At 41.7% G+C, this 72,089-nt stretch overlaps 1 protein-coding gene across 1 annotated transcript; it reads left to right on the plus strand.

Annotated features, from left to right (window-relative positions):
* Positions 1-15,989: 15,989 nt before the first annotated feature.
* LOC308290186 (protein NLRC3-like) lies at positions 15,990-47,862 on the plus strand (the record flags this gene model as incomplete). The annotated part of the gene is made up of 6 exons (XM_080731961.1): positions 15,990-16,067; positions 16,340-16,590; positions 35,528-35,721; positions 36,831-38,592; positions 40,214-40,359; positions 47,825-47,862. The coding sequence occupies 6 exons, from the start codon at positions 15,990-15,992 to the stop codon at positions 47,860-47,862; spliced, it is 2,469 nt and encodes an 822-aa protein (XP_080588087.1).
* Positions 47,863-72,089: the final 24,227 nt, after the last annotated feature.

Raw genomic sequence — 72,089 nt, forward strand, 5'->3', positions numbered from 1 at the left:
ACACTTAATGTGGGCCCACACACATTCACACCTCACACCCTAATGAACTGCAGTTCAGAATTTAACCCAACCCCTCGTTGCAGGCCTGTTACGATGCTCGGGTACGTTGTGGCCAGGATGGCCCCTTCACTCTCCAGAGCAGGGAAACATAAAACAAGGTACCTTGATATGACTAGTGTTTGTGGATGATGATGATGAAACGGTTAACAGCCCTCAGCAGCGCACCTCCGTCCCGACGTCCAAACAGGGAGAAACAGCAGGGGCAGAATGTCCAAAGCACCTGAACATGCCAGTTCACTGCTCAAACGACTCTCCTCTCTGATCCCGACGTTTAGTAGAGACTTCTTAAATCTTTTTAGCTCCACACTGTCCCTCTGCACTAGAAAGACTTGACGCTAAAAAGTCACTAGCCCTCGCTGGTTTAGCAAACACTGTTAATCACCTCACATGTAGAATATCACGGTGTAAACGTCTTTCTGACGTTCAGTCCACTTCCACACGTGAATACTGTAATTTATCTTAGCTGTCGTGCAGACACACTAACAAAACTACAGACCAATACTTTGTTAAATATAAAGTTATAAAACGTTTAGTCACAGAGCAAACTGACGCAGCCTCTGTGCTCCTCCATTCTTCTCTCTCTCTCCTTGATTGGACCCACCCGCACCTGTTCACTCACTCACTCACTCCTGGCTCTAAACCACCCATCACCACATTCACCAATCACACAAGGTAACCAATAATTGAAACCAATAATGACATCATCCTAACTTACTGTAGGCTTTTTACTTTACCCAAAAATAAGTCACCTTTCAAAATAAAAGCACCAGTCCCTGAGACTGAATAAAATACAGGTCCACCATATTATTATTTTACCCATTAAATATCCACCGGGTTACACCCTCCCCCTTCTAAATGTCTGAATGCCCTCATTCAACTTAAAAGGTTTTGAGTAGCATAACCCCTAATGGGAGTAAACTACTTCAGCATTATTTACTTTTGCCTATTTTAATAGTGACACCTCTGTGTACTATGGTAATAGGTTGGTCTTTGGACTTGCCGGGTTCATCGTAGGTCAGTCTTACGATTGGCTTCACTCTTCTCTTAGTCACAGGCGGGGGTTCAGGAATGTCGCTCTCCTCAGCACTGCTGACAGAATCCTTTTCCTCTTCAGACTCTGCTTCAGAATCATCAGGAGCTGTGTCCTGGCCCTCCTCTTCGCCAAGGTTCTCGTCCTCTTCTGCACTGTGGTCATCCTCTTCTGCACTGTGGTCCTCCTCTGCTGCATCCTCCATTACAGCTTGAGGTTCCTCTTCAGAGACGACAGCCGGCCCATTCACAGACGACCTCTTTTGCAGGAGCCCCTCCAAGTAGGTTCTGTAAGGTCTATGTGGCCTCTCAATCTCGAACTCTGAGTCTGTCGACACTTGGTCGTCTTCCTGTTCACAGGCATGGTGAGGTGATACAGTATGCAGGTTCTTCCTGGTTTCTGCTCTAGTTCTAGGTCTCACAGGTAAGTTGGGTTCACTCTCCGCCCTTGGCATCCTCACGAGTTGACCAATGGGTAAGAGATGGTCTCTATGCAGTGTCTTTATGCCTCCGTTTCCCTCCTCAGGTTTCAGCCGGTATACAGGTAAGTTAGGCATCTTTCCCATCACCACATAAGGAACTGGACTCCAACGGCTCTGAAGTTTGTGCTTCCCTCTTAGTCCCAGGTTCTTCAGTAACACTCTGTCACCTGGTTCCAAAGTCTGGAAGATGACTCTTTTGTCATAGGCCTTTTTATTTCGCTGGTGGGTCTGATCTGCTGTAGCAGAAGCTAACTTGAAAGCTCTTTGCAGGTCTTCTTTCAGCTTTGACACATACTTCGAGTGATGACCACCATTGGTTCCGTCTGGAGACGTCCCAAAACATACATCTACAGGGAGTCTAGCTTCTCTGCCAAACATCAGAAAGTATGGCGAGTATCCCGTTGCGTCACATTTGGTGCTGTTGTAGGCATGTACCAAATACGGAACATGTTGGCTCCATTGCCGTCTCTTCTCTTGACTCAGAGTGCCTAACATCGACAGTAGGGTTCTGTTAAACCTCTCAGGCTGAGGGTCTCCCTGAGGATGGTATGGGGTCGTTCGAGACTTACGAATTCCCATCATCTTCAGCATCTCTCGTATCAGCTGACTTTCAAAGTCCCGCCCCTGGTCTGAGTGGATCCTGGACGGAAGACCATAATGGACGAAGTACTTCTCTACCAGTATCTTGGCAACGGTGAGTGCCTTCTGATTTCGGGCTGGAAATGCCTGGGCATATCGTGTAAAATGGTCTGTAACCACTAACACATTGCTTATTCCCTTGGAGTCTGGCTCCATGCTGAGAAAATCAATGCAGACCAAGTCCATTGGCCCATGGCTCTTGATCTGGTGCAGCTCAGCAGCTCTCTGACAAGGACTTTTGCGAGTGACGCAGTAGCCACAGTTCTTGACATACTGCTCTGTGTCTAAGGCCATCTTCGGCCAGTAAAACCTGGTCCTCAGAAGATCAATGGTTCTCTCGATGCCCAGATGACCAAGATCATCATGCAGGGATTTGAGTACTGTTTCTCTGAATTCGACTGGCAGTACAAGTTGAGAGACCTCTTCTCCTGATGGTCGTTTACTTAGACGATGGAGTAGACCGTCCTTCATCGCCAGCTTTCCAATCTGGTGTTTTATCAAACCAACCTCTGGATTTGATTCAGCTCCTTCAGGCCATCTTCCATGCTTCACAGCCTTTATGGTTGGCCCAATGACTGCGTCATTGTTCTGGGCAGCTATCAACTCTGGCCGGGACATTTGGCCTAAAGCGCTGACATCCAAGCGAGTGGGAAAGGCATAAATGTCTGGAACACATTCAGGAGGCGCTCCTAGTTGTTCCACAACTGGACACTTCTGGGTCTTTACTCGCTTACAGATGGACTGAACTCCTGTTTGAGATATGTTCTCCCATTCTTGTACGTTCTCGTCCCCAGGAATCTGTCTTGACAGCAGGTCTGCGTCGATATTGTTCCTGCCGGGTCTGTACAGGATATCGAACTCATAGGCTGAAAGGGCAGCTAGCCAGCGATGCCCATGAGCGTTGAGCTTGGCTGTCGTCAGGACGTAAGTGAGGGGGTTATTGTCAGTGCGTACTGTAAATCTTGCCCCATACAGGTAATCGTGGAATTTGTCCACGACCGCCCACTTGAGTGCCAGGAACTCCAGTTGGTGAATGGGATAGTTCTTCTCTGACGAACTCAGCTTCCGGCTTGCGAACGCCACAGGCCTCAACCCTTCAGGGTACTCCTGATAAAGGACGGCACCTAACCCAGTTAGACTGGCGTCGACATGTAGTACATATGGCTTGTTGGGGTCAGCAAACGCCAATACTGGAGCATGGGTAAGGCACTGGATGATCTGATGGAAGGCCACCGTACACTTTTGGTCCCATCTCTCACCAAATGGTTCGGACTCTTTCAGGTAAGTTTTATTCGGGTCTTTCTCCCATTTCTTGCCATGTTGTGCAGGAGCGTAGCCTTTGGTCAGCTCTGTCAGTGGTCTGACAATCGACGAGTAGTTAGCTATAAACCTGCGGTAATAACCACAGAAGCCTAAGAAACTTCTTAAAGTCTTCAGGTCTGTGGGCTGGGGCCAAGTGGTGACAGCCTCGATCTTAGCTGGATCGGTTGCTATGCCGTTTGCAGATACTATGTGTCCCACATATTTGACCTCTGTCTGGCAGAATTGACACTTGTCAATGGAGATTTTTAGGCCAACCTCTCGGAGTCGGTCCAACACCTTCAGGAGTCGTTCTTCATGTTCCTCCAAGGTTCTTCCAAAGATAATCAAATCATCTAAGTAGACCAGCACTTGAAGGAGGTTCATGTCACCGACTGCTTTCTCCATCAAACGCTGGAAAGTCGCTGGGGCTCCCGTTATGCCCTGGGGCATCCTGTCAAACTCGTAAAACCCCAGCGGACAGATGAAAGCGGTCTTCTCTTTATCTGCTTCTTTCATTGCGATTTGATAGTAGCCACTCCTCAAATCCAGCACACTGAACCACTGGCTTCCTGACAGGCAATCCAAAGCATCGTCAATGCGCGGGGTTGTGTATTGATCGGGAATGGTCCTACTGTTCAGAGTACGGTAGTCGATACACATTCGAACCTTTCCATTTTTCTTCCTAGCGATCACTATGGGTGACGCGTAGGGGCTCCTAGACTCCTGGATAATGCCAGTAGCTACCAGCTCCTGGAGGTGTCTCCTTACATCATCAATGTCAGCTGGAGCAAGGCGTCGAGACCGTTCTCTGAAAGGTCGTTCATCAAAAAGCCTGATGCTATGCTCCACGCCTTTGGCTAGACCCACGTCCCATTCGTGCAGGGAGAAAGCATCAGCTCGTTGCAGCAGCTTCTCGCAGAGCCTCTCCTTCCACTTCTCTGATATGGGTGAGTCACCGAAGTCGATTTTGCTTACATCAAACCCCTCTGAGGTTAGTGCGGTTTTAGACACGGATGTGACTACATCGGTAGTGTACAAGTAACCCAGGATGGTTCCAACTGGTATCACAGCTTCTCTCAGTGACTCGTTCTGCAGCCTGACTGCGAGTGGACTGGTGTCAATTGCATAACAGGGTATTACCATGGGATCTAGTAGCACACCTGCGGGGAGTGGGTTAGTGGGTGATACATCCAGCATCAGGATTTCTTTATCCACTGGCTTATTGAACTCCACGCAGCAACTGACATTACAGCTTACTCCAGGGGACATAGTGAGCGAGCCGGGACCAAGCCACTTGACACACCCAACTTCATCTTCATCAGGTAGTTCACTGGTGCTTGTCTCGTGCTCCTCAGCAGTCAGTGTTTGAGCACTGTGCACTCCAGCGGTTACTGAGCACAGCCTGGCTAAACGCTTGGGCAGACTTGCCTTGGCATTCGTCCCAACAATTATAGGGGTTTGATCGGGGCCTCTTGGTGTGGGGCAGATCAGTGCCAGGACAGAAATGGTTTCTGGCGTGCCGGTCACCTTCTGTGGGAATTCCATGTCAACCACAACATAGCCCCTATAGGGGTAACTTGAGTCTCCTAGGCCCCATATGTCCAGGCCTCCTACTGGATAGATAGGGACATCTGACATATGTTCCTTGTACCATCTCTCGAAGATTATGGTTACCTGAGAACCACTGTCTAACAGAGCATTGCACAGGTGTCCGTTCACCTTCACTGGCTCAATGGATGGCGGGCCGATTAGGCCTTCAGGGATGCCTCTTTCTCTGTGCAAGTCTACAGCACTTTTCTCGCTTGTACAGACAACATTATTACTAGTCACATCAACGGGAGGTTTCTGGTTGTCTTTTGCCTTCGTTCGTGACTTAATTAACCTCTGAATCACCTTGCTTGGATTTTCAGGGTTTGTGCATTTGTTAGCGAAGTGCCCGTTTTCTCCACAACGGTAACAGAAGTTCTCATCTGAATCATTGCGAGGCCTCCTTGGAGTGCCAGAGACAGGATTTGAAGTCTCCACTGCCATAGCAGCAGCAGCAGGTGGAGTCTCATTCTGGTTCACCTTCTTGGAGTTAAGTTTTCGCTCCAACCTTCTCACTTGTTTCCTCAGGGCTGCCACGTCAGGGTCAGTACAGCTCTCTTGCGTTGGCTCTGAACAGTTGACAGGCATTTTCTCTTCCCTCACTTCAACTTTTGGAGGGGTCTTAGTTGTCATTGTGGCAAACATTGACTTGAGCTCCTTGATTTCAGCTCGTAAACTTTGAATCTCAGTCTGTTTGTTTTCTCCACCTTGCTTAGCGTGGACTGCATGCACAGATGGGTTCAATCTGTTTCTGGAGGCTTCGTACTCTTCCTCCATGCGAATCTCACTGAGTAGTTCTAGGAAGGTAGGGGGTTTCTCCTTTCTGTCTCTTAGTCTGAGCTGGATTAACATCAGATCAGCTTTAACAGCGCCACGCAGTAGCTGCTCTACTCGTGCTCGATCCATGCTTTTGCCTGGCAAGCCAGCTCTCTGGACCACTTTAGTCAACGACCGCTCTAGTCTCCTCAGGAACTCGGACAACTTTTCTCCTTGTTGCTGCTGCATCAAGCGAAAGGAGAAATACAGGTCCTCTCCTGATTCGGCTGTCCCGAATGCACTTTCAAGAGCTTCTATGCAACTCTCTGGGCTGACATCGGGGTCAGACAACCGCACAGCTTTGACAATCTCCAAAGCGGGTCCTTTTAGGCTTTCCACAATCCTTCTCCTTTTCTCTTTTGCATGGCAGTCGCTCTCTTCTACCATCAAGTTTGCTTGTTCTACCCAATGATCAAAGGGCTCTTCAGTGGCTGGAGTTGGTATTATGCCTGAAAAGATACGCAGACGACGATAGCCACCACTCTCAGATTGGGGTTTGGCTGTCTTGTCAAGCAGATCTCCAACAGCACGTAGGATGGCTTCAGTGGGTGACTGTGGTGTGGCTTTGCCAGTCAGTAATGCCTGTACATCCTCCTGTGTCTTGCCCTCTGCCTGCAGCAAGGCAGTCAATTTACTATTGAAATCTTCAGCTGCAGCAGTGGTGTCCCTCCAAGCGACTACAGTCCACGACTCCAGTCCTTTGCCAGGTGACACTTCAGAAGGGACTTTGTCAGCATCTACCATCACTCTGGTTTCACACAACACCTTTAATACACCTTTCTCGTCACTGAACATCCTGCGTCTTACTTTCACTTTTCCCAGTATTTTGTCAAGAGTTTCTTCAAGATCAGAAAGTTCAATATCTTCTTTTGTTGGGATTATGACCATCAGTGCGTAGTCAATATCCACGAGTTCAGTTTGGCACCAACTCTTCAGCTCACCGGCTAGTGTAGCAGACGTGGCCATCTTGTTTGAATTTGGGATTTTCAATCAAAAACTTTAAATTTAGAGCTGTACACAGAGGTGTGTTATCTAAACGTCTGTTTTTGTTTCTCTTTATTTAGCTGAAAACACAAGAACACTATCTCAGCAGTGCCTCCATTTTATGTAGCGCTCCTGCCCCTACTGGTGGGAAAAGGCAGGACCATAAGTTCTTTTAGTTATTTTATAATCCAATTAAGTTTAGATTAAAGTAATTCTTGTGTTTCAGGTTCAACGGTAAGTATTTCAAAATATATGCTCAGCCCCTTTAATACTGTAAATAATCACTCTTCCTTCTTTTCCAGGTAACCAGAACGTAAGTATCTTAATTCCCCAGTTAAACAGGTGAGTATGAATTATTTAGCTTAGCAGGTTAGGTAAGTATACTTCAAACACCAAGTACCAGGTAAATATAAAATAAGTGAATACTTCTGTAAATACCCAGAACTCAATGTCCACTCAGGCAAGTATATAAAAAATAATATTCTTTACTTAGGCAACACATAAAACAGACAACAACATGAATTGGCGTTTTAGAAATTAGCAACAAATAAAATAAAAATAGGTGTTGACAGCCCTAGTTGACAAACCAACACTTCAACCAGAAAAATACCTTCAAGTATTATTTCAAAATAGAAAACCAAAGAAATATTGACAGCCCTAGTTGTTCACCAATAAATCAACCAGACAAATACCACAAAGTATTATTTCAATTGGCTTTAACCAAAAAGTACCTTTTTAAATCAGGCCTATTCTAAATTAACCTTTATAGGAATGCTCAGTTAACACCTTTTGATCCTAAATTAAGCCTATTTAGATCCTAAATTAACCCTAATTAATCCTAAATATCTAAACCCCTTTAGAATATAGAACCCGGTGGATTACCTTTTAATTCAAACCAAAAATACTTGTTCAAAGAACAATAAACCTCAAAATGAAATCACACTTAATGTGGGCCCACACACATTCACACCTCACACCCTAATGAACTGCAGTTCAGAATTTAACCCAACCCCTCGTTGCAGGCCTGTTACGATGCTCGGGTACGTTGTGGCCAGGATGGCCCCTTCACTCTCCAGAGCAGGGAAACATAAAACAAGGTACCTTGATATGACTAGTGTTTGTGGATGATGATGATGAAACGGTTAACAGCCCTCAGCAGCGCACCTCCGTCCCGACGTCCAAACAGGGAGAAACAGCAGGGGCAGAATGTCCAAAGCACCTGAACATGCCAGTTCACTGCTCAAACGACTCTCCTCTCTGATCCCGACGTTTAGTAGAGACTTCTTAAATCTTTTTAGCTCCACACTGTCCCTCTGCACTAGAAAGACTTGACGCTAAAAAGTCACTAGCCCTCGCTGGTTTAGCAAACACTGTTAATCACCTCACATGTAGAATATCACGGTGTAAACGTCTTTCTGACGTTCAGTCCACTTCCACACGTGAATACTGTAATTTATCTTAGCTGTCGTGCAGACACACTAACAAAACTACAGACCAATACTTTGTTAAATATAAAGTTATAAAACGTTTAGTCACAGAGCAAACTGACGCAGCCTCTGTGCTCCTCCATTCTTCTCTCTCTCTCCTTGATTGGACCCACCCGCACCTGTTCACTCACTCACTCACTCCTGGCTCTAAACCACCCATCACCACATTCACCAATCACACAAGGTAACCAATAATTGAAACCAATAATGACATCATCCTAACTTACTGTAGGCTTTTTACTTTACCCAAAAATAAGTCACCTTTCAAAATAAAAGCACCAGTCCCTGAGACTGAATAAAATACAGGTCCACCATATTATTATTTTACCCATTAAATATCCACCGGGTTACATGCAACTAGCACTTCAAAAACTCCAATGCTCCAGGCTGCTCAATGTTTTGCCACTCAGTCTAGATTAGGGGGGCGGGTCCCAGTGGACATGCATACCCTCTATTGGATGGAGCTTGCTGCACCGCAGCCGAGTGTGATCTACAAGCTCACAACGGCTGCATCTGCGACGCGACGTGAGCTTGTATGTCTGCTGTTAAAGTGTGGTGCAGTGTGGTGCAAAACATTCTCCAGTAAATTCCTGCAGAAAGAGGTGGATAGGAATAAGGAGTAAGAGTACAGACACTCTACACAACAAGTAAAAGTAGCTCAGTCAAATGTTACTTGAGTAAGAGTAAAATTGATTTTAAATGTAAGTATTCAAGAGTTCATGTTTTTAACCCATTCAGGCCTAAGAGTAAGAGCACATGTATTAATGGATGAATTATTGTATTTTTTTCACAATTAATTTATGGACCTTGAACTAGGGCATTAATGAACTGTGATTTTTGCAAGTCGACTCGACTCAGTAAAAAGTTGAGTTGAAGTCTGACGACATCACATCACACAGGACCCCCCAATTATTTTGGGGGGGTCCCCAGATGATTAACTTAATGTGAAACATTGTTTTCTCACTCAGCTGTAAACAAACCAACATAAAGTTTAAGTGTAGAGGGTATCTTCACATTTCTAAAGTGACAATTTAAGGACTTTTTAATACCTCTAAAATGACAGATTAAACATTGTCAAAATTGTCAAATATATAGAGCCAGAAATTGTGAAAATAGCAGATCTACATGCATGTAGATCTGCTATTTTTTTTTTTTTTTTTTGGCAACTTCGACTTTCTCTGGTGGGAGTGGACTTGTGTAATGAAGTTGACTGAGTCGACTTGTCGACTTTTTCGTTAATGCCCTACTAGTCGGGGACCCAGTCCCCAAAAATGGAGAGGACCTGTGATGTTCTGCCGTACTTTTTATTTCTGTTTTAACTATTAGTTTGGCAATTAAGGTCCACAGAATGAGAGGCCTGCTCTGCCGGAAAGTTCGCGAAAAAAAGTTAGAGGCATTTTTGTGTAATAAAGCCTTCATTTTTTGACCCTGTGATATGAACTAGGTTTCCTTTCTTAAAGTGCTCTTTAAGTTGTGTAGAATGTCAATAAATCATTCCCAGATACACAGAACACATGTGTGAACAACACCAAGTCAAGAAATAATCTCCCAAAGCCTTTCCAAATGATTTATAGCCATTTTATGTACAAAAATGTACCCGTTTCTTGCATTTTTCCCAATAATTCTATCTTTACTTCAATTGTAATCAACTTTGCCATGGCTTATGACATCAGGCAATGTTTCATCCTTTTCAGCAATCTTTATAGTTATTCCACACAAAATATTGTTAAAATCAACCCTAAATTAAAGGAACTGTGGTGATTTTATTACCCTTATGCTCCGAATTCATTTAGCCTTTTTTTTGGCAGAAAAAAACCTGTACCCCCTCAAAAAACGTAAAATGTAACACAACAAATTCAAGTATTTTTTTTTAATCATAAACAGCTGTTATCTTATACAGTATATGAATTGATAAAACAGGAAATTAAACATTTAGCTGAATAAAATCAAGATTATGATATCGAGTTCACGAGTTCAACTCGTGAACATTTGTTTGGGTCCCCAGTGCAGAGACATGCAATTACACACTTGACCCCGGCTCTTGCACATGAGCATCCTCTGGTACACTTGCTCTTCTTGCAGTGGCAGTATTTGGTGCGTTTATATTCTGCAGGTTTGGCATCCTTCAGCATCATGGTTGCCACACTGACAAGCTCTCTCCCAAAGTTGGTTGCAACAGGGTAAGTTGGCTGAGACGTGTGCTCGTTTACATACAGCCAACTGATGCAGGGCTCTGTAAAGGTGTAATTGGAAGGCATCTTCAGTAGGTGGAAGACAACGTATGTCTCCTTTGATGTTGCCAAAAAGATGAGCTCGCAGTGCTCGCAGTACAACCTCTGCACCACGAACAGGCTGTAGTTGTTGTGGCTACTGACACAGATGTGATCATGATGTGCATATACTACATCACACACATGGATGGCCTACATGAGTTATGGGTAAAGAAGATGGACACTTACCTACCTGCTCATGCAATTGTGGATGCCCTGGCAGTGAAGTATGATGTTGAAGCTTTAGATCTTTCATGCATACTCCTCAGCGGCTACATACTGACTGGATGTGACACAGTGAGCTATCTTTACAGAAGAGGAAAAAGGCGTGCCTACAAAACTGCTGTTGAGCACCCAAAAGTCCTTCTGCCTCTGTGCCGATATGGACACTCTGGGGAAAGTCTGGAAGTTACAGAAGATGTTGTGACGGTGGCTAGACGATACATGGTTTCACTGTATGAGAGGAGTGATTTCAGTGGTAATCTGGATGCACTGCAAGCTCATCTTTTTGGCAACATCAAAGGAGACATGCGTTGTCTTCCACCTACTGAAGATGCCTTCCAATTACACCTTTACAGAGCCCTGCATCAGTTGGCTGTATGTAAACGAGCACACGTCTCAACCAACTTTGGGAGAGAGCTTGTCAGTGGTAAGCTAGTGGCAACCATGATGCTGAAGGATGCCAAACCTGCAGAATATAAACGCACCAAATAAGAAGAGCAAGTGTACCAGAGGATGCTCATGTGCAAGAGCCGGGGCCAAGTGTGTAATTGCATGTCTCTGCACTGGGGACCCCAACAAATGTTCACGAGTTGAACTCATACAACAAATGTTCACAAGTTGAACTCATACTTGAGGACAGTGACAGTGAATGAGTTAATCGTTAGTTATTTTCATTTTCGTGATATTAGATTTTATTCAGCTAAATGTTTAATTTCCTGTTTTTTCAATTCATATACTGTATAAGATAACAGCTGTTTATGATAAAACAATACTTGAATTTGTTGTGTTACATGTTTGTTTTGTTTTTTGAGGGGGTAAAGGTTTTGTTTTCTGCCAGAAAAAGGCTATATGAATTTGGAGCATAAGGGTTATAAAATCACCACAGTTCCTTTAATTTAGGGTTGATTTTAATAATATTTTGTGTGGAATAACTATAAAGATTGCTGAAAAGGATGAAACATTGCCTGATGTCATAAGCCATGGCAAAGTTGATTACAATTGAAGTAAAGATAAAATTATTGGGAAAAATGCAAGAAACGGGTACATTTTTGTACATAAAATGGCTATAAATCATTTGGAAAGGCTTTGGGAGATTATTTCTTGACTTGGTGTTGTTCACACATGTGTTCTGTGTATCTGGGAATGATTTATTGACATTTTACACAACTTAATGAGCACTTTAAGAAAGGAAACCTAGTTCATATCACAGGGTCAAAAAATGAAGGCTTTGTTTGTTACACAAAAATGCCTCTAACTTTTTTTCGCGAACTTTCCGGCAGAGCAGGCCTCTCATTCTGTGGACCTTAATGAACAAACTAATAGATACAACAGAAATAAAAAGTACGGCAGAAAATCACAGGTACCCCTTCTTTTCTTTGAGCTTTTGGCCATGTGGGTCCCCGACTACTACCTTGAAACTCTTGTTTCAGAGAATTTTAAGCCACCTGTACTGATGTACATACGTTGAGCAACTATGTTATACAAAGCCTGCAGAAACACCTCTAAAAACTGTAATAAAATGAATGGGATCATAAAAAAGGACAGTTGTGTCATTCTCACGTTTTATTAAACACCCCCCGCACACACATCACATCAGGCAAGGCATCGCTATCTCCCCCTCACACAAGGTCCATTCATTGTTCTGCATTTGAGCCACGGACCACCATTATGAGATTTAGCCTCTCAGAGCCCAGATTTGTCTTGTCCACACTAGGGCATAACGAAAAAGTCGACAAGTCGACTTCATTACACAAGTCAACTCCCACCAGAGAAAGTCGAAAGTCGAAGGTATATATCGTTATATATAAAAAAAATCGCACTGTTTCCAGGTATGTCAAATATCATTGTGTGATTAAAATGTGATTAATTGAGATTAATGTATTACAAAGCCTGCCTACTGGAATCAGTTTTAACCCTGTCATCGCAAGCGCAAGTAGTTAGCGCATGCACAAGTAATTTAGTTTTGGGTTAAGACTGATTCCGGTTTGGTAGTTCCGGCCAAAATGTAGTCCGTTTTTACTACAAAATAACATAGGATATCATCCGGTCTAGACCGGATCAACCGACCTTTTTAGTAAACGAATACCAGGCTTTCCCCAGAAAGCCAGGTGACGCGAGGTTATCTCTTAAAGACACTGATCACTATAAGATAATCACAATTATTTTACATATTCCTCAGAATCCTTTCCCTTCATCTGTAGGAATTAATCTGTTGAAAAACAACATTGGTTTTGTTTAAAATTGGTTTTGGTCAAAATTGGTTTCTAAAAGTCCACAAGGTCACAAGCTCACTTGCACTATAAACTATTTGCACTATAAAGGCATATTTAAAGTATTAAAAACGTAATATTGCCCTACAAATGATGTATTAAGATTATTGTTAACGGACATTGTCATTGTCATTAATTTGTGTATTTAAGTCATCATAATCTTTCTTCTAGTGCAATGTTTGGTAACAAAGTCTAAAAGGTCAACGACAGAAATGTAATTTCTATTCTATTGTTCCAACGTTCAAAGCCAAATACTAAACAATATCATTGTTTGTATGATAATGAATCAGCAACTAAAATGTAATGATGGAGTCACTCCTAGAAGTGTTCAGTAGTTGTGGATGTTTCTCGTTTGGACCAAAGAGTTCTTGGCTGCTGAAGACCAAGAACTAATTATTTATGTAAGAACAAACTATTTTAAACACTTATGGCTTTTTGTATCTGACTGTGCCTGATTGATATGAACTTTTTCTATTTTCATAAAATAAAATGCTTTGTCAACATCCTAATCGTACTCTGTCTTAATAGATGTAAACTTTAATTAAATCTTTAGCTCAGTCTGTGATTAATAAATGCATTATGATGTTAATAATAGGACATTATTTGATGCTCTATCAACAATACTATTAATATTTTATTAAATGGTTCCAGTGTAAATATATTAAAAATGTCCTTGACATGAAACAGTTTGAGCGCCAATAAGACACCAGACTCATCTTACCAGCTTTTTTAATCTTGCCATAATAGACTGTCATTCAAAAGTATGCAATATTACAGAATACTAAGATATTATATTGTACTGTCATCAGGAAACTCTGTGCTATTCTTCTGCCATAAACACAATGATCAATACATGATGTCATACAACGTCATACTGTATTATAATACTGTATATCGTCCAAACATGTAAAAGAAGATTAATGTTCCAATGTTCTGATTTAACATCAGCCTGTTTTACTGCAGTACCTTTGTCAACCTGTAGGTGTCCTACCAGACCACAGGAACATAACAACTATTATACTCAGAGTGGTCACAATAATATCCTATTAACACAACATAAGAAAGGGGAAGGTCTCATGACCCAAACCTTGATCTAATAAATTATTCTCTTGAACTTACAAGATCGAGGCACGTTTGTTTTCATTCTTTTCTCTATGAACTATACGCAAGGCCAGTGGTTTTCAAAGTACCCAGGGGTACGTGTATTTTTCATTCAGTAGGCGGGGGTAAATAGGGAACATAGAACCTGGGGAACATAGGAAATGAGCTCAGTACGGTGTTTCTCAAACTGGGGTCCAGGGACCCCCAGGGTTCCAGTGGGTTCTAAATGGACCCTTACAGGTCCATGTGTTTCCATTTATTCATTCTCCAGAACCAACCGTCTCAGTTCAGTCAGTGTGTTGGTGTTTGCATGACTTTCATCATTGACTGATTATTGTTGTTATCACTGAAGTGTAGTTACCCAATGTGACCACAGGGTGGCATCTCAGTGCAGCATCATGTAGCAAAAATATATATATATATATATATATATATATATATATATATATATATATATTTAGTTTGCCTGTTTGTGCATGTTTTTTGTTCTTGAAATTACTTAAAAAATAGCACATGTACAAGCTTGTGATGTGCTGTGAGCTTGTACATCTACTATTTGTGAATTATACAATAGGTTACAATTATTGTGGCTCTAATGTTCTAAGCCATTGGTTCTCAAAGTGAGGTCTGGGGACCCCCAGGGGTCCTTGGGAGGGTCCCCAGGAAAAGTAGTTAACATAGCATCACAATCAATTGAACCACTTTATCCATTGTTATGTTGGCTATCCAAAAATAGCAGATCTACAAGCTCACCACAGCTTGTAGGTGTTTGAAGATATTTGAAAAAAATATCGAAAATATTTAGAATATTTAGAATAATTGTGAAAATTGTTTAACACAAATGCTCTCTTCTGGGGGTCCCTGTTCAAAATCATTTTCAGATGGGGGTCCTCGGCCAAACATACATTTAGGGGTCCTTGGCATGTAAAGGTTAGAGAACCAAGGCTTAAAGGACATCCCTCATCTTACAGGATGTCATTTGTATAAACTGTAGATGTGAGTGGACTAGGATTTTCTCACTCTTCTGCCAGTGTGCCGGTGATCAGTGATCAGCCTCCAAGGCTTATTTTTAGTTTGGGGTTAGCTTATAACTTTATATCAATTTCACCACTTTTGCAGTAAAATGTTTTTATACTAGAATCCATGTCATGTATGGGAGGCCTTAGAGAGGAGGAAAAGCTGTGTTGTGTTTGGTCCTGTCTTTCTGTGTGTTTGTCTCTGTGTGTTTGGTCCTGTCTTTCTGTGTGTTTGTCTCTGTGTGTTTGGTCCTGTCTTTCTGTGTGTTTGTCTCTGGTCTGTTGCTGTTGGACTGGTTTGACTCACAGAGAGAGATGGGTGCAGTCTGGCACCATGCCAAGAGCACTTGAGGACGTGTGTGTGTGTGTGTGTGTGTGTGTGTGTGTGTGTGTGTGTGTGTGTGTGTGTGTGTGTGTGTGTGTGTGTGTGTGAATGGGTGAATGTAATGCACAATCTTTGTAAAGCGCCTTGGATACACACACACACACACACACACACACACACACACACACACACACACACACACACACACACACACACACACACACACACACACACACACACACACACACAGGGTGGGGATGGTGTTACGTTACAGCACACACTTGTGTTTGTCTTTCTCTCCTAAGCACAGACTGCTTAGTGGGTCTCATTAAAGATATCCTAATATCCAACTATTTCTTATTTGGCGATTCCTTCTATTTACAGACGTCAGGCGTGGCCATGGGATCCAGGATGTCCCCTAGCTTTGCCTCCCTATATGTGGGACTCTATGAGCAGGACATCATCTTTAATCACCAGGTAAATCCATATTTAAGATACATCTCCAATTGGAGGAGATACCTGGATGATATTTTCCTTATCTGGTCAGGAACAGAGTGAACAGAGTGAATTTATGAACGCTCAAAATAGACGAAAATGTCAAGGAAATGAATTTTTTGGACATTCTAATAATCAAGGAAAACAATGGCCTGAAAACGAATTTATACAGAAAACCCACAGACAGGAACTCTCTTTTACATGGTGACTCATATCATCCTCTCCCTCTAAAAAGGAATCTCCCCATCTCCCAGTTCAACCGCATCAGACGGATCTGCAGTGCCAACGAAGACTACAATACCCAGGCCAAGGACTTGGAGGAACGCTTCCGGAAGAGAGGTTATAAAGAAGCCTGGATAAAGAATGCAGCATCACGGTTCTCTGGCACTACACAGGCTGAGTGCCTTACCAGTAAGCGGCCTAAGCAGACCGAACCCAGAGTGTTCTGTGCTCTTGACTACTCACCTGTATCCAACAATATAGAAAAGGCCATAAAGAAACATTGGTATTATCGACACAGATCCCGTGCTAAAAAAATGTTTACCCCAACCCCCCCCCCCCGGGTGGTACACAAGAGGGCCCCCAATCTGCGTAACATGCTGGTGAGGGCTGATTTGCCCCCCCCCCCCCCCCCCAGCACCCTCACACTTTCTTAGTGACAACCCAGCTGGAAATTACCCCTGTGGCCGATGTCAACAGTGTAACTTTACACGCAAATCTAACTCGTTTAACCATCCCCATACAGGGAAGAAATTCAAAATCAAAGGCATAATTTCATGCTCAACAGCCAATGTGATATATATGTTGAAGTGCCCTTGTGGGCTGGCGTATATTGGGAAAACCTCACAACCATTGAAAAACCCGCATTGCAGAACATCGCAGTACAATTAGAAACAATGTTATCACTAGCCCTGTGGCTGTACACTTCTCTAAAGCAGGACACACTGTCTCTATGCTTAGATACACAGGTATCGAATCAATACAACTACCACGCAGAGGGGGAAACATTAATAACATGCTGTTAAAACGGGAACTTTTTTGGATTCACACATTGCAGACTCTAGCTCCTAGGGGCCTTAATGAGGACTACGATATTAGACCCTTCCTATAGGGGGTCTCTGCTGGATTTGGGCCTATATGGATCTGGGTACTGACAGACACAGTGTTTGTGTTTGTTGTCTATTTCTGATGTTCATATACATCTGGTGTTTTCTTTTTTCAATTGAAGTACTGCCCTGTTTGTTTATTTCCTCGAGTATAACAGTCTCTCCTGTGTATATTGTAATTGCGACCGAAGGTCGCATATACTCTGAAGAATCGTGTCGCTTGAGTGTCCTTCCTTCCTTCCTTCCTTCCGTATCCTCGTGACCGTCCTTCCGTATCCTCTGTGATGTCAGTGTGATGTCAGCGAGTTGTGACATCACTTCCTGTACAGGGCGGCTACACGAAATGTGGATAACACTATATATGGAGATAGTCCAGTCCATCATGTCATATGGGACTACCGTCATAGAAAGTAGCCATTGTTAGGCCGGAGTCATTGGCTGTCTAAACATGGAGATGTGGATAACACTATATATGGAGATAGTCTAGTCCAATATGTCATATGGGACTACCGTCATAGACAGTAGCCATTGTTAATCCGGAGTCAATGGCTGACTGTCTGTACAGGAAGTGATGTCACATGACATACTTTTTATGCCCATATATGAGTCCTAACATGGAGATGTGGATAACACTATATATGGAGATAGTCTAGTCCAATATGTCATATGGAACTACCGTCATAGACACAGCCATTGACTCCGGCCTAACAATGGCTACTGTCTATGACGGTAGTCCCATTATGACATGATGGACTGGACTATCTCCATATATAGTGTTCTCCACATTTCCATGTTTAGGCCCCATCGCTCACACCCTCGGTGGGGTTGGCGATAGGGCCTTTCTGTGTGGAGTTTGCATGTTCTCCCCGTGTCTCCTAGGGTTGATACCCTCACAAAAACATGAACAAACTCCCCCCAGAATGATAACAACTAGAATCGTCAGAGAAACACTGTGGTTGGCCAGATAGTCAAGAATTGGCGCGACCTCGCCCTTTAGGGCGAGGTCGCATGTCACCCTGAGGTGTCTTACTAGTATATTAACTCACTTAGCGCCGAGCGACTTTCGGGGCGACTAACTAATGATGGCGTTTAGTGCCGAGCGACTCGGAGCGACTTTTATATAAAAGCATTGTTTAAGCTTTTAATTTGGGTTGATAGACGGAGCGGAACGGTTAGCTTACCTTCGACTAGCATACAGATGAAAACCGTGAAAAAAAAGGATACGATTATGACGTCACCTTTAAGCCATAGCTTCCTGTTTACGTAGGCCTCTGTTAGCCGCTAGGCTCAATGCAAACCATCCGACCCTCACGTAGCTTCACTAGGTCGGATTTTGATTCGGAAACTTTCTGTGTGGCATCTATATACGTTCCGATGCCCATACCAATGGTGGTTTGAGACGATCAAGCACGAATTGAGCAGTATTGAGCTCAAATGGCGGCCCGCGGCCTGTCCATTGAATGTCAATGGAGAGCATGTCATTGTACCATCCTGTTATGTCATGAACCTTGTTTTTTATTCTGACTTAACATGGGACCATGGAAAGTCTATGAGCTATGGCTCACTCTAGTGGTCATCTTGTGGCATTCGCAGGCACGTGTACCTGTTTATGTAATGTGATTTTGGGGATTCAATATAGCTATTTCCTGGCGTTATAAGCGCAGATTCATATTGAAATCTGGCTCGCTCGGCGCTAAGTGAGTTAAGGTGTTTTTGTCCCATGTTTACTAATCTCTACAATAGACAAGAGGCGCCTCTTTTAGGTAGCATTATGATGGCCTAAGGGCCTGAGTCCTTTTGTATTTGTATATTTGTAATTCTTGGGAACAGAATTGGTTATGTATATGTATGTATATAATGTATACGATGTATGAGGTACAAATACAAGACATGTAATATGTATTGGTGACATTGAACATGGGACACTGATTGGGGACTGATTGGTCTATGGCCCACAGGTGTGGGATGACACACTGACTAGATAAATGCATGTCTACACTGCTATTGTGAAGGTCTGATGAAGAGCCGTTAGGCTCGAAACGTTACCACAAGTAAACTTTTATCATTGGGAGCATAAATCGGTGTGCAGACTTTTATTCTTCTACCTATGTGGATTGGTTGAGAACCACTGATTAATTCAGACCAACACTCCATTATTCTTTATAAGAATTTGTCTTTAAAACTTTGTAGACACCCCCACCCATTAATTGCGACCGTAGGTCGCATTTACTATCAAAACCTGCACAAACTGTGAGTCCGTCCGTCAGTCTGTCTGTCACACCTCACACGTCACACTTTTTCCCTGCTTATATCTCCGCAACCGTTGCCCCAATCCATGCCAAATTTTGCACACGTTCCTTGGCTGCCAAACTACAACCTCCAAGGACCCCCGGAGCTCCAGGGACCCCCAGGTCCCTGGGGGACCCCCAGATGTAAAAAATGACCAAATGCGCAAACATGACCAAATGACCACCCCAACGGGGCTGCTCACGGGGAATTCCCGGGGACCACCGACTCCTGGTGCTCCAGAACGGATGCAAAAGTGGTGGCGCCCCCAGTGGAGGACCCCCTACACTGCAGCTCACATAAAATGCCGTAACTCCGGCTAGGAGCGACCGGGACAGCCGGGGCCGGTACCTATTCGTCCGCCTTGCCGGCGCGGAGACCCCACCCCTCATTTCTCACATGGCCCTCTTCTAGCGCCACCATGAGGCCGATTCTTGCAAAACACATTTTTGGACACTGCTCCTACAATTTTCGCCCTAAAATCACGAAAATCACTACACAGTATGTCTACACTCATGTCATCAACATGGATCAGGAAGATTTTGGCAAAACACATTTTTGCCCTATTTGTGGATTAGGGAGCCTTACTGGTTATGATTAGATATAGTTGATCCTGGGGAAACATTTAGCTCCTCCTATGTGACCTCTATCACAGTTGGAGGTTCATGGTGACACAGTAGCAGGGCCTGGAATGGAACCCTGAAACTTCTGCTTTGCAGGTGGGCTCTCTACCAATATATCACAGAGAAGAGGAGAGGAGAGGAGAGGAGAGGAGAGGAGAGGAGAGGACAGGACAAGCATGGTGTCTTAGTGTAACTGTGTTCACAAAATGGACTTGTGTTTTCATTTGGTACACACGCCATATTTTCAAATGACACATACCATTCATTCAGTACACACAACTAAGCATTTGCTGCACACTACCAAGCATTTACAGCACACTGGAGTGCAAAATTGAAAACACACCATTGAATTGGAACACACCATATGAATGACATTGACTCTGGAGAATGAGCTACTTCTCCTTTTGTAAAATTACTCAGTGTTGGCCTACTTTTTTTATATAGTCAAACATAAAACAGCACACAAATATGCATCCAAAAAGTTTTATTTGGGTACATGATTTAGCCTACAGTAGATTTAGGCATCATGCCTCCGGTCAGAGATGGGCAAAAAATATAAAAAAGTATTTTGAAAAAAATCTAAATACTTGGTCAGTACTTGGTCTAATATTGACCAGGATAGTGTCACCAAGATAGTATCTTTGTATTTCAAATAATTTTTGTATTTTGTGCCCATCACTGTCTCTGGTTCCTGTCTCAATGTTCAGTTGTGCAATAGTGTTTATACAACAAGGTGCTTGTGTAATTGACATCAGACTTGAATGTGTAGAGTTTTAAATAGTTGTGTGTTGTGTGTTGATACTTTGAGATTTTACGTGAGAAGTGTGTGCAACAACTGAACATTGTGTAGTGTTTTGACAAGGTGATGTGTAATTGACATCTGTATGTTATAGGTTGATGCTTTGAGATTTTACGTGAGAAGTGTGTGCAACAACCAAAAACAAAAAAAAAAGTCATGTTAGGGGTGAAATACTCCTTTAAGGTTTGGTTTAGGCATAGTTGTAAGAACTGTCAAAATGTTAAAATGTTAAAACAATATAATAATTGTATATAATAATAATTGAGTGCGTGGCCATGGCATGCACAATAACTGCACACAGAGTAAGAAAGTTATGCCATACGTTGTGTTTTGCTCTGCAGTGCCTCACATGTTAGTGACACCCGACACCGTTGTTTCAGCTGCAGACAGAGGAGAGGCAGGAAAAGACTGCTCTCCTCTCTTCCTTAAAGTTCCCTCCATGAGCTTCTCTTGAAAGAAACATTTAAGAAACTGTAATAATTATGACAACAGTGAAAATGTAATGTAATATTTGTCTGTCTGTAATGTAAAGGAGCAGACAGAGCTTGTAGGTCGGCTATTTTCACTACTAATTATTTGAGTTTGGATCAGAAATTAATATTGTGTAATAATTCAGTTCCACAGTCACTTGTTAGTTAAATAAAAACGTTTCCTTATGGATTTAGTCAACAATGACAATCCAAGTCAACATCAAATATAGCATTTTTAATATTGATACTCTGTGAATGCCAATATGCATGTCAGACTTGTCAGTCTAACCTAATAGACTATACATGTCAGTCTAACCAGTGTGGCTGGTTCTACAGACAGGGATCTCCATATATGGGCATACTAGGGATTATGTTAGTGTGGTTCCCCTACTTGATATGGGCATACCCATATATGGATGCCACATCGGCTACATACAATGCCTTTTATGCCCATGTATGGAGGTCCCTGTCTGTAGAACCAGCCACACTGCACTGACATTTTTAGTCTAGAAGTTATATAGACTTAGGTGTCTTACTAGTAAGTAAAGTAAGTATAAGTACTTAATAATTTATAAGTAAAGTAAGTATAAGTACGTACTTAGCCTATAATTACTACTAATATCTAATAACTTCTATAGTCAACATGCTGTATAGGAGACAACTCATTATTGTCTGTCTGATTGATCAACTTTACTTTGTTTAACTATCACACACACACACACACACACACACACACACACACACACACACACACACACACACACACACACATGTCCACTCCTCACCCTCGTGAGCAATGGGTTTCAGACAATAAGCCACTCCTCCTCAACTCTTTGCACATGTATTTCTTTTTTTTTTTTTTTTTGGGGGGGGGGGGGGGCTTTATTTGATAGGACAGTAGACTGACAGGAAATGGGGAGAGAGATAGGGAATGACATGCGGCAAAGGTCGTCCGGATCGGGAATCGAACCAACGACGCCAGCAGGCATCATAGCCTAGTATGTGGTACGCGCCTTGACCACTACTGCCATGCACATCAGCAGCATCTGAACAGTCAGGGGACAACCTACAACCTTTAACAATGGATTCACAAAGTCATGTCAATTCCAAAATGTTGACTTTCACTACAAAAATGCTGTGTTATTTTATCTACGGTATTGATTGATTGAAGGGTTTATTAGCAGTTTGCAATAGAAAAAAGTACAGTTTCATGACAGCACAAATCACTGGTACAAGGTAAATTACGTAAAAGGAGATCCTAGTAAGCTTTATGGCTTATTTCCACAGGAACCGCTTTATGTATCTCATATAACATTGAAAGACAGAAGGATAGAACAGAGTAGGCCTACTTTGCTTAGGATAACATCAATTACAAAAGCAGAAAAGAAAATAATAAAAAAAAAAACAGCCGATTCCCGTGTTATCCTCCCTTGGGATGGGTCTGTTTTCACCCCTGTCATGCCAAGGCAAACGGGGCAATAAAAACAACAGATGGGGGCTTAGTCAGGCCTGAAGGTGACTTTTCAGAACAATTTGAAGGAGGCTAGGGATTTGCTCTCCTTTAAGGCCTGCGGTAGGGCGTTCCACATGTTGGTGGTATAGCAGAAGAACAAATTAGAGCCTTGTTTAGTGGTAAATTTAGGTTGATCATGATTAGTGGAGCTGCCTCTGGTGTTGTGATCGTGAACATCCTTGACCTTTAAGAAGTAGTTTGTCAGGTACAAGGGTATCTTGGAGGTGTAGTGTATCTTGTACACCAGGCCCATTGCAAGATGCTGTACTCTGTCATTAGTTTATTATTTTGTGGTATTCATAATCATAATGCTTTGATGTGCCAAATCTCCCTGCCTCCCTCCCTCTCTCTACTTTACTGTAAATCACGTGTCTTCAGCAGCAGTTGGCCAATGGCCATGAGAGAGAGAGAGGGGGGGAGACACACACACACACACACACACACACACACACACACACACACACACACACACACACACACAGAGAGAGAGAGAGAGAGAGAGAGAGAGAGAGAGAGAGAGAGGGAGGTGTTTAAAGTGCTTGTCGCAGAGTCGGAGCAGAAAGGAAACACGCACAGACTGGATAACCCAACAACTCATCTTTACATGCCTATGGAATATTATGGAACACCCGCGACGTTACGGAGGGACTGCTACCTGTTTAGGGTAATCACTGACTGTACTTTATATTTATGTTTTAGTTTAGTGTAATCACTGACTGCACTTCACTTTATGTTTTAGTTGGTAGGCTACAGCCATGTTGTTGGAGGAGGAGAATTGCACTTTGGAATGTCAGTTATAGTTTTGGGAGAGTATAGCGACAGAGAATGTCAGAGATAGACGTTTAGGCTAAACCTTGGCCAGGAACGATATCTAGCCTAATCATAATTATGGCCGAGTTGTTAATAGAACTTCACGACCGTTTTGAATGCATCTTCAAAACCTGGGCAGGGGCGGAAATATAACATTAACAACAGCAGCAGCAGCAGCAGCAGTAGTAGCAGCAGCAGCAGTAGTAGTAGCAGCAGTAGTAGCAGCAGCAGTAGTAGCAGTCAGTGAGAAAGATACATGCCGGTTATAGTTTATCTCGAGAACAGTTTATCTCGAGACGGCGTCGGTCGTTGTCCTAGTAACATGCTGAGGAGAGGAGACCGTACGTGGCAAACGGTGGCACCGCTCAAAATATGGCTATAACACCGTAAATACGATTAAGAATATAGACTGGATATGAACGACATCTATCTAAGCCCATCCTCACCTCCCCTTTCCACTGTAAATCTGCTTCTGTTTATTTTATTGGTGTCAGGCAGATTCGCCTAAAACTATTGATGTGGTTACTATGGAGTGCATAGCCGTGTGTAGGACTAATGGTCACCGTTTGACAGCCAGGTAACACCACTGTCACAGTCACTATAATATTTAAATGACAAAGAGATAATATGCAAACATGGACAGTCTGACAGCAGAATTGGGGGTAGGCGAAATGAGTCATAAACTGCGGTGAAAAGACTCTCTTGTCTGTGTGTCTGACATGCCTGTCTGTCTGTCTGTCTGTCTGTCTGTCTGCCAGTCTGTCTATTGTGTGAACAGGCTAGTGCAGTGGGTGCCCAAATTATTTTAGGGGGGTCCCCAGATGATTAACTTAATGTGAAACATTGTTTTCTCTCTCAACAGTAAACAAACCAACATAAGGAGAGGGTATCTGCACACTTCTAAAGTGACAATTTAAGGACTTTTTAATGCTTCTAAAATGACAAATTAAACATTGGCCAAATTGTCAAATTTTAAAGGCAGAAATTGTGAAAATAGCAGATCTACATGCTCACAATGTTTCGTTGCGAGGCGTTGTGAGCATGTAGATCTGCTGTTGTCCCAATCAAACCGTGTTATACAAAATGTAACGGTTCAGGGTGGGGGGGTCCCCAGTTAAAATATGATTATTTGGGGGGTCGCGGTCTGAAAAGGTTGAGAACCACTGGGCTATAGTGTTCCTACAGTAAAAAGACAACAAATGCATGGCGTTGTATTTGAGCTTGTTTTCATGCAGGGTGAACCCTGTCCTCACGTCAGTCAGCCCAATGATCTTCTATTGTGTGTTTAAACACTGACTACAATCATAGCATAGGCTACTCATAACATAATAACTTGGGGGTTGGAATGAGAGTATGACTGTATGAGACATGTGGGATTTGCCCACCTCGTTCCCTGACTATTATGTGTTGGTTCCTCTGTGTAGAATAGATGACATGATATCATCTAATTCAGTGGTTCTCAAACTTTTCAGGCAGCAACCCCCCAAATAATCATATTTGAACTGGGGACCCCCCTCCCCTGCACAAGCACTTGGAATTATAGGAGTTGGCAGTTGGCATTACCCTTAGTGGTAACACTTTACTATAAGGTACAAAGTAATACACTTAGTTAATGCTTAACTAACACTTTATTACTGATTAACTAATGGATCGGTTAATCATGAATTAATCATGAGAAATCATCAAGTAATGTTGGAATAGCTATTACTTGTCTTAACTAACGTAATCTATCAGTAGTTAAGACTATATTAGTTAATAGTTAGTTAACATCAACCATATTATGGGTGGTTTGTAGATCTGTTTATTTCTGGTCAATTCTATGCCCAGGATGAGTGCTTCATAGGCGGGTAGGATTGGTGCGTTGACCCGGTGATACTGGTTGGTCTAAAACTTCCAGGGGTCTCCCATATTGGACCAGAAAAAACAGATCTACAAACCATCCATAATATGGTTGATGTTAACTAACTATTAACTAACTTAGTCTTAACTACTGATAGATTAAGTTAGTTAAGTAATAGCTATTCCAACATTACTTGATGATTTCTCATGATTAATTCATGATTAACCGATCTATTAGTTAATCAGTAATAAAGTGTTAAGCATTAACTAAGTGTATTACTTTGTACCTTATAGTAAAGTGTTACCAGCAGATCTACATGCTCTGTGAGCATGTAGATCTGCTATTTTCACAATGCCTGCCTCTAATATTTGACCATTTGACCAATGTTTGACCAGAGGTACTAAAAAGGTCTTTAAAGTCTTTAAATTGTCACTTTATAAATGTGAGATACACTTATAAATTATAAGACCAACATACATTATAAGTTATGATGTATGTTGGTCTGTTAACTGTTGAGAGAGAAAACAATGTTAACATTTAGCTAAACGCCTGGGGACCCCCCCAAATAATTTGGGGGTCCCGACCCGCAGGTTGAGAACCACTGATCTAACTGACTGTAGCCCTAGAGCTGTAGAGGCGGGTCAAAGTCACATTATAAGGAAATGAAAGTGCACAGCGTATCTCAGGGAGCCATTTTGAGACACGACAACAACTGTGAACTTGACAGTGAGGACAACATGTGAGGAAGACAAAACAAAACACAATAAGGACCAAAAGCTAACGTAAAGTAGGTGTTGTTGTTTTAATATTCACTACTAGAACCACTTGGTTCTCACAGGAACAGTTTATAGGCTACTTTATGCTTCTGGTTTCTACTAAAGCTACCACTCCCTGTTGTCTAGTCTGCCTGTCTGTACTTGTTCTCTGTGGTTAATCTGGTTATGAATCTTGTGATTGATGTCAACAACAAAATACTTATTTAGACAGAGCAGAACATTATTACATAATTATGTTGATTATTTAACCATGTGACACATGCATTTGGTATCATTATTTATGATATTTTAAGACGGTAAACCTGCCGCGTCAGCTTTGTACTCGACGGCCTTTTCCCACTCGGCTGAAACCTCTTGGTTTTCATTGTGAGTTAACAGTGTCATCCGGTCTAGAGCCCGCCTACTGTATCCTGTTATTTGTGCACACACACACACACACACACACACACACACACACACACACACACACACACACACACACACACACACACACACACACACACACTGCTAGTGGAATGGAGCACACATGCAAACACAGAGCGTTTCCGTTGCAGACCAGATGTGTAACATGCAGATAGACTTGATCCCAGTTTCTATGGTCTGCTCTGCTTGAATATAAGAGGAGGGAGAAGTTGTTTTAAGGGTGTGGTGTGGTTTGGTTGGTTTCCTTTTGAGTATTTAGTGTTTGTGAATGTAGTAAGCAATGTTACAATTAAAAGTTTTAGAATAAAAATAATTTTAATCCAATCAAGAAAAATATGTACTGTATATTTTAAATATTTTAATACAAAGGAACTGTTGAGCTAGCTGACATCTCAAAGCTGCCAGCAGTCCATGACTTGGTTTAGTGAATGAAACATTATTTTAACCAGGGTAAAGAATGTTAATCAATAGTATTATTAACATGATATTCAAAGGTCTACCTTGTTCTGTTGGAACATGAGTGTCTCCCTGTTCTTCTATTGTGATATTTCAATTCTGTGGTGCAGTAGGACACCTGTTGGTTGACAAGAGCTACTGCATGCATCTGCATCTACTGTAGTCTCATCATTATGATGGTGATATTGTTGTTCATCTACTGTAGTCTCATCATTATGATGGTGATATTGTTGTTCATCTACTGTAGTCTCAGCATTATGATGGTGATATTGTTGTTCATCTACTGTAGTCTCATCATTATGATGGTGATATTGTTGTTCATCTACTGTAGTCTCATCATTATGATGGTGATATTGTTGTTCATCTACTGTAGTCTCATCATTATGATGGTGATATTGTTGTTCATCTACTGTAGTCTCATCATTATGATGGTGATATTGTTGTTCATCTACTGTAGTCTCATCATTATGATGGTGATATTGTTGTTCATCTACTGTAGTTTCATCATTATGATGGTGATATTGTTGCCTCATAGCAGCTCACAGTTAATATTTCAACATATCATCCTATGTCAATGGCATATTGATAATACAGAATGATATTGAAAATATTACTGTCACCGTTCTAGAAATGTGTTGTCGGCAACTAAACTAAAAAAAAGGCGTCCAGGTGCGAGGCCTTTGCAACCGCACCACTTGCGCAACCCTAGCGGCTGCTCTGTGTGTGTGTGTGTGTGTGTGTGTGTGTGTGTGTGTGTGTGTGTGTGTGTGTGTGTGTGTGTGTGTGTGTGTGTGTGTGTGTGTGTGTGTGTGTGTGTGTGTGTGTGTGTGTGTGTGTGTGTGTCCTCTGTAAAAAAAAGTGCCCTCTCCAGACCATGTATGCAGTTTTTACTATGGTGAAAGAAATACAAATTTGCCCTCTTTCCATGCCATGCCTGAAGGCAGCATTCAAGAGAATTGCCTTGTCCCAACTCTCCTGAACTTGAATGCAGCATCTTATGTTGAAAGAATTGCCCTCTCTGTGTAGAAATCCATGCTGTTACGCCACATCTTCAGTATTCACTTGATTATGCTTAGTTCAGTGTGGTATCGAGCTCCGAAAATAGCCGACCTCCAAGCTCACAGCACGTCGCAGTGTGTGTGTGTGTGTGTGTGTGTGTGTGTGTGTGTGTGTGTGTGTGTGTGTGTGTGTGTGTGTGTGTGTGTGTGTATGTGTGTTTTGTACATTCATTCATTAATCATTTACTATGTTCTGCTAACCTTGACAGGTTAAATAAAGACCAAAGATGAGTGAGTGTGTGGAGAGAGAGGAGGAGGAGGGAAGAGACAAACATCTCATCCACAGAGCAGAGTCTCCAACAGCCAGCTGTGGGTCTAAAGATGAACCTGGACCTCCACGCTTAAAGTAAGACAATCCTCCTGTACCATATACACACAATGGCAGTGGTGTAAAGTAACTAAGTACATTTACTTAACTACAGTAATTTATGGGTATTTCCAGTTTACAGTACTTTTACTTCTACTCCACTGCTACATCTCGGATCCAAATGTTGTATTTCTACTCCACTACAATTATTTGACAACTTTAGTTACTAGTTACCTCGCAGATATAAATTATAGTATTATAAAACGTATAATAATAAAATAAAATATAACACTGTCGCCCTATTTTATTCCTTTGGTATTTGAAAATATCCGATTTACGTGTTGCATTACTCGTTTGCATCGCGATGCGCTGTGAGCTTGTAGATCTGCTATTTTCAAACATTTTGTACTTTTACTTTTGGTACTTTAAGTATATTTTGATGCCAATACTTTCGTACTTTTACTCAAGTACATTTTGAATTCCGAACTTTTACTTCTAAGGGTGCCCTCACACCAAAATACCTAGAGTGGAATCCGCCAATGCGTATCAATGAGAATGGAGCGTTTTTTTGCCAGTAGAGGATTTCTGCAAAAAACGCTCCATTCTCATTGAAATGCATTGGCGGATTCCACTCTAGGTATTTTGGTGTGAGGGCACCCTAACTGAGTACATCTACATTGCAGTATTGATACTTTGGGTACAAAATGTGAGTACTTTTTCAACCGCTGCACAATGGGCCTGATTCATCAATCGCCATAAATATAGTGTAAATAAATAAGTAAATGAGTAAATAAATAAAAATATCTGAATATTTTTTTTGAATTGAATTAACTCATTTAATGCCACCCTTTCACCACTAGAGGGTGTCCAGAGTGCTAGAGACTTTCCCATAGAGATATGCTGGTATATGCAGAAGCCCTGCAGCCATGACTTGCCTGAACACTTTCCTTTGTGCATGTACAGGAAGAGGATGAAGTTAGCTTGAAGTTAGCTATTGGCTACCAAGCATTTTAAAAGCCTTATTTTCGTCAACTTAGCCATGATTAACCCTTGCACACCTCATGCATGGGAAAAAAACAGAGAAGAATGAGCTCTAAAAAATCCAATGCAATCCTGGATTGCATTGGGGTGGATTTGTGCAGTTTGTTCACAGCTTTCAAACAAAAAAAAACGATTGGAAATCCGTTCAGGCATTCTTGAGATAATAGCCGTTGTGTTTTACACTGTTGTGAGCTTGGAGGTCTGCTACCTGAGTTGTATGGGGGTTGTATGGGGGTGGAACATGCAAAATCGCGATTGAAATCATGTTCACTAGATTTGATGGGGTCCAAAAAAAAATTTTTTTTAAAATTTTTTTAAAAAAAAAGTTTTTTTTTTTTTTTTTTTTTTTTTTAAATCACGAGTATTCTCGTGATTGGCACTGTGGGATGCGCTAATATATCACGAGAATACTCGTGAATGGCACACAATGAGTTAATATTGTTGTGATTCCAGAAGTGTTGACCACAGAGCAGAGTCTCCAACACCCAGCTGTGTGTCTATGAAGAGTGACTGGTCTATGGGAATACCTCCTGTCTTCAGTGAACATGGACCTTCACACACACAGTATGTCAATCCTCCTATTATACAATACACACATATATGTTATACACAACGCCATAAAGTAATAACAAAATAATGTGCGAATCATGGATAAAAAACAAGACACAGAGTCTAATAACAGTATCCTCCACGTTCAAGCTGTATTCATAGCAGTGGTTCTCAACCTTTTCAGCCCTTGACCCCCACAATAATCATATTTCAAACAGGGACCCCCACACCCTGACTTGGAATGTAGTAGTTGAGGCATTCAATTTAATTTCACTCCGTTCCATAGATAAATAGAGTGAACATAGAAGATCTACAAGCTCACAACAGTTTACAGTTTAGGCATTTAGCAGACGCTTTTAATCCAAAGCGACTTACAATAAGCAGATAACATCACAATAATAAACAAGATAATATGTCAGTACATCATCAACAATATAACAAATGCAAATGGATATCTATCTAGAAAAAACACAATATAATCAAAGTTCTGAAAAAACCTAAAAAACAAAAACAAATGCTAACTAGCTTCATGTATTCATTGATTCTTTTTCTGTAGTGCTAAGGGTTTAGGTGGAGTCTGAAAAGGTGAGTCTTCAGTCCACGGCGAAAGCTAGCGAGTGAGTCCGTTGTTCTAAGTGCGACAGGGAGTTTATTCCACAACTTGGGGGCCAGGAGGGCAAACGCCTTGAGATGTGAGATGTGAGCTTGTAGATCGGCTATTTTGTGAGTGAAAGAATTGAGATGTTGTGCATTGTTATTGTTCTGTAATGGGCCAACAAATGATCATGAACACATTGACTTCACAATGATCATTGTATGAATATTGTTGTGATTCCAGAAGTGTTGACCACAGAGCAGAGTCTCCAACACCCAGCTGTGTGTCTATGAAGAGTGACCGCTCTAAACATCATCCTCCAGACTTCAGTGAACCTGGACCTCCACACACACAGTATGTCAATCCTCCTATTATACAATACACACTATAACACTATACAATATACTAGGGATGACCAAATGGAGAATTTTTCTTAACCGATAACCGTAAGGCCCTATCGGTTAATTAACCGTTAACCATTAAGGACATGTGTTAAAAAATAAGCTATTTTAGAGATTTAAAAAAGGAAACTACACCATACTATTTTTCCCCATAATAAAGTGCCCTATTTACACACTAAAAACAATAAAACTTGGAGAAACAAGAATACAAATGTTTCCTAAAATAAATGTGTTTTTGCAAAGAAACGGTGGGATTGAAATAAAAAGTCTAATGTGATGTGGCTGTGCCAGGCACGTGCACACATAGACAAAAGGGGGCTTGAGCCCCTGCCCTTTTATCCAAGTGCCCTCTTCAGACCATGAATGCATTTTTTTTACTATGGTAAAATAAATGCAAATTTCCCCTTTCCATACGATAACTGAAGGCTGCATTCAAGAGAATTGTCCACCTTACTTTTTTATAGTTTGATTACTTTTGATGGAGTAATAAAGGGTTCTTTTTTTTCAACTTTTTCAACTTTTTTTGGAATTTTTTATGAAAAAGGTTACTTAAATTGTCACTGTCATTTGGCGACCCCCCAAAAATTATATGGGGACCCTCCTGGGGGTCCCGACCCACAGGTTGAGAACCACTAATCTATAGAATTCAAGGTACTATGTGTGCTGTTTGTGAAAGAATTGTCCAATTCACAATGTGTTCAATATACAGACTGACTGTGTGTTACTTTGTTTATATGATTTTATTTCATTCATGTTGACATTCATTCAGTAATCATTGTGTCGTGTTCCTTTGTTTACATGAAGTTCAACTATACAACAATGTACAGGAGATAAACCCTGAGATGTTGTGCTATGTTATTGTTCTGTATTGGGACAACAAATGATCATGAACACATTAACTTCACGATCATTGTATGAATATTGTTGTGATTCCAGAAGTGTTGACCACAGAGCAGAGTCTCCAACACCCAGCTGTGGGTCTATGAAGAGTGACCGCTCTAAACATCATCCTCCAGACTTCAGTGAACCTGGACCTCCACACACAAGGTAAGATCACCTACGTATATCTGTGAAGTTCAACTGGAAAGTGTTTGGTTACAGATATGGACTGTAAGAAAATACCAAATACACACATTATAGTGAAACACTGATCTTCTGTGGAACAACACAAACAATGTGTTGTATCTGCTCACAGATGTGGACAGTAGGGATGGGATGATATGCGATGTTATCGTTTATCGTGATAACATTTTTTTAATTCATTGTGATATCGTCCTCCGTCATTCACTGGAATCAATTCACCTTTAATTTACTGAGCTGCATATCCGGTACCATTTAAACCCGCTATAATTGGTAAAAGATACTTATACTATATGTACTTGATACAGTCTTTTTTTTTCCACTTTTTTACTTTTTTTACATAAACGATTTGTCTACGCGTCGGAATAAGCCCCGCGACTCGAGTCCACTTGATAAATCCTGAGTCGAGGACAGCTCTATTTGAAACAGGGACCCCCACACCCTGACTTGGAATGTAGTAGTTGAGGCATTCAATTTAGTTTCACTCCGTTCCATAGATAGAGTGAACATAGAAGATCTACAAGCTCACAACGCCTTGAGATGTGAGGTGCTGTGGGCTTGTAGATCGGCTATTTTCAAAATACTTTTTTGTTGTACAATTTACAGTGAGTGAAATAATTGAGATGTTATTGTTCTGTAATGGGCCAACAAATGATCATGAACACATTGACTTCACAATGATCATTGTATGAATATTGTTGTGATTCCAGAAGTGTTGACCACAGAGCAGAGTCTCCAACACCCAGCTGTGTGTCTATGAAGAGTGACCTCTCTAAACATCATCCTCCAGACTTCAGTGAACCTGGACCTCCACACACAAGGTAAGATCACCTACGTATATCTGTGAAGTTCAACTGGAAAGTGTTTGGTTACAGATATGGATTGTAAGAAAATACCAAATACACACATTATAGTGAAACACTGATCTCTGTGAACTTCAACTGGAACAACACAAACAATGTCTTGTAACTGCCAGGGCTGTAACCGAACGTTCGTAGGTTCAAACCTCCGTTTGTTATGTTGGCAATCAAAGTTCTAAATTAATAGGTTCTTTTTTTTTTTCATGAAAAATATATTATCAGAACGTGATGGGCCTATTCAGAATATCACAGTAGTAGGGAAAGCCACATTTACCAGTAAACACTAACGGTTAATTGTGACTGTTGATAAGTAGTTTTAAAATGCGCCAGAACAGCTTGGAGCGATCGAGGATCGTCCTCCGCTTCCGCTCCTGTTGGCAGGGGTGTCGCACCAAATTCTGGGCCCTGGGTACAAGGATTCACTGCAGGGCCCCCATGAATGTTCTTCATAGGGGGATGGGGTTTAACCCATTTAGATGGGAACACATTATTACACGTTATTTTGTGCTTTAACTATTGAAAAAATAGCAGATATACAAGCTCACAGCGCGGCACCAAGTGCCTTAATAATTAAGGCCCCTCCACCTTGGGCCCTAGTAACTCAGTCCCACTCCCCCCTGTCCTTCCCCCTTGTGACGCCCTGCGATCCACATGCATGTTCTCGTTCTGTGCCTCGCTGACAACGCTGCGACACAGCAGCCACATGCTGCTGACTGAGATCAGGCAGGGCCGGTTCTAGGGTTCAGGTGGCCCTAAGCAAGATTATTTTAGGTGGCCCCCCACTGACGGACATGCACACTTATTAACGGTCTTTGAATTGCTAAAACCAAAGTTATAAATAATAAGGTATTCTTCTATCTAGTAGAACATGTGGTGTCTGTTGTTAGCACTCAAACATGTATCTACTACACACAAATAGGGTTGCCAACTCCCAGAGATTCAAATACGGGATACATAAAAATTGGGGTTTTGGTGGGGGTCAAACCCCCTGAAATGCATAGAAATCTGCATTTTGGCACAGAGTCATAGACACTCAGACAGTTCTACCTATAACACACAATACAGTTTACAATAGAGGTAAAACCATTATTAGATCCTTCTCTCAGTTTAGTTAAAAGCTATTAAAACGAAACATGTATTCTCTAATGAAAAACATTTCAAAACCAAAATATAACTATTATAATGCATATCTATTTCTAGACACTGTTTCATTTGTCCAAAAACATGAGTGTAATGTTGTAACAAGAAAAACAACAATTCATTTAAATCAGATTCATACAAAACATCACAAACCTTTATCCTGTGTTCTTTTGGTCTCAAATTGCAACTTTAACTGTACATTTTCAAATCTGTTTTGTGTGAGATCTTAATTTGATTGCATATTAAAATAATAAGTAGTTTTTGGATAGGGCAGGAGTGGGCAACTTTGATGATGGAGAGGGCCACTATATTTCACAATCACTCTAGAGGGCCACAATGCATATTGTAAAAAAAATAGATCTACAAGCATTGCGATGATCTGCTATTTTCAATTGGAATCCTGTATTCTTTTTAGCAATTTTTTTATTGGAATCCTGAAAAGTAACATTATTATTTAATTTAAAATACATTTATATGTTAACTTCATAAAAAGCAAATACATTGGACAAAAAAGATTATAGCACTAGTCATTAAGCTACCACTATACTATAGACAGAAGTAATTAAAGCAGGTCATGTTTGCATGTTTAGAATTGTAACAGCTGAAATCAATAATATATCAGTATTCCGATATTGGCCGCATTAAGTGAAGGCCACATGTCGAGAGGGCCACTTCACATTCACTCCAGAGGGCCGCAATGCATATAGTGAAAAATAGCTGATCTACAAGCTCAAAACGCGTTGCAATCTTCTCCCTGTGATGTGGCCCCCTTAGTGGTTGTGGCTCTAAGTGACCACTTATGTTGCTTATGCCAAGAGCCGGCCCTGAGATCAGGGCAGACTTTTTTTGTGCTCCAAACACTCATCCACCCACACAAAGATGAAATAGCGTTTCTCCTAAGCATGAAGCAAAGATGGAAGTATCTTACTGTTCAGTGGTTGTCTACTGGTAATAATATGTGTGTTTTTGTCTGTCCACCACAGAGCAGAGTCTCCAACACCCAGCTGTGTGTCTATGAAGAGTGACTGGTCTAAAATGCATCCTCCAGACTTCAGTAATGAACCTGGACCTCCACACACACAGTAAGATCACTGATCTCTGTCGGTCATTTTTTTGAGGAGAATAAACTTGATATAACATACTGGTCTTGCCTTTCATCAAGCCCACAAATACCTTCTATGCACCAGGACTATAATCATAATAAATAATATAAATAAATATCCTTCTATCCACCAGGTCTATAGTCATAATAAATCATATAAATAAATATCCTTCTATCCTCATAATAAATAATTCTTCTCCTCCACAGGAAGAGGAAGAGGGTGTGTGTTGTGACAGAGCAGGCGTCCAGGTGTTCAGTGTGTGAGGAGGTTCTGACAGATCCAGTCTCTAGCAGCTGTGGACACTGGTTCTGCAGACAGTGCATCACCTCATACTGGGAGCAGTCTGCTCCAACAGGACACCATGACTGTCCCCAGTGTGGAAAGATCTTCAGGACCAGACGTAGACTGAAGACACCCAGTCACACCAGCAGTGGACACAGTAAGACTGGACACAATTTAGACTAATTAGAATTCCATGTTAATTACTTTAATATTTAGAAATATTTAGATGATAGAAGACATTTTCAAAATTATCGCGCAATATTATTTTCCTGGCATTTCTTTTCTTTTCTATTTTTTATTTTATTTTATTTATTCTAACAGAGACATGTAACACTAATGTGTGTACACATTAGGGCTTCCACTTCAAGTATTTTTTACAGATCGACTAGTTGAAGCCACTGGTAGTCGACTAGTCGTAACATATTATGTCATAATAAAGAGCGCTGTGGCACAGCTTTTCACAGCAGCCAAGTTACCATGACAACGAATACACACAAACCACACGTGTGCAAGTTAGTGCAACATAACAAGACCAGCATTTCACAATCGCCACATCCATTTTAGCTGCTACAGTAATAGAAACCCATGCTTGGACTCACCAATAGCTGCTGTCTCTCGTAAACAAAGCACATATATCCATTTGCATGGTCGGCTAGCCAGGCTAGGCTTTAGTAGGCTAGCTCGCTACACAACACAAACACTCCTCTGTCTTTTAATTACTTCTAATCAAACGAACGTGCGGAACGTCGGTCGGTCTGTTGTAGCAAGAACTGGGCTGTCCTCACTGCTGCTTTGATCGCGCTACGGTGTTATACTGTTAAACAACTATATTCTGTACTGGGACTAGTCTCACAACTCACTGCTGTGTGCAGACGCTGACTTTCAGCACTTTGGGTGAACTCTGGGAGAACTCCACACTGTCTTTGGGATTATTAACCCTCGGTAGGGAGATGCAGCAAGATGTGTATGTGTGTGACTGGATAATAATATTCCGTTAGTAATGGTTGTTAGAAATAAAACAACTATAATCTAATTGAAATTAGTTTGCTAGGCCTTCATAAAAAAATAAAGTCGGTGAAAGCCCTAGTACACATCTGTAAGAAAGTAAAGTTATAAATGAAGCTGAATATTTAAAATGTCTTCATTGTCTTCTCATAGCAGGTGTCAGTGTGCAGGAGGATTTAAAGGTTTATAAGATCACTTTGAACAGTCTGGATCGTGTGACAGACGTCACTGAAGTGCCCTCCCTCAGCAGCATCTTCACAGCGCTCTACATCACAGTGGGAGAGAGTGAAGGGGTTAATAACCAACATGAGGTCTACCAGCTTGAGACGCTCTCCAAGAAGAACACCCTCCATGACCAACCAATCAACTGCTGTGACATCTTTAAGCCCCTCCTCCTTGGCAGAGAGACACCAATCAGAAGAGTTCTGACCAAGGGAGTCGCTGGCATTGGAAAAACCTTCTCTGTGCGTAAGGTCGCTCTGGACTGGGCAAAGGGTTTGGAAAATCAAGATGTCATTCTCCTGGTTCTCTTCTCATTCCGGGAGCTGAACTTGGTCAGAGATGAGCAGCACAGTCTTCTCTCACTGATCCATGTTTTCCATCCAACGTTGAAGAAGGTCACAGCAGAGCAGCTCGCTGTCTGGAAGGTTGGCTTCATCTTTGATGGTTTGGATGAAAGCAGGTTGTCCTTCAACTTCAACAATGACACCATCTCTGATGTCACAGTGACATCATCAGTGGACGGGCTGTTGACAAACCTCATCGAGGGGAATCTGCTCCCATTGGCTCTCATCTGGATAACCACCAGACCTGCAGCAGCCAATCAGATCCCTCCTGCATATGTTGACCTGGTGACAGAAGTACGAGGGTTCACAGATCCCCAGAAGGAGGAGTACTTCAGGAAGAGATTCAGTGATGAGGAGCTGGCCAGCAGAATCATCTCACACATGAAGACGTCAAAGAGCCTCCACATCATGTGTCACATCCCAGTCTTCTGTTGGATCAGCGCTACCGTTCTGGAGGACATGGTGAAGACAGACGAGACAGGACAGCTGCCCACGACCCTGACTGCCATGTGCTGCCACTTCCTGTTGGTCCAGACAAAGAGGAAGGAGCTGAAGTATGATGAGCCTCATCGGGGGAAGAAAAGAAACAAGAAAAGAAACAGAAAAAAGAGAGAGAATCAACAGCAGCTCACAGAGAAGGACAGGGAAGTTCTTCTGAAGCTGGGCAGGCTGGCGTTTGAACATCTGGAGAAAGGCAGCATCATGTTCTACCAAGAAGACCTGGAAGAGTGTGGTCTGGATGTGAAAGACGCCTCGCTGTACTCAGGAGTGTGCACAGAGATCTTCAAAAGAGAGGGCGTGCTCTTCCAGAGAGCAGTCTACTGCTTTGTTCATCTGATCATCCAGGAGTTTCTGGCTGCAGTCTACCTGTTCCACTGTTTCACACAGAAGAACATGGAGGTACTGAAGACATTCCTGGGACGTGACATATATGGACGTGATTACCCCAGTGACTCCTTGGAGGACTTCCTGGACTCAGCCAACCGTAAAGCCATACAGAGTAAGAATGGTCACCTGGACCTGTTTCTCCGCTTCCTTCATGGTCTCTCACTGCCGTCCAACCAGAGTCTGTTAGGAGGTCTACTGGGTCAGACACAGAACCGTCCAGAGAGCATCCAGAGAGCCATCAACAACCTGAAGAAGATGGATGATCCCCATGCCTCTCCTGACAGATGTATCAACATCTTCCACTGTTTGATGGAGATGAACGACCACTCAGTGCATCAGGAGATCCAACAGTACCTGAAGTCAGGGGACAGATCAAAGACAGAACTGTCTCCAACCCAGTGTTCAGCTCTGGCCCACATGCTGCAGATGTCAGAGGATGTTCTGGAGGAGTTGGACCTGGACAAATACAACACATCAGAGGAGGGCCGAGGCAGACTCATCCCAGCTGTGAGGAACAGCAGAAAGGCTCGGTTAGTAGTCATGTGAATGGAAAACTTAGAACAGAAACAATGTACTGTACCTTCACACCACTACACTATAACTAAACATGATAGTTAAATCAACAGTGATACGCACGCACACACACACACACACACACACACGCACACACGCACGCACGCACGCACGCACGCACGCACGCACGCACGCACACATGCACGCACGCACGCGCACACACACACACACACACACACCCTCAAAGTTACAACAGCCAATCTAAGGCAAAAGGGTGACAGAGCTTTTTCTGTGGCTGGCCCAGCTCTCTGGAACAGCCTTCCATCCAGCGCTCTAGTAAAGCTCTCTCGGAGCCGCCGGCTTCACAAATTAAAACGCACTGTGTCCATAAACCACAGGTTGATAAGTGTTGTAATCTTTTACAAAAACTAATAGCCTATTAACCAACTCCTCAAATGAAATAAGAAAAGTCCAATCTCTCTCCATTAAACACACAAAGGTTAAGTCAGCGCTCAGCACAGCCGTTGTGCATATAACCACACACAAGCACATGACACACAAACTGTGTGCAGCCAGCAGCAGTCAGCAAGTTGATCAACCACAGCAAATAAAACAAATAATAATGGGCAGCTGCCAGCCAGGCCTTACCTTTCAGAAATGAACACAGCGGGCATTACTGTAATGAGCCTCTGAAAATCCTCTTGTATAATCATCCTGGTTTTGGGTAAATTAATTCCTCTAACTCTGTGTGCCCTTCTCTGACGGTGGTGGACTTAATGGTGTTTTTTGTAATTCTTTCTCCTTCACCGCCTCTTTTTGTACTCACAGCCTAATAATCTTTATAGTTAGTCTTTTTTACATATTTGCTAGTTATACTACCTGTCTGTGCTTCCTGTTTACTTGAGTTCAGACTTGGCGGGTTGAGTTGAGTGGGTGTGTGTTTACCAGGGCAGGGCAGCTGTTTGGGCATTACGTGGGCGTCTCTCCCTCCCCCGAAGCGGCTTCAGGTGAAGTGATTGGCACATTGTTTAATAGCTGCATGCACCGGGTTGGCCAACACTGCCGCTGTCAGTTTTTCTTTTCTTTTTTCTTTTTTTCCCTTTGCTCTCTCCCTCCCTCCCTCCCTCCCTCGCTCGCTCGCTCTCGCTCTCTCCCTCTCCCTCTGTCTTTTCCCCAACACATTTTCGGCGCCTCTCAGAAGTGTCGCTCTAGGTAGTTGACTAGTTCACCTATACGCGCCGGCCCTGCTTCCATCTGACTTAAAACACACCTCTTCACCCTAGCATTTGAGCCCTAGACCCCTCCCCCCCTGTGCCTTTTATCTGTCATTGTTTTATATCTTAAATGTTTTGTTTTTATAGCTGTTCTTACAAGGTTTTAAATGTTTACAAATGTTTCGATTGTTTTTGCTTTGTATTGTATTTGTTTTTACTGCGTTCTCATGATGTACAGCACTTTGGTCAACCTGGTTGTTTTTAAATCTGCTTTATAAATAAATGGACTTGACGTGTGTGTGTGTGTGTGTGTGTGTGTGTGTGTGTGTGTGTGTGTGTGTGTGTGTGTGTGTGTGTGTGTGTGTGTGTGTGTGTGTGTGTGTGTGTGTGTGAACGTGGTCTTATTGACCACCTCTAATTACAGACTTGTTGGCTTTGGTCCTAACCTCCTGAAGGAACACATGGAAGTTGTGTCTTCAGCTCTCAGTTCTAATCCATCCCATCTGAGACACCTGGACTTAAGTTACAACCACCTGGACCTGGACAACCTGGATCTACTGGATCTACTCTGTGCTGCACTGAAAAGTCCTCATTGTAGACTGGAGACTCTACGGTGAGATTAATTTACAATCATTATTTCCATCAGTGATTTATCATGTGATTATAATATGAATATTGTGGCATGAATAATGTTGATATCATAGTAACACACATTGACTGGGATAATGAGGAGGTACAGTAACTACAGTATGTACATGTTCACTAAATTCACTCAAACCACTCAAAGACTGTCTGTCTGTATCAGGGTAAAAACAATCCAAGTGGCAATATCACAATGCAGCTCTGTTACTAGTAAAAGTAATAAATACACTTTATTACCAAATACTCATTATGCAGAATGCCCCCTTTTTATGTTTTCAAAATGTGTCGAAATAAAAAAAAGTGTATAATAGGTGATAAAATAGCTGGTTTATATTGCAATAATCTAAATCAGATCTGAAGTAAATGGTTACTAAAGTTTTCAAATAATTAATGAGTAAAAATTACAGTGTTTGCCTCTATAGATGTAGTGCAGTAGAAGTATAAAATATACAAAGTTGACATAATCAAGTAAAGTAAATAAAGTAAAGTAAACTTGTACTTAAGTACAGAAGTTGAGTAAATGTACTTAGTTCCATTCCACCACTGGTCTGTATCGTCTCTTTCTCCAGCAGATGTCCTTCCTGTGTCTGTGATCAGCAGTTATCAGCTTCACTTGTCTTAAACTGTCCATCAATTGACCTTTGACCTGTTAGGTCTTATGTGTATAATGAAGCAATAAGCCACAAGAGGCATGTGGTTACCCAGTATTTTATAACGTCTGAAAGGCGTGGTGAGACACAAGCGAAGCCGAGTGTCTCCAACCCTCTCAGCCGTTATAAAATACAGGTAACCACATGCCTCGCGTGGCTTATTGCTTTTCTAAAACCGTTACAATATGTCAACATGATAAATCATAGACATGTACCAACTAAAACTGTTCTATTTCACTAATAATTCACTACAAGGTCTGCAAGAAAGTAGTTCCCAGCTACAAGAAAGTAGTTCCCAGCTACAAGAAAGTAGTTCACAGCTACAAGAAAGTAGTTCCCAACTACAAGAAAGTAGTTCCCACTTCCCAGCTACAAGATAGTTCCCGGCCAGGCTGCAGAAACACCTGTTGCAATAAGAATGGGGTATAGGGGGGCCGCTTGGTGTTTTTACAAGCCCCGCCCAGAGGCACTCAGTACCGTCCTATGTCTGTGGGCGGTGCTTAGAAGCCCCACACGGCAGGATTTGAGAGAAAATCAAGCGCTCCCTTCTCTAGTTCAGCTTCACAACACTGTGGAAAGAAATAACGCACCTGGGTTTGATATAAACTGATTCAAGGTGTGGATTATTGTGTCATTTAGACACTGGTTTAATCAGAAACCAGCCAATCAGAATCAAGTATTGGAACTTAGAAACTCTGTTTTCAGTCACTTTGCTGGATCATCTGTTTTCAACCTGTTGCTGTTTCCTGTCTGTTGGGAGATTAAGTAAAGATTATTTAGTTCATGTTACTCCGTCTGGTTTTCTACTCTAAAACACAGACAGTCCATCCAGACCAGGTCCTTTAATAGGTGGTTGTAAGCAGGTTCTCAGAATAATGTATTTTATAGCAGACAATCAAACATTGTGTGTTTTATTTCTCATTTAGACTGATGCACTGCTGGTTGTCAGAGAGAAGCTGTGAAGTTCTGGCCTCAGCTCTCAGATCTAATCCTTCTCATTTGAGAGAATTAGACTTGAACTTCAACGTGTTGCCGGTGTCTGGACTGAAGAACTTCTCTGGACTGGAGTCTCTGCAGTGAGTAGACTTGGACTGTGTCCATGTTGGTTAGTGCAGTGATTCCCTTGTTCCATGTTCCAATGGCATAACGTCTATTGTGCTAGTCTGCCCCAACAATCCCCTCCTCCCACCCCATTTATACAGTCATACACCTGCTGAAGATTCATGTTTATGTGTATAATCTGTTGCAGTAAAATATCCAGGCAAAATACACAAAATAAGCTGGGCTTGCATGATTTCATTAACCCTGCATTTTTACACATAAAGTTTATAAAGTCATCACCTCACCCGTTGTTCACGTTCACACAGAAGCAAAACTGCTGAGAAAAAAAACAGTGCTCCTGTGTGTGTTTGCGTGCGTGCGTGCGTACATGCGTGCGTGTGTGCTCGTGTGTGTGTGTGTGTGTGTGTGTGTGTGTGTGTGTGTGCGCGCACCGACTCTGTGCAGGGCAGAAGATATAATCTCTTCCCTTGCTCAATACAACGTAATCTCTATATTATCTGCTCCGTTAAAATTCAAATAATGACAATTTAAATGAATACTACTTGATGCAACATTCATTGCACTCCTTGTAAACTGAGCTTTGCCACGTTCATAAAGTTATACTACAGTAGCCTAGTAAGAAAAGGGTGAGTCACCTTTTCAATCACCTTTTTTTAATCAAAACACATATTTTTCTTTTGCAAGTTCCCACAATTTTAGCAAATTCCCATCATTTCACTAGTAGCAGAAACACTGTAGTGTCAGGTAGTGGAGACGTTGTGTTAGACAGTCAGACATTGATGCATTGTTGTTCTACTTCCTACAGAGTGAAACATGGAGGAGAATTCTGGAATTCTAATCCTAATCCTCAACTCCTCTCAAGATGTGAGTATCTGTCTGTCTGTCTGTCTGTCTGTCTGTCTGTCTGTCTGTCTGTCTGTCTGTCTGTCTGTATTTGTATACAGTGTGTTATCCTCTGTTGGCCCCTCCCTCCCTGGATGCTGTCCTGAAAGCTCTTCAGTAGAGCTTCCAGTGAATGCAGGAGGTTTCTCTGCTCTTGGCCTGGTCCTTCACACCAGCTGATGCTTGTTAACAAAACACTCCCTCTACCTGACACACCTTCTGTAATGTTCAACCCTCTTTCTGCCACACATTCTGCTTAATGTCCCCCAAACACACTGGCCCTCATTTATCAACGTGGTGCAGATCAAAATGTTGGCGTACACCGACATTTAGGCAAGTCTCTGCATTTATCATTTCAATGTGACTTTGACGTTGGTGTAGGGCGGGATCAAATCTCACATCAAGTTCAGAGGTGGTGTAGGATTCATCTTACACCTCTTATTCCATTGTAGACATGCAGGGCAGCATTGTCTTACTATCTGACAGAGAATGGACACATGTATCCACTCGGAAATGCATATCTAACACACTAATAAATAATCCTGTGAAAATATAACATTTTATAAAAATATATAACCAGCTACATCATGGACATGTACGCTGATTTTATTTCCAAGTTACAATGACAAGCAATCAAAATCTAGCGATATGGAAGCAATCTACATTAAGTGCTTTAACACTAACAGTCTATTGCAGATCTGGCTCAGAACAAGCATAGATACGAACGCATGCGAGAGCATTTTCGGGAACTGTGAGCCTCCAATTTATAGTGACGTGAATCCTTTATTAAGGATAAAACCTGAAGGTCCAAACCTGGCTGTGCCCAGCCCAGTGCACACTGTGGATGATTTATTTGAGGGTCCACGGCCCACCGGGGAGATGGCCAGCCAGTGCGGAATACCGGTACATGATTGCTATAGTTTAAGCACTCAAACGTGCCCAAACATAACCGTGGGGTCTCTCAATGTATACAGTAGCTACTGTACATGCTGGAGTTAATGATGAAACCCGACGCTCCACCTGTGCCCACAGCGCACCATCTTCCCCGTGGGCGCCGTGGATTTATTTATGCCACCTGGAGATCACTCAACACCAGCCAGCCTTCATCCATCAATGCTTAGACCCTCATTCATTCTGCAACCACTGCATTCAGATGACCTTTAGTTTCCAGGATATCTGTCATTAATGTGGCGAGCCTGTGAGATCATGGCCATGGGGAATTATTGCTTGTAACCAAATGAACGCGCACGGATATGGTTTAAATTAATATCCCAAAGTATTCATGGCAGTGACTTGTGTCATTCATGTCGGCTGCAGTGCTATAGCCTCCTTGTCAAAGATTGTAGCGTTGGTTAATCCCACATTCCCACTGTCAAAGACTGCTGTGTAAACCAAAATGCTGCTGTTCCAAGCTTAGGTGGTGTGTGTGTGTGTGTGTGTGTGTGTGTGTGTGTGTGTGTGTGTGTGTGTGAGAGTGTGTGTTTGAGCTTAAAAATTCAGCCCGAGCCCTGTTGTTAGGACGTATTCCACTTGTTCTGGCCGTTAAGTCGGGGCCGTCCGCCGCCACCTACCAGTAGACCCCCACCACCTACCTGTAGACCCCCGCCACCTACCTGTAGACCCCCGCCACCTACCTGTAGACCCCCACCACCTACCTGTAGACCCCCTCCACCTACCTGTGGACCCCCTCCACCTACCGGCGGACCCCCACCACCTACCTGTAGACCCCCGCCACCTACCTGTAGACCCCCGCCACCTACCTGTAGACCCCCGCCACCTACCTGTGGACCCCCGCCACCTACCGGCAGACCCCCGCCACCTACCTGTAGACCCCCGCCACCTACCTGTAGACCCCCGCCACCTACCTGTAGACCCCCCCCACCTACCGGCGGACCCCCGCCACCTACCTGTAGACCCCCACCACCTACCTGTGGACCCCCCCCCCACCTACCGGCGGACCCCCGCCACCTACCGGCAGACCCCCGCCACCTAGCAGCAGACACTGCAGCCCAATAAAAAGGCCGTAACTCGGGCACCCCGGCGGACCCTCGCGGACCCCGCAGACCCCCACGCCGCTGGGAAAGAAATATGGGAAAATAGTCTAAGGTAGCCGATCTACAAACTACTGCTCCACTCCACGGCCCCTGGTGTATACATGTGACCTGACGGTCGCTTATCTCCCCATTAGGGAGTCTTAAGCTGGTTGCACACTGCTGCGTTTTTCGTTGCAAAATGCGTTTTTCAGGGCAAGGAGAGAGAGAGAGATAGAGAGAGCAAGGGACCGAGTGGTGCGCGAAACGGGCGTCAGTGTGCAAACGTGACTGACATAACGTGAGGTTGATTTTTTTATTCACGCGCTCCGAAATTCACCCCGATATTCGGCCTGAAAAACGCAGCACTGTGCAACCTGCTTTACTGGTAGATCTGCTATTTTCAGAGCGCAACACCCGAGCAGAATCAAACATAAAATGACTTGTCTTTTAGTTCTACTGGATCTCGTCTCCACTAGTCCCTCCCTAACATTTTAGTCTACTTTTATTTATTTTTACAAAATTGTCAGTAAATTCAGTCATATTATCTTAAATGTGTTTAGTTTTTATTTAGTTTCACACAGTGACAAAAGTTGACAAACATTTTTCGTCATAGTTTTAGTTGACAAAATCAACACTAATAGCCTATCAATCATAATAAAAATACCCGATCTACAAGCTATTTTTACTGAAAAAAACTACATAGGGCATAATAATTCATAATAAATAAATGTTTTCTCTTCCTACAAATGTAGTGGAGTTAAAAGTACAATATGTGTCTTTGAAATGTAGTGTAAGTCACAAGTATCCAGTAATACAAATACTCAGGTATTAGTACTTTAACTACACAACATTAACTTATTGTGTACTCAGTTACTGTAAACCAATCTCTCTCTCTCTCTCTCTCTCTCTCTCTCTCTCTCTCTCTCTCTCTCTCTCTCTCTCTCTCTCTCTCTCTCTCTCTCTCTCTCTCTCTCTGTGTGAATATTTTAATACTTTTTAAATATTAAATATTTGTAATGTTTCCTGTCTTGTTCTCTCATCAGACTTCCATCGTCTCACACTGGATCCAAACACAGCGAGCAGAACACTCTGTCTGTCTGAGAGCAAGAGGAAGGTGACTCGGACAAGGGGGGGGGAGCTTCAGTCATACCCTGATCATCAGGACAGATTTGATGATGAGTGTGATCAGGTTCTGTGTACAGAGGGTCTGACTGGACGCTGTTACTGGGAGGTAGAGACGAGTGGACAGGTTTATATAGGAGTGGCTTACAGAGGAATCAGCAGGAGAGGAAAGGGTCCTCATAGACTTGGGGACAATGATCTGTCCTGGAGTCTGCACTGTCGGGGAAGCCTTTACTGGGTCTCTCACAATAGTAGGACCACTCCCCTCCCTGTTGATCCCTCTGGCTCCAACAGAGTAGCAGTGTATGTTGACCATGCTGCTGGGACTCTGTCCTTCTATGACGTGTCCTTGGACTCACTGACACACATTTACACCTTCCAGTCCACATTCACTGAACCACTCTACCCTGGGTTTAGGCTATGGGGTCTCTCCTCAGTGTGTCTTTGTGAGGACAGATAATGTCTCTGATGAGTTGACATCAACCAATATGGTTGTTATGGATGTGTGTTTGAACACAGGAAGCATTTTGGACATCCAAGGTTTCCAGCAGACAGCAACATAGTTTATGTATATATTTATATTTTACATGTCTACAGTACAGTCAATACTGCAACATAGAAATACTCTGATAAAAGTAAAAGTCCAGAATTCCAAGTAAAAGTGCAAAAGTATTGGCATCAAAATGTACTTAAAGTTGTGTTGATTTCACAGACTAAAAATATGATGAAAAATGTCTGTCGACTTCCTTTTTTCACTGACTAAATACAATTTAAACAAACACTGAGCTATGATGACTAAAACTAAGACTAAATATAGAATTGTCAATTTCATAAAATGTCAGGGAGGGACTATTAGTGGAGAAGAGATCCAGTAGAACTAAAAGACAAGTCATTTTATGTTTGGTTGCGCTCGGGTGTTGCTCTCTGAAAATAGCCGATCTACAAGCTCACAACGTGACGCAGCGCGACAGGTTGTGAGCTTGTAGATCTGCTATTTTCAGCACACAACCAAGTATAAAATCAGGCATGCCATCATGGCCGCCAAATAACATTTTAGTCGACTAAAACTAAAATAAAATAAGATGACAAAAATATGACTCAAACTAAATGGGGGGTAGGGGGGCTGTCTCATAAGGATGCAGCTGCAGTACACAGTTCTCCCTTACCCAAAGTGGTGGCGTCTCAATCGTGGGCTGGAATGTGTAGGCGTCCGTGTGTCTCTATAGAATCAATGTTCAATTTCAATTCAAAGAACTTTATTGGCATGAGAAAACATATGTTTACATTATCAAAGCAATGTAATGTCACACTGCGGTGCTCTAGACATGTTCTCTGTCTACTGTCTCCCCTCTGCTCTGTATGGCTAACACATTCAAGTATCAAATTAAATGTTAAACACTTCATCTATTTAGAAAACAAGAAGGTAAGACAACTGACTAAGACAGTCCATACATTTGGAAACATATTTTTACTTCAATATTGTCTTCAGTTCATGTAGGATTATTTTAAAAGTAGGCTAACTACAGTTTAATTGCAATGTGACTTCTATGGGCTGGCTTGCAGTGCACCGTTCTCCCTTACCCCAAGTGGTGTCACTGTCTCAATTGTGGGTGTGAATGTGTAGGTTCCTGTGTGTCTCTATAGATGTCTTAACAATGCAGGCGCAGGTCTGCACCAAATGAACCCCACCGCCCATATGATGCAATGGATAAGTGGTCACTGCACTCACCTTTAAAAATGCATTCCATGTTTATATTGCACGTGACAACGTTGCTTATGTTTAGCATAACATCCACTGGCAAATCAATTTCTTGTCCAAACAATACCCTGTAAGGCAGGGGTCTTCAACGTTTTCAGGCCAAGGACCCCTTAGTTGAGAGAGAGATGAAGCAGGAACCCCCACAACCCATAGATTCCATATAGTTTCATTGTTTGACGGCACAATCATCAGTGTGTTTTGGTTTCATGACAATTTGTGTTTTCAGATATTTAACCACTTGACCTGTCAATACTTAATAAACTTGACCTTTCGCTCTGTACTTAGTCTGCTCTTTTTCTCTTCTACACCAAAGCTCTTTCGCAGCGCGAGGCGTTGTGAGCTTGTAGATCTGCTATTTTTGGCTAAAGTTATCAGAATATGTACGCTAGGGTTCAAGAAGTGATTAATATAAAAAAGGAGAAAAAAAAAGCTTCTATCACACAAAGATTTGGAGGACCCCCTGTAGTAACTCTGAGGACCCCCTACGTGTCCCAGACCTCCTGTTGAAGACCCTTGCTGTAAGGAGTCATGTGACATCTTCATGGACGTGTGTCTGTTAAGAGGTTGTTGTATTTTTGGACGTAGTCCATTATGTATGTTGATGATTGGTCGCAGTCACTGTCAGTCATTTATTTGTATATTTAAGTCAAGACTCTGAACCCCCAGTTGCTCCTGATGAGCAGTAGGTGGCGCTGTATAAATGCACCATTTACCTTTTTATGTTCTATGCAACTTTTATTTACAAAGCCTAAAAGGCAAGTCTGATTTAAATGTTCCAATGTCCAAAGCCAAATACACACATCATTGATTGCAATAATTTGTATGACAATCAATTTGGGTCAGTGACGTGACGCCCCAAAAAACATGTTTTTTTAAAAACTTTAAATAGCAGGCATAAAAATGATTTACTTTTGTTCTACTCACTCTCAACTTTATGGAAACACATTTTGTTTTTAGATATTTTATTGGAATCAGACTTTATTGAGCAGTTTGTTGTACTTGTGCCTAAAACCGTCATCTGGTGTGACATGACAATAATTGTTCATAAAATGAAAATGGAGTACACCTTTCTTAAGTTACTCACTTTATCAAAGTCCTTTATCATAACTAACCTGTGATCCACTATAGTTTTGTGAAAATTAATTGAATCTGTATATTTTTTTCATAATCAACACTCTGTGTGAGGCCCATGTTGTCGATCTTTCAACATATTTTAATTTTATTCTGACAAAAACTTTCTTTAAAATTACACAAATATTTGTGACTCTTCCTGATACTATTTTCTATGTAAACCATACACATTTTTTCGGTTTCATCATTAATAAAGGTATGATTTCTCACTATTTGGAATGTCACACCAGATGACTTAGTGTCACACCAGATGACCATATCTTCATGTGTCAAAGCAAACTGTGTTTTAACCTACCTATTAGTGAGTACTGAACTTTACTGATTGATTAAACAATTACCCAGGAAAAACAGCAACAGTAAAATTGCTTTAACATTAAATAACATGGCCTTAATATTTCTGAACAGGATAGTATTGTTGGGCCTTAACATAGGATAACAAAGAATTGTAGTAGTAGATGGATGATGAGGATGTGCACAGGAATGCTACGCACACCTAAGTCTTCTGCCGGCCCACGGCAGAAGGATCTTAAAGAGACAATAAGGTGCATAGCCACACTGGGAGCCAAGGCAACATTTTATTAACACCAATTATTGGAAACAACTCAGCATTCAGGTGTATTACTTTTTTCCGAAGTCTCCTGAACTTGAACACAGCATTTTGAGTTGAACAAATTTATTTACGAATCATGTCGTTACACCACATCTCCACTAGCTAAAGAGTGCTGGGTTGTGCAACTCCGAAAATAGCTGATCTACAAGCTCTCGCAGCACAATGCGTTGAGAGCTTGTAGATCAGCTATTTTCGCTATGTTTGTCTCGGGTCCTACCTTACCTCATTGTCCAGTCCAGTGAGTGAAAGTACAAAAGTATTAGATTAGATTAGAATAGACATTTAGACTGCATTGTACATCAGCCAGTCACATTTGGTGAGGGTATAGACATTTAGACTGTATTGTACATCAGCCAGTCACATTTGGTGAGGGTAGCAAACCGTTTGCCCTGTTGCGGTTCTGCTATGCCACAGACAACTTCCTGCTCTTTGTAGAAAATGCAGTCTCGCCCCTTTGGCCAGACAAAACCATTTTTCATTTTTCCAAGTTGATTCATGCAGTTTATCTCTAGCCCCTCCTTATTAATGGTAACAATCTGCCCCACATATGGCTTTCCCTCATATTTGATTATGACAAACTGTCCTTGTGTGTATTCATCTGAGGAGGTGTCTGAATCCTCAGCTTGGGCCTCTCCAATAGATGCACTTGTGTCCAGCACCTGAGTAGAAGACCTTCAGGAGGAGACATTTAAATGTAATTTATTTGTCAGGTAGATTGTTTTTAGTAGTAAAATGTAATTACTAGCAAGTCCTCAAGTTTGCCAAGTATGTTATACTCACTGAGCTCCGGAAGCTGTTTTGGGCCTGCAGCTGACCTGGGAAGGGGGCAGTTCCGCAGATGGGCCACCACTTAGTTAAGGAAGAAAAGGAATGAATGGATGACATAAGTTACTTTATTGTCATTAAACAGGTACAATTACAGGTATCATAAAATTGGCAAAGAGAATGATTTAGTTATACTTACTCATCACTTGTCTTGTCACCTGGCACCTCAGCCCTGGAGACTTGGTCGAACTGTAATTTCCGTGGGTTGTGACAGGTGCAGATCTGAGGAAACTGGCAGAAACAACTCAGGTCTCTGTAAACTATCTTTCCCGGGAAGATAGAAAGAACCTGGTGCGTAGTGCTGATGCCAGTCACTGGACGCACTGATGGAGGGACCATTTCATCCATGTTGGATATCTTCTCTTCTTCGATCCACATGACAGTGACTTTTTCAGAGGACTTCTGTAAATACTCACACAGATCCCTCGGTGTTTGTAGGTCACTGCCTCCGAGGACATACATGTCTGCCTTACGCACCTGATGGTATCCCATACCATCAGGTGCGCCCTTTCCATGGGAACGCTCTGAAAAGTTCCAGGTGACCATCTTGAATCCCCATGTATAAGGAATGCTGCTCATGAGGAAGCAGTTTGTGCGATTCCGGTTACCACCCATTTTCTGTTGTCAAGTGTCTTATATTAACTGCTTATAACGGATAGTTATTATAAAGTGTTACCACAATATAAGGTTTAGGTTTCTGTGAAGGGGTTTCTGCTCTGTCTGATGAATTTGCTGTATCACCGAATGAAGCTAAATTAAATTATGTAAAAATGTTTAAAACGTTGTTTTAAACATGTTAAAATGTTTTAAATGGACAAAAGAAACATGGGACTTGTTATTTATTGTTATGTCTGTAGGAAAATACAGTATATATCATCTGGTGTGACAATCAAGTCATCTGGCGTGACAAGCAGATATGTCAGACCAGATGACGAAGTGTCACACCAGATGACGTTTTCTGCATTTAGGACTACCTTGAGGCTACCAGGTACACATTAGCATGCTAACAACATGCTAGCTATAACAAAACAACCTAGATTTACATGTAATTATGACCAAAGTTTCAAATAACTTTTGCTTTATTAATGAAAAAGGTGTCACACCAGATGACATCCAGAAGTGCCACACTTGTCAAAGTTTCAACAAGATGGCATTTCATGAAAATGTTAAAATCATAACTCACCTCAGACACCTGTCTTGCAGTTGTGCTGGGAGTGCTGAATAGCCTTACAGAAGAAGGACCTCTCTAGCCCAGTAGGTGTCCAAATTATTGCCTGTTTAATTTTTCCAAACTAGTGTCACACCAGATGATTTTGGTTTGGGGGACAAAATCTTTTTGATCAGAAATGACTGAAAACATTATGCTTGGACTTTGAAAAGATATAGGCTCACAAATAGACATTTTTTTTTGCCTAAATTCATTTTTAAATGAATTTTAGCAATTCTTTTTCTTAGTTTTATTCAAGTTCCCACTTTGAGAAACAAGGTCGGGACAGTCACACCAGATGACATTTACCATGTTTGGTTGAAGATTCTGAAGAAATGAGGAATGAAATGTTTTAATCTTGAGTAAGTTCACATAAAGCTTAATGTCCTGCACAATATTCAGAAGGTTTTTGACAAATATATTTTTTATTTATACATGTTTGACACCGAGGACAGCGAAAACGCTACGTCACGTCACCCACCCACTTGCACTGTCCTAGTGTCTATTACTGTTTTTTATTATTATTATAGCTATGTTTTTGCTTTTACTTATGCATTATTTTAATTTTGTGTGAAGCATTTGTTGCGTGATTTGTTTTTGTTCTTTGCAACAAAGGAAGGTGACTTTGCCAGAGGGAGAGTCACAAATTATTTTACCAAATATGTTTATATCCATCAGACAATTCCAATTTACTGTGGACCTTTTCTCTACTTTTATAAAAAATAAATGTTGAATACAACCAAATCTTTGCAGTTTCCTTTATAGTGGTATACTTTAAATCCTCAGATCAAGCTCATTAAGTCTAATCAGCTGTGTGATTAATATGAAATGCATTATGCTGTCTGGGCCCGTCCCCATACACACCCATTGTAACTTCAAACTCCATTTTAACCAGGATAAAGTCATCAAAAACATCCTTTTTTCTGGTGACTCATACTGTCCTACTAATACATTTAGTTTTTAATATTATTTTGTGGGAAATGGAAACATTCAATACAATCAGATTAAGTTCATGTTCCAGCATGGATTTATCACCTTCTGTTTTTAGTTACTGCAGTACCCCTCTTCAACCTGTAGGTGTCCTACCTGACCATAGGAACATAACATAACATACTCTATACTCCAGAGTGGTCAAAATAATGTCCTATTCACAAAAGAACAAAACTAGAAGCAGTGCTCTTCCGAGCACAGGTCTCCACCAGGTCAGGTAGGTCCTGGTGGCTCGTCGCTAAATGTGAAAAGGGTGTCATGTTTTCTTTGGCCTTTAACGGCAATGTGACATGATTGCATGCATGATTTGAGGCATTTTGATCCAAAAATGTGTTTGGCAAAAGTGGACCTGCTGGTGGCACTATAACAGGCCAATGTGAAAAGAGTGGTTGTTCCTTGAGCTAGTGGGAATGTGCATGCAGAATGGCTGAATCTCAATGTGGATTCTTGTCTAGACTTGGCTCCTCCTGAACTTGTGATACGTCATCAGTCTCTGCCCAAGTACCCTTCCAATCTCAAGTCTGCATTTGACCAAGTAGAGACCAAATTCCCGGATGTGAACTTGATCCTCCCACTTTACAGAGGATGCATCGGAGCTGACTTCTGTAGACTTTCCACAGCAAATGGCCCAGAATGCAACACGACCCGGATAGGACCGCCCACAAGAGAGCCAGAAAAAAACAAACCAGTATGGCTGACACAGACGGACCCATGGACGGACCGCAGTACAGTCCGAATATTTTTTTCGTTTTGCCACAGAGTGTCCTTTTATGATTTATTTTAAGCTTGAATGTTGTAAATTAACTTCAAACCGGTGCACCAAACGTGTGGACGCTTGAGTTGCCGCCAGCCGCCGCTAACCTGACTGCAGATGACCGGCCATCAGGACTACACTGTTCCAAGCAATTCCAAGCAAGAGGAATTCGTCCAGAGAAATATGCATGTGTTTATTCATATTTATTATTTGGGGTGTGTGAGTGTGTAGGGCCACTGTTTATAGGACTAAAGTTGCATTAATAGTTTTCACACCTCTTAACAAAAGCTGTCAACAATGTGTATCAATGCGATATAGCTATGTAGGAATGGAATATGCATATGAATGGTCCATTAATTGTGTGTCATGCTAAGTACAGTAGACGAATGGTCCATTGTGTGTCATGCATGCTAAGTAGGCTACAGTATACGAATGGTCCATTGTGACATGTGTGACATACAAGTACAGTAGACTGAAGCAGTCCAAAGATGTTTTGATAATGGATTCATGAACTCAGCTTACGTCTGCAAGGTGTGTGACATTTGGCTCCATCCATAATCAGGTAAATAGAATAACATTATGCAGTGTTAATAAATAGGCCTACACATTAAAGAGGTTATCAGAAATTGTTTACTTCATGTCATATAGAGTACAGTACATCATTCATGAATTTCATTCCTCTCCTCTTTCTTTCTATCCATCAATTTCATTCTGTTTATATTTTGGGAATAAAATTTGAGATCATCTCCTATGCCTGTGGTTTGTGTGCGATTTTGTCTTATAGGCCACTTTATGTGTGAACGTAAGTTTTAACTTGCTTTGATGTGCAGAATTAAATTGTAGACACAGTGATATTTTCAAATAATACCATTTGTCTCTGCTAAATATTGAATGTTTATTTTGTTTAGTTCTATATTCTATTATATAGCCTACTGCTTTATACACAGTGGGGGAAATACATTATTAGTACTAATAGCCACCCTAAACCTACAATGATCAACATTATTCCAAACGAGCTCCCAGACCTTCAAAGATGCAGGCAGCAAGCTTCTCTCCTCACCTCCTCCATACACCAGAGGTATGACAACGGATGCAGGATGCGATAATGGAATAATAATAGCATACAGCATAGGTGGGCACGAAATGGCAGTGGCACTGTAATGTAAAAATTGCTGTTTTGTCAAAATGTTAAATGGAATATTTTATAAATGGTCTGAACTCTGAAGTAATGTAAAGTAAGCCTGACAGTACTGTCTCATTTTTGTTTTACATTGGATAGACATTCATATGGCATATTGATAATGTGTCATAAATAATGACACATTATAAATAATGCCACACAAAAGGCTATCCAATGTAAAACAAAGATGAGTTCATAAAAGAATATGCTCCCCTTAGAATGTTGGCTGTGGAAGTGGCCAGTGATAATAACCTGCACTGCAGGCTACTGTTTTGATGTTTAATACAGTAGGCCTATATGTAACATAATGGCATGCCATATACTTTCCAAAGTTTGGTGCGCAAATCATGAAAAAAGAAAACGACGCATTGCTCTATTGTTCTGATGGCAATGCATTAGGGTCTGTACTAAGGCTCTCATAAATTACACAATCGGGCAGCCGCCTATCATAATAAATGCCAAGTCGTGTATTTATTTTCCTGGCTGGTAGGCCTAACCCTACATTATAAGCATATTAACAAAAACGTTTTAACATTTATATAATTATAGAGAATATAGGCTACGTTGTGGTTTTATGTCCTCACTTTATTTGAATAGCTCTGGATTAAGAGCACCTGCTAAATACCTATATTGTACATTATAAACAGTGGTGTTTGTATAATATTTTTATATTGTAAAGTGCATGTGCCTATGCCTATTTTATACTACAAAGAAACCTGATCTACAAACTAACAATGCTTTGCATTAAGACGAGTTGTTAGTTTGGAGATCTGCTCTGGGCATATCTAACCTGACTTTCGCCAGATAGTTGCAGCAATGCTGCCACCATCTGGCGAAAGTCAGGTAAGGGCATGTCCACACAGAGAACAAGCTGAGGTGGTGACGTCACCGCGCTGCAGGAAGTACTGTTCCAAACCCAGAATCAGCGACGTGCGTCCTCCCGTCCCTGGAGGTTCTTACTCCCAAGGCTACCTTGCAAGTCTGAACTACCAAGGACCCAAGGACCCAGTTACCAAGCCTGCGATCGAGAAACAGCCATAGTCTCTGTAATCACAAGCTGCCTGTAGAGATACTGTCTACCCATTTGTGTAATTTAGAAAAACATATATTGCTTTCTACAAAACAAATAGCTACCTTAAATTAAATACATTTGTTCAACCAATGAAAAAAAGGAGAGCACTCAAAATGGCCAGGGGGACAGGCGGGCAGACTTGTGCACTTTAGACAAAACATGTTCAATAAAATATATATTTTTTGCGTGCACTTTTTAACTATCAATAAAAATAAAACAATTGTGGGAAATACATATGAATTCTATTATGTTTAGTTGTTTTGTAATAATTTAATTTAAGAGTAGGCCTAGTCATGTCATGTGACATGATTTTCTGTTCGCATTCACGTGCGATGGAATGGAAGACGGAAGTAATAGCCGGGGATCCAGTCCCTCAAAATGGGAGGGGACCTGTGATGTTCTGCCGCACTTCTTATTTCTGTTTTATCTATTAGTTTGGTCACTAAGGTCCACAGAATGAGAGGCCTGCTCTGCCGGAAACATCGCGAAAAAAAGTTATGGCCATTTGTATACACTGTCCCATTGACTCCACTACACAGGAAAGGAAATATAAAAAAGAAAAAGAAAACATCTGCTTTAAGTAGCACGTGAGGGGTCAAAATGGAGGGTTTTCATGATTCTGAATCCATTGCAAGCATTTGTTTTGCACAAAAAACATTCCTTGGGCTAGAAAACAAACCAACAAAAGTGTCAAAGGTGATGACTCATCACTGTGATGACTGTGAAAAGTGATGACTCATCACTTTTCACACTTTTGTTGGTTAGTTTTCTTGCCCAAGGAAAGTTTTTTGTGCAAAACAAATGCTTGCAATGGATTCACAATCATGAAAACTCTCCATTTTGACCCCTCACATGCTACTTAAAGCAGAATTTTTCTTTTTTATAATATATTTCCTTTCCTGTGTAGTGGAGTCAATGGGACAGTGAATATACAAATGGCCATAACTTTTTTTCGCGATGTTTCCGGCAGAGCAGGCCTCTCATTCTGTGGACCTTAATGACCAAACTAATAGATAAAACAGAAATAAAAAGTGCGGCAGAACATCACAGGTTCAACCCTATTCCTTGAGCTTTAGGGCATGTGGATCCCCGACTATAAGTGAGTCTGCCCTCTTCCTACCTGAACCTGTGTGTACCACAGACATAAAAAGGTCGACGCCTCTTCCGGCTCTCTGGTACCCGTCTCGCCTTGGTGGGCATTGTTGATTGACAGGTGTCGTTAATTTTGTCCAAGGTTCTTCAGTTGTGCGGGGAAAAGATGAGTCAGGAAGTGGCTAGTTGCAGGCAGTCAACAAACTTTATTTTCTTCGCAGAAATATTCAGAATATGAGCACAGCTTCGCCTTTTATTTCTGGGATTGGAACCGACCTGTGTGGCTCAGGCACAGGTTTGAACCCCGAACTCAGGTTTTGCAGCCCCTTAAGTATTCAACAATTCAAAGCCTTTTTGAATAAAGGCGGGCCGTACCACATGGCCTGTTGACTAGTCAATACAGTGCAGCACCAGAGGGGAGGGGCTGTAGCCGGCACAGAATTAATACAGCTTATAAAGTATTGCCTCAAACTCAGACTTACAATATGATAAATCATTTTACAATCAATATTTCCCTCATAACTCAAACAATCATACTCATACAGACACCTCCTGTTAAAAATGGTTAACCAGAAGTTGTTTTTCCTCAGATATCATTCATTAAAACTTCTCTTTCTGAGCGGGGAGGAAAACGGAGGATTCCCTGAGAAGTCTTCACATCCTATACTGGTTAATCATGAATATATGTTTCTGCTTGCCACATTTCTCATCAACGGCCTATTAATGGCAAATCCTGGCAATACAAAAACATATACTCATAACCAGACCCTTTAATTCACAGGGATCAATAATTTGTTTTCTTATGTGGTCATGTGTCTTGGCTCTTGGGTTTTACATGTTTAGAGCCCAAACCATTTTCCTTTATCCCATATTAGAATGTATGTCTACTTGTTGTCACATCCCTCATCAAAAGGCCTTTTAATGAGAGATTCTGACAACCCCGACACACACTCCAATTATGAACATTTGTCCTTGGGACGTTTAGGGACAGTTTAGAGTGGCCTTGGGGGGTTTTCTCCTGGCTACATTTAAACATGCTAATTTACAATGCCCCAGACCATGGTGGATGTGACCGCAGCGCAGAGAAAATCCCACGCAGTTATAATTCCTTATCAAATGTGTGTACATCTCCCATTTTCACATTCCCCACCGGGAGGCGTCCCACCCGGTGTACAGAATGCCAAAATACAGAAAGCGCACTTTAATCTTAACTTAATAATCCACAGTCTATTTGACAAGATAGTTGAATCAGGTTGGGGAACTGGAGGCATGAGACCTTCCCAGACAATCAAATCAACATACTCTATTGTCTTCAACCGAGCCTCACAGAAGATTCCCTGTGGAGCTTGACACCTTAAAACTTCAATGCATAATTAAGCCAAGCCTCTGTAAATATCAGCATTTGTTACCAGTGAAACAGCTGTTGTCTGTGAACTGTGGAATGCATTCACCCAAGTCCCTGTGATTTCCAGATTAGCCCCTGATTCACTCAAGTCTCGGTGACTTCGAGTTTAGCACTTTGTACTCTGCTTTTATGACTTGTACTTTATGAATATGACCCAAAATATACCACAGGTGTAAAACCAAACATTCAGCATGCGATTCCCTTTTTCTACACTATTTTTGACTTACATCCGGGTATACGGGTCGAGAACTGAGATGGCCTGGTCGAGAATGAAGCGGGTGACGTAATGTAGAGAGGTGGTGTCGGTTGGTGGGGGAGATGGCCGTGCTAGCCAATGATAGCGCGACTTCCGCCTTTCTGAATCCCTTCCCTATAAAGTTCATTCTGGAGATATGGCTGACGACGAAGCAGCTCGAAGAAGGAGGTTTTTTGAGAATAAATCAAAGGCGGATGCTGCTCGAGCTAAAACGAGAGTAAATCTAGGAGTTGCTTTTCATAGATGCCGTGATTTGAAGGCTCGGCTGCAGAAGAGAAGCGATGCCGAGTTGGGAATGTTTCTCTTGGACCAGTAAGTTTCTACTGTTATGTTTATTCACATAATCCAACGTAGCTCTCCCTATTGAAACCATCAAGTATGAATCAAACTGTGCTCGACTTTTTGGACACTAAAAAAAAGAGAGAGAAAGAAAAAAACGTTATTGTTTTCCATGAATGGAGCTAACTCTGCTGCTATTAGCAGCAAGGCTAACGATCTTCAAGCTCACAACGCGTCGCGCCGCGTTGTGAGCTGGTAATCTGCTAATTACAAAGAGTGGAGTTATACATTAGGGCTAAAGTGGCTTATGTGTGTTTTATAATATTCCCATAATATATCTTCAGAGTAACAGCAAACTAAAGTCAGTAAAAGTCCAACTTTAGATCAGAGATCTAGTAAGTGAGAGACAAGTATAGGAAATGTTCAAAGTACAAATACCTCAAGTGTATTGAAGTAAATCTACCTAGTTACTTCACACCAATGGTGACTTAGTTTGCACCACTGGTATAGGTCTAAATAGTAAATACATAAAGCATCGCATCATAGTCTATTATAGCTGATTTATGGTTTCAAATAATTCATGAATAAAATATACTGTTGAAGTAAAACATTACCCTGTAGGAAAATCACCCCTCCCCTGTAGATGCAAAATATTACTGGGGGATGGGTGAATAAATATAATCAAAGGACAAGGAATCCTCAGCAGGCAATCAAAGGCTATAGTAGGAGAAATGACTCTGTCTGTGACGACATGTTTTGAGAATTGTTGTGTTGTGACAATGAGAAGCTTCACAGTTGCTGAATATTTATGTTTTTTTGAAGGTTAGATTAGATCATGTGAATACATTTTTTTGTATTTCTTCATTGTTTATTTTATTGCAACGTGTGCTGTCCCATATGAGCACATATAAAGCCATTTAGGCTCTACTCTTCTACTGAAAGTTTTCAGCTTTCAATTTTTAATTTAGGCATTTGGCAGAAACTCTTAATCCAAAGTGACCTCCAATAAGCAGGTAATATAATCAATATAATCTGCAAGATAATATGTCAGTACATCAACAGCATTACAACAGATTCATAGGAGTATCAATCTATTTAATAATAATAATAATAAATACCCCTAATCAGTAAAAATGCTAGCCTGATAGCCTCATGGGTGGTCATTGAGGGAAGGGTAGTTTTACAGTAGTGCTATGGGTTTATGTGGAGTCTGAAGAGATGAGTCTTCAGGCCACAGCGGAAGCTAGGGAGTGGAGGTTATGCCTATTAGGCCACTGATCTTATGACATTGTATTGGAACAAAGTGTTGAGTGACTGACTCTCACTCTACCAATGTGCATTTTCTCTCTCTCCTATAGCTATGAGGGTGGTCCATCAATCTCAACACCCACAAAGCGCCTCTCTGTATTCAAAATGGATGTCTCCCCAATCACTGAGGCAAAAGCAGGAACCAGGTACGTAATGTTATATCGAAATGCACCTTATTGTTCCTGATGGGAAGTGTTTGGTATCCATCCTTCATGTGTGTTTACACAAATGAGTGTAAACGTAGCATAGAAGTAAACTAAACCTACTGTATGTCTGATGTGTATCAATGAGCCTCCTCTAGTACATGGTTGGCATTTTAAATAGTTTTGCATTCTAACATTTGATGTTGAATATTGTAGTTACACTTTGGGTGTGGATAGCAGAATATAATTTGTATGTATTCTGTTGAACAGTAAGGAACAACCTGGGCAAGCAGAAGGAGCGGTATTGAGTGACGTAGAGCCACTCCCACCACTCCAGGGGAGGCCTTAGCTATGTTTCACCAGTTTCAATTGAAACGGGCCTCAGCCACCAGGGGTCCTCCAAGAGCTAGCCAGCAAGCCTTGTTCAACTTGTAACACACGTATAACACTTTTTAATAATCATATAGCCTTGTTAATATAACGCCATTTAGGTCAAAGCTATAACATTATGTAGTGATACACTGTAAAACTTGATAAGTTAAGTTAACTCAAAAAAATTGTTGAAACTGATTACATACATTTTTTTTAAGTTATATTTACTTATTTTATTAAGTAAAATTAACTCAATATTTCTATTTTTACAGTACTCATACAAATCTAGTATTGCCAACTCTAAAATGTATGTTATATATACTCATTATTTTAAGGTTAAATAAACTCAATATTTCTATTTTTACAGTACTCATAAAAATCTAGTATTGACAACTCTAAAATGTGTGTTATATATACTCATTATTTTAAGGTTAGATAAAATCAATATTTCTATTTTTACAGTACTCATAAAAATCTAGTATTGACAACTCTAAAGTGTGTTCAAGTTATATGTAAAAAATATTTCTATTCTATTACTCATGTTTACAAAACTAACATACAATAATCAGCAATTTAAGAAGGATGGCACTCGAGCAGTTCCGACTGTAAATACCTTTATCGAAGGCGCAAAGTAAGAGACAAATGTTGATGTATCCATCTTTATTGCGACCGTAGGTCGCATTTACTACAGAAAGCTCCACCAGGTGTCCGTCAGTCAGTCAGTCACACTTTTGCCCTGCTCATATCTCGGCAACCGTTGCCCCGATCCATGCCAGCTTTTGCACACACACTCCTTGCCTGCCAAACTACAACCTCCAAGGACCCCCGGAGCTCCAGGGACCCCCAAGTCCCTGGGGGACCCCCAGGTGTAAAAAAATGTCCCTCCGTGACTCACGTCACACGTCACACTTTTGCCCTGCTCATATCTCCGCAACCGTTGCCCCGATCCATGCCACATTTTGCACACACACTCCTTACCTGCCAAACTACAACCTCCAAGGACCCCCCCAGCTCCAGGGACCCCCAGCTCCCTCGGGGACCCCCAAGTGTAAAAAATGAGCACATGTGCAAAAATTACCAAATGACCACCCCAACGGAGCTGCTCACGGGGAATTCCTGGGGACCACCCACCCCTCGTGCTCCAGAACGGATGCAAAAGTGGTGGTGCCCCCAGTGGAGGACCCCCTGCCACTGCAGCTCACATAAAATGCCGTAACTCGGGCTAGGAGCGTCCGGGAGAGCCGGGGCCGGTACCTATTCGTCCGCCAAGGCAACGCGGACACCCCACCCCTCATTTCTCACATGGCCCTCTTCTAGCGCCACCTACAGGCCGATTTTTAAAACACATTTTTGGACACTGCTCCTACAGTTTTTGCCCTAAAATCACGCAAATCGCTACACAATATGTCTACACTCATCCCATCAACATGAATCTGTCCCATATAGCGCCACCTTCAGGCCGATTTTGAAAAACAAATTTTTGGACACTGCTCCTACAGATTTTGCCCTAAAATCACGGAAATCACTACACAGCATGTCTACACTCATGTCATCAACATGGATCAGGAAGATTTTGGAAAAACCCATTTTTGCCCTATTTGTGGAGATAAGCGACCTACGGTCGCTTATCTCCCGATTAGGGAGTCTTACTGGTACGACATCTACATGAAGATGCGCTATACACCTTGAGTCCAGGACTCTGATGAAGATGGTGTGTACATCTAAACGTTAGTAACATTAATAAAGAGGCATTTACAGTCAGAGATGCACCAGTGCCGTCCCTCTTACCGTTGCTGCTGTGTTGCACCGGACCTGCCTATCCCTGTCTGATGCAGTGGAACTCCATTTCTTCAATACAATAAGCAGCTTTTACTCTAAAGCACAAACACATACAGTATTTCAAGTCAACATTCAGAAGAGGTTAAAGCTATACTGTGTAAGTTGCCCAACTAGTGGTCTGTAGCAGTATAGCAAACCGCGGTCGCGTCTGCTTTTTTCGGCCGTTTTTCGCAGGTTTTTCGCCGCGGACCGGGCCGTCAGACCACCGCGTCAGCCTCGCCTCGCCGAGACGATTTCAATGAGGTCTCCCGTGTCCCTCTAGGAGCAGCGGTTGGGGAGTTGCATGCTAGACTCCTCCAGTGTAAACACTGCAGTGTACTTCCTGAAGGCATGTTTCCTAAACCCACCAGAGAGCCCGGCAGTGTATGTGATTGGCCGGTAGTGTATCATGTGTGTATGATCTGCGATGTGATTGGCCAACGTATACAGATGATGCAAATTACGCAATCTTGGCGCGAAATTCGTCCCCCCTCACGGCTCATAGAAAACATATAAAGAGAAGGCTTTAGAAGCTGAAAATAACGGACTGGGGGTTCTAAAACTTTAGCGATTTAACAGTTAGGACAATTTTAAGATTTGTTTTAGAAAAAAAGTTACATAGTACAACTTTAAGATGATTGAAACACAAGTTACTTTTATTAAGTAATCACATAATCACATTTTCTCAAAGCAGGTGGCCCTTAAGTAAACAGTGATTCTTCAACAGTGCAAAAGACAAGATTTGAACAATGGAGTTAACATCCTAATATAGGACTTGGTAATAAAATGTCCACTGTAACCCAGTCCATGGGAAAAATACAGGTAGTGTTGAAACAGACAATACACATTTAATGGAACATTTTTAGCCAAGCAAGTTTTTAACATTTAGAGTAGCCAATTAGGTTACCTCAATTTAGTAATTTACTGACACTATGGTTCAAGTTATAAGTCTCTGATCCAAATAAATCTTTTATGCGTCAACATAAAATGTCCATCAACTGTACGCTGTGAGAGGTAATGTGTCATTAAAATCTGACGCACAGAGATGCCTGTGGAGGTCAGTTCAAATGATCTAAAATGCTCGCTGTACCAGCACTCGATATGCTGGTGCACTGAGGTGATACACCATCATATATTGATGCCTGATTCAGTCATTTTGCCAATTAATGTATGTGTTGCCGTCACTGCTGGTGTATCCTACTGGCTCACCTACCAGTGAGGAGTCTTCACCGGTAGGATGCAGCGCCCCATTCTACTCCCCCCGGTTCAACATCCCCAGCTAACAGGTGGCACCCCCAGCCTGCAGGTGTACGCACAGTGAAACAACCTTCCCACATGGCTAAGAATCAATTGCACAATGGAAATATCTGATTGTGGACAACTGCCACAGTATACATTTCACAAATATTTAGTATCACACTCTGAAAAGTCCTTTCTAAAATAGTACAAGGGACTAAGGAAACGTCCTGAGGAAAGAACCACAATAAACCAAGAGTATTATTTTTGATAAATCAATTCAGAAACAATTTATGGATTCAATCAGATGCCTAATTCAGCAATTTGAATATGGATCCAATTATATAGGCAATATACGTTTGGCTAATTCAACAATTTGAATATGGATGCAATTAAATGGGCAATATATGTTTGGCTGATTCAGCTATTTGTTACTTCACATTGAATCTGCTAAAATCACAAGATTCCGATATTGCCATAAACAGTTCAGTACATTGATTTACCACATTTCTCATGATGACCTTACAGTATCATAACTACAGCAGTACAACAAACAGTATGGTAAAAAATTGTAACCCTGCTATGACAAAATTACTTTTGAACAGTAAAACCTGGTAAGAAAGAATTGTAACACTGGAAAAGTTTCAAACAATATATAATGTTATCATAATAGATAAGTGCAAAAAGGTTACTCTACGGATAGCATTTAAAAGGTGCAACCTCTACGATTTCAAAAAAGAAAAACACATTTGTGTTGTAAAAAAAGGAGAGGAAAAAAACACCTTTTACTTCTCTGTGCAAAAGGGAAAAAAAGTATTGGTCAACTCTTTTGGCTTCAGCATATGTGGGGAAATCAATAACTGTTACGCTCAAGTACGACCACAATCTCCTCTGGGCAGAAGAACATGGCATCTACTCAACTGGTACTCAATGTACTGGTTCATGACAAATTAATTAGATATTTAAAAAAAATAAAGAAAGATCAACATCCAAGATGTTTTCAGATAAGAAAAAACAAATAAAAAAGAATGCCTTTAACTTTTCAGAGCAAGTGGAGGATAACAATTAAAATGGTGATATGATTTGGCTCTGTCTATGTATGAAGTCTTGCGGACCTGAAAGAACTTTCGCAGATTGTAATGGTCCCATCTTTCACATATTTTTAGTAAATGCAGTCCAAAATAGGTGATCAGACAGGGACCACCACACTGGTGACCTGGACGTGCATGGAGTTTGAAAAATGATGGTGCACAGAAGTGATACGCCATCATATATTGATGCCTGGTTGCAAGAGTTTAAAACATTATTGAAATGCTGTGTGTCATGTACAACCCTTTTTAAAAAGCTATGCTTTCCCATAAAACCTTATGGTAGATGAATAAGAGGCCCAAAGTGCTTTGTCAGTTCTGGACGTCTTTAACTTCAGTGCAAAAAAAGTAATAGCACCAAGTGGAGGATAGGATAGGTAGAGGATATCAAATGGTGCAACCTCTAGGATCTTAACAAGGAAAATAGCACATTTCACTTTTCAAAAAATAAATAAAAATAAGAAAAGCATTGACTACTCTACTGTGTAAAGGTAATTTTTAAGGCTCAACACTCTGGGCTTCAGCTTCCCATCATCCAGGCCCATCAACACTTTCTGGGTTAAGTCAAATGTATTGGCCAGCTCTTTTGGGTAACTTAGATCCAGTGCATAAATCAGTGCAAAAAGCATGACAAACGCTTCAGCATATGTGGGGACTGGGGAACTCAATGAATGTGTTACCCTCAAGCACGACTGCAATCTTCTCTGGGAAGAAGAACGTGGCATCCGTTGGATTGGCATTGATGAAGAGGAGCCCAACTGGCACGTCATCAAGCTTTGGTACACCAGACCCCTAACAACGAACAGAAGCAATGAGAAATTAAAACCCCTCTTTTAAAATCCTTTCCAAAATTAAAATCTGAGCCATTCTTTGAGAAAAAAACCTCACTTCAAGTTATGCATGACTGGACAGCATATTCAACACATTCTTGTTTTCTGATTAGTATCTATCCTCTATGATGACTGACTAAAATGTATTTTAACTTTGTAGGGCTCTGGCAGTGCTCCTCCTGTTCCTCCTTGCACAAAGGACCAGATAGCGGTCCTGTGGCTGGGTTGTTGTCCTCCTACGGCCCCTGCCACGTCTCCTGGTGTACTGGCCTGTCTCATGGTATCGCCTCCATGCTCTGGACACTGTCCTGGGAGACTCAGCAAACCTTCTTGCCACAGCACTCATTGATGTGCCATCCTGGATGAGCAGCACTACCTGAACAACTTCTGTGGGTTACAGATACTGCCTCATGCTACCTCTAGTGGTAAGGGCACTGGCAAAATCCAAAACTAACCAAAAATCAGGGAGAAAAAATGAGATCAGGCAAATGGTCTGTGGCCACCACCTGCAAAACCATTCCTTTTTAGGGGTTGTCTTGCAAATTGCCTAATTTCCATGCGTGTGTCTTTTTCATTTGCACAATAGCACGTGAAATTGATTCACAATCAGTGTTGCTTTCTAACTGGCCATGTTGATATCCCAAAAGTGTGATTTACTTGGTGTTACATTGCAATTCTTATGCGTTCCCTTTATTTTTTTGAGGTTTCATGGCTGTGGGTCAAACAGAGCATGAGCTATACCTGTTCAAAGTTTTGGCCAATTGTTGCGAGCTTCGTGTTCACGCTGTTTGGCATAGTCCTCCATATTGCAGAGTTTCGTAAAAAGCGACTGCACGGTAAAGCCAGGACAGAAAAAGTGTCGAAAGAATAATAGAAACACCAATCTCAACAGTGGCTAACAAGCCCTTACAGGGCTTGGCCACTAACAATTATAATAAATATTGGGTATCTTACGGTCAATAGACGCCTCCTGCAGTTCAACGGTGGCATTTCTGCTCTTCTGTTTAACAGGGTCTCCATCAGAGGAGGACTGTTGCTGGTTTTTGTCTGCTTCTACGAACACACATGATTTTTTTTTTTAAATGTATATTATTAATGTTATTAACTCATTTAATGAATTGAACCAGAGATGTCAACAGTTAGCCGCTCATAAAACAATTAATAAACGGGTATGCATAATGGCTTCGAGTTTAATTTTCATAAGTTATTTTGGGGAGTTCTATGACCACGGTGGTCTCCCTCTGTTAGCTGCTTACACAGAGGCTCCCCCAAGAGCTTTGACTCATAACCCCCCCACTGGGGAGCACATATAAGCAAGTGTCTGTGTGTGTGTGTATGTGTGTGTCCCTGCATAGAAGAAATAACCGCACTATGACATCAGTGTGTGTGTGTGTGTGTGTGTGTGTGTGTGTGTGTGTGTGTGTGTGTGCGTGTGCGTGTGTGTGTGTGTCATACCCCAGGGATTATTGCACGGTTCTGGACCTGGATAATGTTATTTTGCTATGGGGAGATGCAATTTTGTAATGTAACAGACTCTGGGAGGCACACCATTATGAGAGAAGCCTGTTCCGATGTGACATGAAAGAATACCCCCCTCAAAAAAAAAAAAAGAAAGAGAAAAAAGATTGCACTTCTTTTTTTTTTTCCCTAAATTTTTTATCCCACAATTTTGTAACCCATTTTTTCACCCAGTGCCAATTGCCTATGTAATCCTGGGCTCTGCTCTCCCTCTGCTAACCTGGGGAGGCAACGGACTGACCTCATGCTTCCTTCTATGCATGAGGAGTCCAAGTTGCTTCTTTTTTCACCTGACAGTGGAGATTTCCCTGGTTTGGACGTAGCGCGTGGAAGGAACACGTTATTCCAACCAGTTCCTTTCCCCTCCATCAAGCGCCCCGGCTGGCAGGGAGGCAGGGAGGCATTATTGAGACCAGGATTACGTGCATGTTTTTGTGAGGGTATCAACCCTAGGAGACACGGGGAGAACATGCAAACTCCACACAGAAAGGCCCTATCGCCAACCCCACCTAGGGTGTGGGCGCTGATGACGCGGAGGAGAAACACGCCGCCAGCGCCCACAGCGTCCCCCGGCGGGAATCGAACCCAGGACCTTCTAGCTGTGAGGCGAAGCGCTAACCACTGCGCCACCGTGCCTCCAAGATTGCACTTCTGAATTATAAAAAAACTACTTATATAATATTTGCTTTCGTCACCTCTTCCTGCTCTCCCCTCCTCTGGCACAGGACCGTCACATGTAAGCTTCCTAGGACGGCCACGTTTACTCTTCTTAGGTTGGTCCTCCACATGCTGTACTGCAGGGGAGGGCAGACTGACCGGTTGGTCCTCCATACGCTGTACTGCAGGGGAGGGCAGACTGACAGGATACTTTCTGGGACGGCCACGGCCACGCTTCTGAGGTTCAACCACCATGTGCTGCACCGTCATACTGGAGACATCTGAGAGAGAGAGAGAGAGAGAGAGAGAGGGAGAGAGAGATCAGGGGTAAACATTAAGGGAAATTTAAGTGGTTTTGATGATCACTGGCCCTGACAAATTGCTTATCCTCGTTCATCCTCGATACCTTTTTTCACGATTCTTTTTAATGAATTGAGTAGGACTACAAAAGGGACCCCAATGCAAACAAGCCATTGAGCTTTCTGTGGTTTAAATCCTTTCAGTAGAAGTTGTATCAGTGAACTGTACTGTCCTGTCCCCTTTTGCAAATGACCAATATTGCCACCATGGCCATCATCTATATATATATGTATATATACGCACATATTACACTATACAATAAGCTGTGTCGCAGATGTAGCAGATAAAGATGTGAGTGGCCAGAAGGGCAGCAAACTTCTAGTTTTTATTATTAATTAGATGAAATAAAATACTGTATATAACTTCAGTGTTTCCCCTAGGCAGAAGCTGAAGGAGTGGGGGGAGAGTTGCGGGGAGCGGCATAGCGTTCGCACACAGTGTGGCGTGCAGGCGAACATTTTTTCATGTTTTTCGGGTTGGGTGTGTTTGCGCGATTCTAACTCAGTTAAAAAAATAATATATAGATTTGTATTTTATAACAACATTGGCCATTGGTCATCTTCTGATCTTTATTTTATTATCATCAAAATTTGCCATCATCTTCAGTTTCAAAGTGCTTTATTTACACACAAAAAAAAGTAAGTTCTGTTGTCAGATTTGTCAGGAGGAATAAACAACCAGGTCTATGAAAACAAGCCCAAAATAAGTGAATATAGGCCACATGAGCACTTTAAACCTAAATACTTCCGCTATTTCAAAATAGCCGATCTACAAGCTCACAAGCAACCACCAGGGGCGTTACAAGGGGGGGAAAGTGGGACTGAGTTACTAGGGCCCAAGGTGGAGGGGCCTTAAAGTGATCCCTGACTAATACGACAAATATGTCTTAATACATTATAATTGTCCTCTATAACTGTAAAATTGTAAAAAATTGTAAAAATTAAAAACACCTTAAATATTTTTTTTCTTCTAGAAATAGCTAATCTTTCACTCAGTAGGGGAAATGCCTGTCGCAAGTTGATGATGTCATAAATGTCATGTGTCATTTTTATAGCATGCATGTGCAAAAAAACTAAACACAAACACATTTGAAATATTGATTTGATGCTCATATTAACCATAGGAAGTATTCATTTTGTTTTTATTTTCACATGCATGCCATAAATTCCATAGGGATAGATCACACTTGACATTTATGACATCATCAACTTGCGACGGGCATTTCCCCTATTGAGTGAAAGATTAGCTATTTTTAGAAGAAATAAAATAATTGAGGTGTTTTTAATTTTACATTGTAGTTATAGAGGACAATTATAATGTATTAAGGCATATTTGTCGTATTAGTCAGGGATCACTTTAATTATTTTATACTTTAGCAATCGAAAAATAGCAGATAGGCCTATAGAAGCTCACAGCGCGGCACCGAGTCTGCGAGCTTGTAGATCTGCTATTTTTGAAAAGTCGTGAAAATGGGTGCAAATCTTTGAAAATATGTGTCCCAATTTGGCTGGGAGCCAGTCATTGGATTTTTATTCATTTTCATTTTTTCATTTCATTTGAAAGCTGGGGATCATAGCTACAAAATGATATATTGGTTGTGGAGATTGACCCAACAGTTTTGAAGATATGGCTTATAGAATGATGCCATGCTGAAATACTACTTTTGAGATATTCAAGTTCTAAATACATTTCTAACCTGCAAATGACCTGACGATCTCTCACATTAATTAAAAAAAGTCTTATTTACATGCAGAGTTAAGCTCTGGCGTTTAAGTGGAATGTAGCCTGAAATTTATGAAATGCTTTAGTGGCTTTATCACATTTTAGTGAAAAAAAAAAAAAAAGTATTTTCAGTCCCTGTCTAAAGCTGTACTTTCCGAGATGACTGGCTCTCAGTGAGATTGGGACACATATGTATTTCTTAACATTTGTAACTCATATTTTGTTTCTGGGGGGTCCCTGGAAATATTTTGAGAAGGGGGTCCGTAGACAAATTCATATAATGTTGGGGGGTCCTCCTTCACATGAAAAGGTTTGAGCACCACTGACACTCCCCCTATGAAGAACATTAATGGGGGGCCCACAGTGAATCCTTGTAGCCTACCCAGGGCCCAGAATTTGGTGCCCTGGCAACCACCATTATTTAGCAACTTTACGGAAATAAGAGCCCAAATGGCTTATAATAGTCTGACCTGGCAACACTGCATGGTATTTCATCCAACCTAGCCCAACATGGCTTATATTATCAGACCTGGCAACTGCATGTTGTCATTTTCTCCACACACTGTAGGCTAGGTTGCTTGCTAACAGTCAGACACAAACTGCACATTTAGCCACAGACAACCACAAACTACACCACTCTAAAATCATTATCAATACATTTTTAAATGAATCTTGAGAAATGGACAGCTAAGCTGTAATGATGAATGGGAGCAGAGGAGCGCTATAATCTCCTTCCAGCCGTACCTAACCGAGAGAACAACCGTATTCTAAACATGAGTCACGTTGTTGTGAAAATAATTCCTCTAAAAAAAAGAAAAGAAAAAAAAAAGAAATCATAGAGCGGCGGCCAGATTTTAAGGGGCGGCGGCCCGCCACCCCTTAATGCATATAGGGGAAACACTGAACTTGTCAAACTCATCAGTGGCGATGTGGATCATGGGGAATACCTTGTCAAAGTCATCATATCACAGTTAATGAGTGCTTAGTGTGTGTGGGGGGGAGGGGAGGGGGCATTGGTCATAGTTTAGTATTCAGGACTTGTCACTGTCATGTGTGTATAGTAAATTGCCGATTTGATGCTTAAAATGTGAAGTGTTGTGAGCATGCACTTGAGCTAATGTCACAATTTATTTGCATTAAAATGGCACATTTCTACCTTTAATTAAAGGGCAAGTAAAGGGCTTTTCTCCTGAATGAGATCTCATGTGTTTCTTCAGCTTATCTTTTCGAGCAAAGCCTTTGGCACAAACTGTACAAGTAAAGGGCTTTTCTCCTGTATGAGTCATCATGTGTGACTTCAGCTTATCTGCTCGAGCAAAGCCTTTGTCACAAACTGTACAAGTGAAAGACTTTTCCCCAGTGTGTATCCTCATGTGTCGGTTTAGATTCATCAGTTGACCTCTGCCACACACTGTACAACTAAAGCCTTTGTTCCCTTTGTGACTCTTCACAGATGCAGTTTGTTTTGAAGATGTCAGGTCCTGGGACAGCATGTTGCTCAAAGACAGTCTTTGTCCTTTCACATTTTGTGTCTTGTGTGATTTCAGTGTGTTTAAAGATGGCTGATCGTCCCTGGTCTCACATTCATCACCATTTTCTGTGTCAGATTCTTCGCCAGGCTGCCACTTGTCATTGTCTTCCGTGTCATCACCAGCTGGTTGTGATGTTCCACAGTCCTCTACATCCGCTTGTGTTTTCATGTGTTCAGTTGAGGTGCTGGGAAGAGGCTCTGTCTCTCGGTTTTCATGTTCCACTGCTAGTAATGTCAACGTTGACCAAGCAGCCTCCTCTGGATTATGAATTAGCTCATGTAGCTCCTCTTGAATCGGTGGAGGCTCTGGTTCCTCCTGGATCAGATTAGGATTCCTCTCATGCTGTTCAATTGGAACCTCCTCGTTGCACACAGGGAGGAGCAGGAAGTCTAGACAAAAGATGAAATGAGAGTAAAACACTGAATATTTGAACTTGAGAAAAAGAAAATCATACAGTGTTTCTAACTTTGGAAAACACTCCAAAGATAACATATAGGATTTCAGCCGAGTGTGATTTAACAGACAGAAGTTATATAACAGACTAGAAGACACGGTTGTCACGCAAATTTAGGTCATGGGTCCGACTACACCCAGCGGCTCACAGGCTGCACTGGGGATGGCACAGGTATTTTAACATCTCCCACATGGGATGTCTGCGTGTTAAACCTCCTTCTCCTTTCTCTCTCCACATTTGAATGTCATACTATCTCAATAACCTGTCCCTCTCACTGTCAGAGCATGAGCTATATAGTCGGGGGCCTAAGG

Source organism: Nannobrachium achirus (assembly GCF_963921795.1).
Source record: "Nannobrachium achirus genome assembly, chromosome: 1".
Taxonomy (NCBI): domain Eukaryota; kingdom Metazoa; phylum Chordata; class Actinopteri; order Myctophiformes; family Myctophidae; genus Nannobrachium; species Nannobrachium achirus.